Genomic DNA, 72,089 nt, shown 5'->3' with positions numbered 1-72,089 from the left:
TTGTCTCTTGTAATAGTCTTTATTTTAAAGTCTATTTTGTCTGATATGAGAATTACTACTCCATCTTTCTTTTGATTTCCTTTTGCATGGAATATCTTTTTCTTTCCCCTCTTTTTCAGTCTGTATGTGCCCCTAGGTCTGACATGGATCTCTTATAGACAGCATATGTACAAGTCTTGTTTTTGTATCCATTCAACCAGTCTATATCTTTTGGTTGGAGCATTTAATCCATTTACATTTAAGGTAATTATTGATATGTATGTTCCTATTACCATTTTCTTAATTGTTTTGGGTTTATTTTTGTAGGTCTTTTCCTTCTCTTGTGTTTCCTGCCTATAGAAGTTCCTTTAGCATTTGTTGTAAGGCTGGTTTAGTGGTGCTGAATTCTCTTAGCTTTTGCTTCTCTGTCAAGGTTTTAATTTCTCTGTCGAGTCTGAATGAGATCCTTGCTGGGTAGAGTAATCTTGGTTGTAGCTTTTTCCCTTTCATCACTTTAAATATATCCTGCCACTCACTTCTGGCTTGCAGAGTTTATGCTGAAAGATCAGCTGTTCACTTTATGGGGATTCCCTTGTATGTTATTTGTTGTTTTTCCCTGCTGCTTTCAATATTTTTTCTTTGTATTTAAATTTTGATACTTTGATTGATGTGTGTCTTGATGTGTTTCTCCTTGGACTTATCCTGTATGGGACTCTCTGATCTTCCTGGACTTGATTAACTATTTATTTTCCCATATTAGGGAAGTTTTCAACTATAATCTCTTCAAATATTTTCTCAGTCCCTTTCTTTTTCTCTTCTTCTGGGACACCTATAATTCGAATGTTTGTGCATTTATTATTGTCCCAGAGGTCTCTGAGACTGTCCTCAATTCTTTTCATTCTTTTTTCTTTATTCTGCTCTGTGGTAGCTATTTCCTCTATTTTATTTTCCAGGTCACTTATCCGTTCTTCTGCCTCAGTTATTCTGCTATTGATTCCTTCCAGAGAATTTTTAATTTCATTTATTGTGTTGTTCATCACTGTTTATGTGCTCTTTAGTTCTTCTAGGTCTGTGTTAAACATTTCTTGTATTTTCTCCATTCTATTTCCAAGATTTTGTATCATCTTTACTATCATTACTCTGAATTCTTTTTTAGGTAGACTGCCTATTTCCTCTTAATTTGTTTGGTTTGGTGGATTTTTACCTTGCTCCTTCATCTGCTGTGTGTTTCTCTGTCTTCTTATTTTGCTTAACTTACTGTGTTTGGTGTCTCCTTTTTGCAGGCTGCAGGTTCATAGTACCCTTTTTTTTTTTTTTTAATTTTATAGGTACTTTTATTTTTATTTATTTATTTATTTTTGGCTGTGCTGGGTCTTCGGTTCGTGTGAGGGCTTTCTCTAGTTGCGGCAAGTGGGGGCCACTCTTCATCGCGGTGCGGGGACCACTCTTCATCGCGATGTGCGGGCCTTTCACTATCGCGGCCCCTCCCATTGCGGGGCACAGGCTCCAGACGCGCAGGCCCAGTAGTTGTGGCTCACGGGCCCAGCTGCTCCGTGGCATGTGGGATCTTCCCAGACCAGGGCTCGAACCCGTGTCCCCTGCATTAGCAGGCAGATTCTCAACCACTGCGCCACCAGGGAAACCCCATTGTTTTTGATGTCTGTCCCCAGTAGCTAAGTTTAGTTCAGTGTGTTGTGTGGGCTTACTGGTGGTAGGAGACTAGTGCCTGTGTTCTGGAGGATGAGGCTGGATCTTTCTTTCTGGTGGGCAGGACAAAGTCCAGTGGTGTGTTTTGTGGTGTCTGTGACCTTATGATTTTAGGTAGCCTCTCAGCTAATGGGTGGGGTTGTGTTCCTGTCTTGCTTTTTGTGTGGCATAGTGTGTCCTGCACTGTAGCTTGCTGGTCGTTGAGTGGAGCTGGGTCTTAGCGTTGAGATGGAGGTCTCTGGGAGATCTTTTGTCATTTAATATTCTGTGGAGCTGGGAGGTCTCTGGTGGACCAATGTCCTGATCTTGGCTCTCCCACCTCAAAGGCACAGACCTGACACCTGGCTGGAGCACCAAGACCCTGTCAGCCACATGGCTCAGAAGAGAAGGGAGAAAAAAAGAAAGAAAGAAAGCAAAATATAAAACTAATTAAATAAAGTTATTAAAATAAAAAATAATTATTAAAAAATTAAAATTAATAAAAAAGAAAAAGAGAGCAAGAAAAAAATAAAATAGTTATTAAAATAAAAAATAAGTATTAAAAAAAATTTAAAGTAATAAAAGGAGAAAAAAAAAAAAAGAAAGAAAGAAGAGAGCAAAGAAACCAAAAAACAAATCCACCAATGATAACAAGCGCTAAAACTATACTAAAAAAACCCAAAAAACAACAAAAAAAACTAGACAGCCAGAACCCTAGGACATATTGTAAAAGCAAAGCTATACAGATGCAATCACACAAAGAAGCATACACATACATCCTCACAAAAAGACAAAAAGGAAAAAAAATTATATATCATTGCTCCCAAAGTCCACCACCTCAAATTTGGGATGATTCGTTTTCTATTCAGGTATTCCACAGATGCAGGATACATGAAGTTGATTGTGGAGATTTAATCCGCTGCTCCTGCAGCTGCCGGGAGAGATTTCCCTTTCTCTTCTTTGTTTGCAAGCTCCTGGGTTTCAGCTTTGGATTTGGCCATGCCTCTGTGTGTAGGTCACCTGAGTGTGTCTGTTCTTTGTTCAGACAGGATAGGGTTAAAGTTGCAGCTGATTAGGGGGCTCTGGCTCTCTCAGGCTGGGGGGAGGGAGAGGTATGGAATGTGAGGCGAGCCTGTGGTGGCAGAGGCCGGCGTGACTTTGCAACCGCCTGAGGTGTGCCCTGTGTTCTCTTGGGGATGTAGTCCCTGGATCATGGACCCTGGTAGTGGCGGGCTGCACAGTCTCCTGGAAGGGGTGGTGTGGATAGTGGCCTGTGCTTGCACACAGGCTTCTTGATGGCTGCAGTAGCAGCCTTAGCATTTCATGCCCGTCTCTGGTGTCCATGCTGATAGCCGTGGCTCATACCTCTCTCTGGAGCTTGTTTAGGCCATGCTCTGAATCCCCTCTCCTTGTGCACCCCAAAACAATGGTCTCTTTCCTCTTCAGCAACTCCAGACATTTTCCTGGACTCCCTCCTGGCTAGTTGTGGCGCACTAGCCCCCTTCTGGCTGTGTTCACGCGGCCAACCTCAGTCCTCTCCCTGGGATCTGACCTCTGAAGCCCTAGCCTCAGCTCCTAGCCCCCACCCATCCTGGCTGGCTGGTTAGCAGACAAGCCTCTCAGGCTGGTGAACACTGGTTGGCACAGATCCTCTGTGCAGGAATCTCTCCACTTTGCCCTCTGCACCCTTATTGCTGTACCCTCCTTTGTGGCTCCGAAGATTCCCTCCAACCACCCCCTGTCTCTGCCAGTGAAGGGGCTTCCTAGTGTGTGGAAACTTTTCCTCCTTCACAGCTCCCTCCCAGTGGTGCAGGTCCTGTCCCAATTCTTTTGTCTCTGTTTTTCCTTTTTTCTTTTGCCCTACCGAGGTACGTGGGGAGTTTCTTGCCTTTTGGGAAGTCTTAGGTCTTCTGCCAACATTCAGTAGGTGTTCTGTCAGAGTTGTTCCACATCTAGATGTATTTCTGATGTATTTGTAGGAAGGAAGGTGATCTCAATGTCTCACTCCTCCGCCTTCTTGAAGGTCTCACTTAGAAATAGATTTTTATTTAGGAGTAACCATCTACTATAGGAGGTCCCATAGGGTTGTGTTTCTAAGGTTATTGCCTGTGCCAAAGGCTGTAAATGGTCTCAAAACCTCAGCTTGGACCACCTACTATCACTTCTCAGGTTAACTGCCAGTTTTTACAGGTTAACAAGGTGATATAAAAGCAAAGTGGGACATGCTAGATTCTTCCAATGTTGTTGAAAAATGTAACAATTTAAGGTGCTTGACAGAAAAATCTTTTTGATGGAATTACTTTACTTATATTAAATAATTTTGCTTCCACAAACACATATTACTCAATTTTTGCTATTTTCAGTGATTTTGAAGCTTATAAATTCTAAAAGTCAGATTTATCACCAGCTTTCAAGTATTTGCCTTTATTTTCTCTTCTGACTACCGTTTTTTGGTTGTCTTCATTCTTGAGATTAGAATTTTTATAACATTTGGAAATTTATCACTTTAAAGAATGAGGCAAATCAAACAATGTTCCAGGAAGAATTATTTCAGTTATGGAATGGTGAGTAGTCCCCTGGCCCTCAGGGTGATTATTCCCCATATTTTCTGCAAATATGTTCTCTCAATTTGTAGCTCTCCTTTTTATTTTCTTCATTGTTTCTTTCAAAGAGCAAAAGTTTTAATATGTCACCATAATTTTCTCCTATGTTTTATTCTAAAAGTTTTAGACTTTCAGCTTTTACATGTAGATCTGTGATTTAAGTTATTGTTTAATTATTTTGTACTGGGTGAAGTAAGGGTTGAAGTTCTTTTATTTCTATACAAATAACCAGTGCCATTGTTGCAAGGACTATTTTTCCCCATTGAATTACCCTGGTAAATTTGTAAAAATCAATTGATCAACAACTATCAGTTTGTTTCTAAATTCTCTTTCATGTTGCATATATCTATATGTTGATTCCTGTACTAATATAACATTGTCTTGCTTATAGTAGCTTATATTAATTCTTAAAATCAGGTAGTGTGAGTTCTTTCATTTCCTCTGTTTTTGTCAAAATTGTTTTGCCTTTTTAAGGTCCCTTGCTTTTCCATATAAATTTTAGAATCAGCTTGAGAACTTTACACAAAATGCTTGCTGTGATTTTTGAATGGGACTACATTGAATTGATGGATCAATTTGGAGAAGTTTCCATTTTAGCAAAATTGAGTGTCCTAATAGGAACACATTATCTTTCTCCATTTATTTAGATCTTAATTACTTTCATTTTGCAATGTTTTGTAATTTTCAGTGTATAAGTTGTTCACAATTTTTGTTAAAGTAATTTCTAAGAATTTGATTTCTTTGATGCTTGTATAAATAAAATTTTATAATTTTGGTTTTGAATTTTTAAATTGCTTTATTGTTAGATTATTAAAATATCAATTTTTGCTTTTTAAAGTTTTTATTTCTAGTTTACTCATATTCTTAAAAATCATAAATTGTAGTTAAGTTTTGTCTAATGCTTTTTCTGCATCTACTGAAATCATCTTAAGTTTTTTCTACTTTATTATATGGTTATTACATTGGTTGATTTTCAGATATTAAACTTGCAATCCTAGGTAAATTCCAATGGGTCATAATATATTATACTTTTTTAACACATTGTAACATTTAATTTGCTCATATTCTCTTAAGAATTTTTCATGTTTATTCATGAGAGGTATGAATCTCCAGCTTTATTTTGTGATCACACCCTTCTTTATTTTCTGAAAGAGTTTGTATAGGATTCATTTTATTTATTTCTTAAATGTTTGATAGAATTCACTGATGAAGCCATCTGTGCATGGAACTTTCTTTAGGGATGATTTTAGATTATAATTTCAGTTTAATTAATAAAAGCTTATTTGAAATTTCTATTTCTTCTTTCAGGTTTGCTAATTTGTGATTTTCAAATAATTTGTCTTTGAAATTTATGTTATCAAATTTATACGTATAACTCTGTAACAGTCACTTATTCTTTTAATGTCTATGGGATTTGAAGTGGTATCCTCTCTTCACTTCTCAATTGTTATTTTGTGTCTTTTTTTTTTTTTTTTCCTTCATCAGTCTACTAGAGGTCTATCAATTTCAGAACCAGAAACTATGCTAGTGTTTGATGTAGAATTATTAGGTATTTTGAGAATATAGTGATGAAAAAGCAGATGTATTGCTCACTTTCATGGAAATTGCAGTGCCACAAAATAGTCTGACAATAAGCAAGTAAAAATGTAAATAGTACCACTTTTGTTAATTGCTATGAATTATGTAAGTCAGATATTTTGATAGATAATAATAATAGGAGTGGAGGATGGGGGTTAGGGGCTACATATGATAGTCAGGAAGGAGGCCTTTTAGAGGCTGTAACAATTAAGCTGAAATATGAAGTGTGACAAAGAGCCTGCTTTGTGAATGGCAAAATTAAAATTGTTCTGGACAGAGGGAACAACCTGTGTGAGGGTCTCCAGGTAAGAATGATTGTAGAGTATTAAAGTAACTGAATAGAGAGGTCAGTAGAGATTGAAGGGGATGCAAGTAAATCAATAAGCTTGAAGAACAAGGCAGGATTCAACTTAAGCAGCAATTTATGGACCACTATAGAAACAGTTCCTGACTTTATGTATGACAAGCACACATAAATAAATATTTATGAAACAGCCTGGTAAGTTCTACAATAGAGGCATAAACCATAAACCAGGGTTGGCACTCTTTTAGTTTAAATGTTCACATGGTAAATATTTTAGTTTTTTTGGACTGTACAATCTCTGTTGCAACTACTCAACTCTGTATCATGGAACAGAAACAGCCATAGTACATAAATAAATGAGGAGGAAGGCTGTGTTATTAAAACAAACAAACAAACAAAAAAACCTGTTTAAAAAAATAGAACAATACAAAATGAAACAAAAAGAAACAGGCAATGAGCTAGATTAGCCCATAGGTCATAGTTTTCTGACCCTTGACATAAACAAAAAGTTTTTGCTTTTAATTCTGATTTAGAAAGAAAATCACACAGTTGGAAATTTAAGTGGAGTGTTCAAGGGTGAGAACTAACTTTTGAAATAAAGAACCTACAGGGATTACTATTTCAGGTCAAGAAAAGCACAGAGATGTGAAAGGGAATATGTTATTGTTGAAGTGGCATAAAATGGGACATATTTAGAAAGCAGTTTGTGTCTGGGTGAGGTGTGTGTGTGTGTGTGTGTGATGTAGAGGCAGTGGAATGACCAGAAGTGAGCTGGTGAGGTGGGTGGTCTGACAAATATGCTAAGGTGTTTGGAATTGACTAAGAAGTAGATTCTTAAAGTATTTTATAACCACACTTATGTTTAGATAACATTCGTGTGAAAGATGAAATGGAGATGGACAAAAGTAGAAACCTTTTTGTCAAAAATCCTTGATGACTTCCTCTTTCTGGTGAAATAAGTCTAAACTCCTGTTGATATTGAGACCCTCCATGATCCCCACACATAACTGCAGTCTAATTTAATTTCCCTTATTCCCTCAAAAAGGAAGCCCCTCTCTCAGGCTGATTCCTACCTGGTAACTTGGCTTCTGTTATCTAAAGGATCAATTGTCTGTGTTTCTTTTTTCATTATTACTCTTTTAAAAATTTTTATTCAGGAAGTATTTCTAGAGGTTTCCGAAGCCTCTTTTCCTCCCACTCCACCTCTCCTTGGTTGACTGCTGCTCATAATATGCAAGGTCTTACATGTGCTTTAGTTGTTTGTTTTTGTCTTATGTCTCACCAGGATTATAAACTTCTTGAGCATAGAAATCATGGCTTCCTACCAAGTGCTTGTCTTAATGCTGAGAATGCTCAAAAGCACAATAAACACATTGATTAATTGATACAAATATCAATAACACTGCCAATTCTACCTGAGCACAAGCTAATGCAAAAACTATAAACCACAAAAATGTTTTCATTAGGGTTCCTAAAACTTTCTTCATATTTTTGTTTTATATATATATATATGAATTATTTGTACTTTAAAACACCATAGTAGTAGATTTAATACTTATAAAGTTTTACATCTTTTGTTTTCAATTTTAAAAGCTAACATTTTTTTCTATCTATGGGCAGAAAGATGTTTTATCTTAAATAATTAGTATGAAATTAGACTGGGAGTGGATAGTAAGCAGAATAGTTGAGTGTCACAAAGTTGACACAATGAAAACATAATGATGTTAGAGCTTAGGCAATTAGGTATCCTCTGCCTTCAAAGACCCAATGTTTTATAATAATACAAAACCACAGCTAAAATTTTCATCCTAAGACCGTAAGTTACTTGCTATTGTTCCTATGAATACACAATGTAATTAAGAGCCATAAACCTCCCCCGCCTTTGATGACTAAAGTGACATATTTAGAGGAGACTGACTCTTTTAAACATAAAATTATGAAAAATCTTTTCAGAAAACACTTTGGGCATACTCTAGAAAAATCCAGATAATGTGAATCAAGCCTCTTGGGCATTGGTGCGGTTTCATCTCATTCTTCAGTCTCCTGGAGGAGGAAGCTCTCTTGTGTCATTGCCTTAGAAATGTGATTAGGTCACACTCAGTTGTCAGTATTCACAGTGCTTTGGTTGGTGACTCCAAACATTTAGTCCTCCTTGAAAAGGATTAAGCCAGTAGTCACCAACAGGGCTTCATTATTCTGTGAAACAATGTTTAGAGAAATATTAGCTCTGAGGCTGTTTTCCTACTTGACATGAAATGAGACCTGTAAAAGTGGGGGACAGTTACTGATAGCTTCTCCTCAGGTCCAGTGTGACAGGGCTTGTGTGCTCTAATATGACCTTTTTTGCAGTAGCTTTGAGGTCTCTAAGGAGTCACAGTGAGACAGGTTTATTCTCCCAGCTTATTTAACCTCGTGAGTCATAAGTTTTCCTTCAGACCCAGGGGAGGCTACTCCTTTAGTGGGAAGATTGTGCTCGCCTTACAAAAAGCCTTCTCCACTACAAGCAGCTCCTACCATTAGATGCAGCTCATGGAACAAAACAGTTAATAGAGCTTAATGTTCCTTGATAAGGACATTTCTTTTTCTCCAATGCTGAGAGTAAGCCCAGAGTGCACTCAAGATTCCTTTCCTACACACCCACATTACAACACAAAGGCAAATCTATACCACAGATACTAAGTAGATACTGTTGATTTTCGTTACCTGCGGTAATTGCCGTCTATCAAGTTGCTGTCAATACTGATCATTGCTTCCAGGGGAAATTCAGGGTTATGTCCCTCGTGAGCCTCTAGGTTCACATATCCTGATATACCCTTGTTTTATGTGTGATTCTGTTTAGAGACATTTTAGTTAACATATGGTTGATTCATTAACATTGAACTCATGGCCAGCAGCACTGTAACTCATGCCTGAATGAAGTTTATCTAACACATGCATTTTATCCATAAGGAACATCCCAGCCCTCTTACACTTTAGGGAAGAACCCTTGTATTCTATTACAAATTGATCGCTAAAGGGATGTTGCCAATAAGCTTAAATTATACATAATGGCCCATCTCTGGGAACCTTGCCTCCCAGGTAATGATCATTAAGCTAAAATACTTTTGTTTAGCTCACAGGAAACATCCTGACCGGCCCATCTGTGAATGACTGCAGGGAGGAAGAAATTAACACATCCCCTCCGGAGGCTGATGGGAACTAGGAAGTGTTTGACCTTACTCCCTCCCCTTTTAGTATAAAAGAAGCCTCAGTTCTAACTCAGGCCAGATGGGTCTTTGGGGGCACAAGCCCACCATCTTCTCGGTTTGCTGGCTTTCTGAATAAAGTCGTTATTCCTTGCCCCAACAACTCGTCTCTCAATTATTGCCCTGTCGTGCAGCGAGCAGTAAAGCTTAGACTCAGTAACACAAGCACACTTCAGTACTATGCTTGGTGGCCATTTTACACAGTGAAATCGCCAACAAAAAACACAAAAATATGAAAAAGGGCATTAAATAGACCGTGAAAAGGACACTTATTTATAGCATGAAAGCTGAAAAAGGCAGAACGTTGCCTTGGTCTACCTCAGCTGGCGTCCTGTGTGTTGGGAGACTCAAGTTTTTCAGTACCACTTTCCACGTGCTCATGACTCACTGTGAGAACATCACAATTACTGATTTGGGGGTAACAGATAAATTTTGATGAGTAGGTGAATTAAAAAATACAGAATCCACGAAAGATGAGAATCAACTGTATACCACTGGCATCATGCTTAATGTTATATTTTCTGTACTCTAAACGCTTTGAATGAATTGGAAAACTGCAATTTTAGAACTGCTCAATAATGAAACATATCAACCAGTGTGGACTGTCTCACCTGGCTCTGAGACCCTTTCACCTAGATTTTATACCTAGGCAGATTTATATCTACAAATGAGTCTTCCCTTATCCTGGATACTCAAAGTTTCCCACAATCCATCTCTGTGTAATTGTTTATGATTGGATTGTGATTTGATGAATCTGCTATAAAATGGAAAACAACTTTCCCATCCCATTCCTGACCATCATACCCACTATCTGTGGAGAATACAGTCAGTTTTAATTATAAGAGCTATCTTCTTGAAACCTATCTTTTTTTCAATAAAGTGTCCCTGCCATTGAAATAATCAACTCTCTGAACTTCATTTCCAAAGTCTCATTTGGAAGAGTGACTGAAGGGTGAGGAGAAGGGGTATTCTAGGCTTCTTTTCACTTTTATGGACTAGCTCTTTTGCTTTTTTCTCTCACAAATCCACAAGCTAACGTTTTATGTTCTACCTGTGTATTCTACAACCTTGCTTTGGATTGTGGCACTTATTATTTTGTGGGCCTTGGGCTGAATTTTATCAGTTTTCTTTTTCTTATTGTTTACTGGGAAAAGCACATGGGTACTATATTCATCAAATAAAGTTCTTAATTTTTCATTTTTCATAAGGGAGATAGTATAGTTAATGTATGGTCTCTGGAGTCAGGCAGCCTGGATTCAAGTGGGACTTTGGGCAAATAATATAATTACATTACACACTAGTTTTCTCATATGTAAAGTTGAATGAATAATAGGACCTTCCTCATAATGTTATTGTGAAGAGAAATTAACAATTCAAAAGCATTTAGAACAGGCTTGTCACACACGGTAGACACCCAATGAATATTAGTTATTATGCTCAAGAATATATTCTGATTGCTTTGATATTTGAATAACATCTTGACTGGTATAATAATTTGGTTCACATTTTCATTCTTTAGAACTTTTAAATTTGTTTCATCATATTACGTCATTTATTGTTACTTTGTAGAAATTTGATGTCACCCTGATTATTTTTCTCCTTTTTGGGTAATTTGCTAGAAAGTTTTTTTCTTTCTCTTTGAGGTTCATTAATATAACTAGGATAGGTTTCAATATTGGACTATTTTTTTTTTTTTTTTTTTTGCTTGGGGACTTCCAGGAGTGGGATCTTAGTTCCCCAATCAGGGATTGAACCTGGGCCCTTGGCAGTGAAAGCACAAAGTCCTAACCACTGGGCCCCCAGGGAATTACCTGGTCATTTAAAAATCAAATTTTCCTATAATCTTCATGTGTTAGAGTTCGCTAGAGAAAGAACAAGCCAATAGGATTTATATCTATATCTCTACCTATATTGATACAGGTAGATACAGAAATATAGGCAAATACTTACTATAAGAAATTGGCTTATGCAGTTATAGAAGCTGAGAAGTCCATAATCTGTGTCTCCAGGCCAGAGACATAGGAAAGCCAGTAATGTAATTCAGTCTGAGTGTGAAGGCTTGAGAAACCAGAGCATTCAGGGCAGAAGATCCATGTCCCAACTTAGACAGGAAGGGGAAAATTCTTTGTTTCTGTGCCTTTTGTTCTATTCAAGCTTTGAACAAATTAGACAATGCCCACCCGTACTGGGGAGAGCAATCTATTGAGCCCATGGATTCAAGTGTTAATCTCATCTGGAAACATTCTCACAGACACACCCAGAAATAATGTTTAATCTAGGTACCCTGTAGTTAGTCAAGGTGACACATACAATGAAACATCACACTGCTGTTCTTTCAATCTTCATATTTCTCCATTGTAGGAAATTTTTTAAATTACATTTTTATTTGTTTCTTGTGTTAGGTTATCATTCTGGTTGAGTTATTCATATTTCTTTAGATTTCACTTTTTCTTTCCCTCTCTTTCTTTTTCTTTCTTTCTTTCTCTTTCTTTCCTCTTCTTTCTTTCTTTCTTTCTTTCTTTCTTTCTTTCTTTCTTTCTTTCTTTCTTTCTTTCTTTCTTTCTTCCTTTCTTTTCTTGAGAATGTGTGGCACTACATTCTCTATATCGGTGCCATGCTGTTTCTTTTCCTCTTAACCATGTGTGAGCAGATCAGATAAGGTAGTATGTTTGTGCTCTGATAGAGCCTATGTGATTTTTTTTTTTTTTTGGTCTTTTTATACTGTATCTGAGGCTAGTTGTTCTTTCCAACGAGCTGACATTGAAGAACTGGTTATTTTATTTACATACAATTTTGCTATAGCCTGAGAGCATGATGTAGGAATAGGGATAAACTCAGCTGAAGGAATGTTCAGTCTGTTTTTGTGAGAATATTTATCTTAGAATATGTTTTCCCTCCTGGGATTTTAAAAATGTGTGTTTAGCTGGAGTTCCGTTTATTTAGTTGGGGAGATATTTCCTGCCCCCATTGTGGAGTATATCAAGGTTCCCCACCCAACCCAGGTTTCACTTTAGTGAGTATCAATTAAACTTTTAATTCTTTAAGAACTGAGCTTCCCTTTTAATTTTCTGTTTTAATTATTATTCCCAGAAGTCACTTAAAAGTGTTCTTTGTAAGAAGAGGGAAAAGAAGAAGACATCCCTTCAGTTTGTTTGTCTCAATATTGGGGGGGGGGGATGATAGAATTCTCCAGATTTTTTCATTTGCTGGTATGGCTTTTGGAGGGTAGTGTCAGAGATAGGAGCCTCCAATATGTGCCATTGCACTCCATTCTGCTAGAGAAACTTTATTTAATTTGATGGAAATTCACATATAAATTGTTTAGTACTCTTTTTTATCTTTCATAACTTATATCTAATTAAAAAGTGAATACTTCTGAGATAACTTTAAAAATAGAGTATGTCCAGAATTCAATCCTATTTTGTTCTTTGTCTCCACTGACACAAATCTGGTCAGAGTCACTGTCATCTCTCTCCTGGTTCATTTTCATAGCCTCCTAACTTGTCTTGACTTCTATTCTTCATCTGCTATAGTCTGTTCTTCTTTTTTTTTTTTTTTTGTAAACATCTTTATTGGAGTATAATTGCTTTACAATGGTGTGTTAGTTTCTGCTTTATAACAAAGTGAATGAGTTATACATATACATATGTTCCCATATCTCTTCCCTCTTCCATCTCCCTCCCTCCCACCTTCTTTATCCCACCCCTCTAGGTGGTCAAAAAGCACCGAGCTGATCTCCCTGTGCTATGCGGCTGCTTCCCACTAGCTATCTATTTTACATTTGGTAGTGTATATATGTCCATGACACTCTCTTACCCTGTCACATCTCACCCCACCCCCTCCCCATATCCTCAAGTCCATTCACTAGTAGGTCTGTGTCTTTATTCCCGTCTTGCCACTAGGTTCTTCATGACCTTTTGTTTTCCCCCTTAGATTCCATATATATGTGTTAGCATACTGTATTTGTTTTTCTCTTTCTGACTTACTTCACTCTGTATGACAGACTCTAACTCCATCCACCTCACTACAAATACCTCCACTTCATTTCTTTCTATGGCTGAGTAATACTCCATTGTATATATGTGCCACATCTTCTTTATCTATTCATCCGATGATGGACACTTAGGTTGCTTCCATGTCCTGGCTATTGTAAATAGAGCTGCAATGAACATTTTGGTACATAACTCTTTTTGAACTATGGTTTTCTCAGGGTATATGCCCAATAGTGGGCTTGCTGAGTCGTATGGTAGTTCTAATTTTAGTTTTTTAAGGAACCTCCATAATGTTCTCCATAGTGGCTGTATCAATTTACATTTCCACCAACAGTGCAAGAGGGTTCCCTTTTCTCCACAACCTCTCGAACATTTATTGTTTCTAGCTTTTTTGATGATGACCATTCTGACCAGTGTGAGATGATATCTCATTGTAGTTTTGATTTGCATTTCCCTAATGATTAATGATGTTGGGCATTCTTTCATGTGTCTGTTGGCAATCTGTATATCTTCTTTGGAGAAATGTCTATTTAGGTCTTCTGCCCATTTTTAGATTGCATTGTTTGTTTTACTGTTATTGAGCTGTATGAGCTGCTAGTAAATCTTGGAGATTAATCCTTTGTCAGTTGCTTCATTTGCAAATATTTTCTCCCATTCTGAGAGTTGTCTTTTGGTCTTGTTTATAGTTTCCTTTGCTGTGCAAAACCTTTTAACTTTCATTAGGTCCCATTTGTTTATTTGTGTTTTTATTTCCATTTCTCTAGGAGCTGGGTCAAAAAGGATCTTGCTGTGATTTATGTCATAGAGTGTTCTGCCTATGTTTTCCTCTAAGAGTTTGATAGCGTCTGGCCTTACACTTAGGTCTTTAATCCATTTTGAGTTTACTTTTGTGCATGGTGTCAGGGAGTATTCTAATTTCATACTTTTACATGTACCTGTCCAGTTTTCCCAGTACCACTTATTGAAGAGGCTGTCTTTTCTCCACTGTATATGCTTGCCTCCTTTATCAAAGATAAGGTGACCATATGTGAGTGGGTTTATCTCTGGGTTTTCTATCCTGTTCCACTGATCTATATTTCTGTTTTTGTGCCAGTACCAAACTGTCTTGATTACTGTAGCTTTGTAATATAGTCTGAAGTCAGGGAGCCTGATTCCTACAGCTCCATTTTTCGTTATCAAGATTGCTTTGGCTATTTGGGGTCTTTTCTGTTTCCATACAAATTGTGAAATTTTTTGTTCTAGTTCTGTGAAAAATGCCAGTGGTAGTTTGATAGGCATTGCATTGAATCTGTAGATTGCTTTGGGTAGTAGAGTCATTTTCACAATGTTGATTCTTCCAATCCAAGAACATGGTATATCTCTCCATCTATTTGTATCATCTTTAATTTCTTTCATCAGTGTCCTATAATTTTCTTCATACAGGTCTTTTGTCTCCTTAGGTAGGTTTATTCCTAGATATTTTATTCTTTTTGTTGCAGTGGTAAACGGGAGTGTTTTCTTAATTTCACTTTCAGATTTTCATCTATAGTATATAGGAATGCAAGAGAATTCTGTGCATTAATTTTGTATCCTGCTACTTTACCAAATTCATTGATTAGCTCTAGGAGTTTTCTGGTAGAATCTTTAGGATTCTCAATGTATAGTATCATGTCATCTGCAAACAGTGACAGCTTTACTTCTTTTCTAATTTGGATTCCTTTTATTTCTTTTTCTTCTCTGATTGCTGTGGCTAACACTTCCAAAACTATGTTGAATAATAGTGGTGAGAGTGGGCAACCTTGTCTTGTTCCTGATCTTAGTGGAAATGGTTTCAGTTTTTCACCATTGAGGACAATGTTGGCTGTGGGTTTGTCATATGTGGCCTTTATTATGTTGAGGAAAGTTCCCTCTATGCTTACTTTCTGCAGAGCTTTTATCATAAATGAGTGTTGAATTTTGTCCAAAGCTTTCTCTACCTCTATTGAGATGATCATATTGTTTTTCTCCATCAATTTGTTAATATGATGTATCACGTTGATTGATTTGCGTATATTGAAGAATCCTTGCATTCCTGGAATAAACCACACTTGATCATAGTGTATGATCCTTTTAATGTGCTGTTGGATTCTGTTTGCTAGTATTTTGTTGAGAATTTTTACATTTATGTTCATCAGTGATATTGGCCTGTAGTTTTCTTTGTTTGTGACATCTTTGTCTGGTTTTGGTATCAGGGTGATGTTGGCCTCGTAGAATGAGTTGGGGAGTGTTCCTCCCTCTGCAATATTTTGGAAGAGTTTGAGAAGGATAGCTGTTAGCTCTTCTCTAAATGTTTCATAGAATTCGCCTGTGAAGCTATCTGGTCCTGGGCTTTTGTTTGTTGGAAGATTTTTAATCACAGTTTCAATTTCAGTACTTGTGATTAGTCTGTTCATATTTTCTATTTCTTCCTGATTCAGTCTCAGCAGGTTGTGCATTTCTAAGAATCTGTCCATTTCTACCAGGTTGTCCATTTTATTGGCATAGAGTTGCTTGTAGTAATCTCTCATGATCGTTTGTATTTCTGGAGTGTCAGTGGTTACTTCTCCTTTTTCATTTCTAATTCTATTGACTTGAGTCTTCTCCCTTTTTATCTTGATAAGTCTGGCTAATGGTTTATCAATTTTGTTTATCTTCTCAAAGAACCAGCTTTTAGTTTTATTGATCTTTGCTATTGTCTCCTTCATTTCTTTTTCATTTATTTCTGATCTGATCTTTATGATTTCTTTCCTTCTGCTAGCTTTGGGGTATTTTTGTTCTTCTTTCTCTAATTGATTTAGGTGCAAGGTTAGGTTGTTTATTTGAGATGTTTCCTGTTTCTTGATGTAGGCTTGTATTGCTATAAACTTCCCTCTTAGAACTGCTTTTGCTCCAACCCATAGGTTTTGGGTCGTCGTGTCTCCATTGTCATTTGTTTCTAGGTATTTTTTATTTCCCCTTTGATATCTTCATTGATCACTTCGTTATTAAGTAGTGTATTGTGTAGCCTCCATGTGTTTGTATTTTTTACAGATCTTTTCCTGTAATTGATATCTAGTCTCATAGCGTTATGGTCCGAAAAGATACTTGATACGATTTCAATTTTCTTAAATTTACCAAGGCTTGATTTGTGACCCAAGATATGATCTATCCTGGAGAATGTTCCATGAGCACTTGAGAAAAATGTGTATTCTGTTGTTTTTGGGTGGAATGTCCTATAAATATCAATTAAGTCCATCTTATTTAATGTATCATTTAAACCTTGTGTTTCCTTATTTATTTTCATTTTGGATGATCTGTCCTTTGGTGAAAGTGAGGTGTTAAAGTCCCCTACTATGATTGTGTTGCTGTCGATTTCCCCTTTTATGGCTGTTAGTATTTGCCTTATTTATTGAGGTGCTCCTATGATGGGTGCATAAATATTTACAATTGTTACACCTTCCTCTTGGATCAATCCCTTGATCATTATATAGTGTCCTTCTTTGTCTCTTGTAATAGTCTTTATTTTAAAGTCTATTTTGTCTGATTTGAGAATTGCTACTCTAGCTTTCTTTTGATTTCCATTTGCATGGAATATCTTTTTCCATCCACTCACTTTCAGTCTGTATGTGTCTCTAGGTCTGAAGTGGGACTCTTGTAGACAGCATATATATGGGTCTCGTTTCTGTATCCATTCAGCCAGTCTGTGTCTTTTGGTGGGAACATTTAATCCATTTACATTTAAGGTAATTCTCGATATGTATGTTCCTATTCCCATTTTCTTAAATGTTTTGGGTTTGTTATTGTAGGTGTTTTCCTTCTCTTGTGTTTCTTGCCTAGAGAAGTTCCTTTAGCATTTGTTGTAAAGCTGGTTTGGTGGTGCTGAACTCTCTCAGCTTTTGCTTGTCTGTAAAGGTTTTAATTTCTCCATCAAATCTGAATGAGATTCTTGCTGGGTAGAGTAACCTTGGTTGTCGGTTTTTCTCCTTCATCACTTTAAGTATATCCTGCCACTCCCTTCTGGCTTGCAGAGTTTCTGCTGAATGATCAGATGTTAACCTTATGGGGATTCCCTTGTGTGTTATTTGTTGTTTTTCCCTTGCTGCTTTTAATATGTTTTCTTTATATTTAATTTTTGATAGTTTGATTAATATGTGTGTTGGTGTGTTTCTCCTTGGATTTATCCTGTATGGGACTCTCTGTGTTTCCAGGACTTGATTAACTATTTCCTTTCCCATATTAGGGAAGTTTTCAAGTATAATCTCTTCAAATGTTTTCTCAGTCCCTTTCTTTTTCTCTTCTTCTTCTGGGACCCCTATAAGTCGAATGTTGGTGCGTTTAATGTTGTCCCAGAGGTCTCTGAGACTGTCCTCAGTTCTTTTCATTCTTTTTTCTTTTTTTCTGCTCTGCAGTAGTTATTTCCACTATTTTATTTTCTAGGTCACTTATCCGTTCTTCTGCCACAGTTATTCTGCTATTGATCCCCTCTAGAGTATTTTTAATTTCATTTATTGTGTTTTTCATCATTGCTTGGTTCCTCTTTAGTTCTTCTACATCCTTGTTAAATGTTTCTTGCATTTTGCCTACTCTATTTCCAAGATTTTGGATCATCTTTACTATCATTATTCTGAATTCTTTTTTAGGTAGACTGCCTATTTCCTCTTCATTTGTTAGGTCTGCTGTGTTTTGACCCTGCTCCTTCATCTGCTATGTGTTTTCTGTTTTCTCATTTTGTTTATCTTACTGTGTTTGGGGTCTCCTTTTCACAGGCTGCAGGTTCGTAGTTCCTGTTGTTTTTGGTATCTGTCCCCAGTGGCTAAGGTTGGTTCAGTGGGTTGTGTAGGCTTCCTGGTGGAGGGTACTAGTGCCTGTGCTCTGGTGGATGAGGCTGGATCTTGTGTTTCTGGTGTTCACGTCCCCATCTGGTGGTGTGTTTTGGGGTGTCTGTGGCCTTATTATGACTTTAGACATCCTCTCTGCTAATGGATGGGGCTGTGTTCCTATCTTGCTAGTTGTTTGGCATAGGGTGTCCAGCACTGTAGCTTGCTGGTTGTAGAGTGTAGCTGGGTCTTGATGTTGAGATGGAGATCTCTGAGAGATTTTCACCATTTGGTATTATGTGGAGCCTGGATGTCTCTTGTGGACCAGTGTCCTGAAGTTGGCTCTCCCACCTCAGAGGCACAGTCCTGATGCCTGGCTGGAGCACCAAGAGCCTTTCATCCACACAACTCAGAATAAAAGGGAGAAAAAATAGAAAGAAAGAAAGAAAGAAAGAGGTAAAATAAAATAAAATAAAATAAAGCTATTATAATAAAAAATAAGAAAAAAATTATTAAGAATAAATTTAGTAATTTTTTTTTAATTTTAAATAATAGATTTATTAATTTTTTATAATAAAAAATAGGACAAAAATTATTAAGAAAAAATTTATTAAGAAAAAAAATTTTTTAATTTTTTAAAATAAAAAATATGAAAATACTTATTAAGAAAAAAAATTTTTTTAATTTTTAAAAATAGAAAATAAGGGGGGCTTCCCTGGTGGCGCAGTGGTTGAGAATCAGCCTGCCAATGCAGGGGACACGGGTTCAAGCTCTGGTCTGGGTAGATCCCACGTGCCACGGAGCAAATGGGCCCGTGAGCCACAACTACTGAGCCTGCACATATGGAGCCTGTGCTCTGCAACAAGAGGCCGTGACAGTGAGAGGCCCGTGCACTGTGATGAAGAGTGGCCCCCACTTGCCGCAACTAGAGAAAGCTCTTGCACAGAAACGAAGACCCAACACACCCAAAAATAAATAAATAAATAAATAAATAAATAGAAAATAAGGAAAAAATTATTAAGAAAACATTTATTAAGAAAAAAATTTTTAAGTAAAAAAAAAAAAAAGAAAAAAAAAAACAGACGGACCAAACCCTTGGACTAATGGTGAAAGCAAAGCTATTCAGACAAAATCTCACCCGGAAGCATACACATATACACTCATAAAAAAAGGAAAATGGGAAAAATTAATATATCCTGCTCCCAAAGTCCACCTCCTGAATTTGGGATGATTCGTTGTCTATTCAGGTATTCAACAGATGCAGGCACATCAAGTTGTTTGTGGAGCTTTAATCCGCTGCTTCTGAGGCTGCTGGGAGAGATTTCCCTTTCTCTTCTTTGTTCGTACAGGTCCCGGGGTTCAGCGTTGGATTTGGACCCGCCTCTGCGTGTAGGTCACCTGAGGGCGTCTGTTCCCCGCCCAGACAGAATGGGGTTAAAGGAGCAGCTGCTTCGGGGGCTCTGGCTCACTAAGGCCGGGGATAGGGAGGGGTACGGATCTGTGGTGAGCATGCGGCAGCAGAGGCCGACATGACGTTGCAGCAGCCTGAGGCGCGCCGTGCATTCTCCCGGGAAAGTTTTCCCTGGATCACGGGACCCTGGCAGTGGCGGGCTGCACAGGCTCCCGGGAGGGGCAGTGTGGAGAGTGACCTGTGCTCGTGCACAGGCTTCTTGGTGGTGGCAGCAGCAGCCTTAACATCTCATGCCCATCTCTGGGGTCCGCGCTGATAGCCGCGGCTCGCTCCTATCTCTGGAGTTTGTTTAGGCGGTGCTCTGAATCCCCTCTCCTTGTGCGCCACGAAACAAAGAGGAAAGAAAAAGTTTCTTGCCTCTTCAGTAGCTAAAGACTTTTTCCCGGACTCCCTCCTGGCTAGCTGTGGTGCGCTAACCCCTTCAGGCTGTGTTCCCGCTGCCAACCCCAGTCCTCTCCCTGTGATCCGACCGAAGCCCGAGCCTCAGCTCCCTGCCCCCACCTGCCCCGGCGTTGAGCAGACAAGCCTCTCGGGCTGGTGAGTGCTGCTTGGCGCCAAGCCTCTGTGCGGGAATCTCTCCGCTTTGCCCTCCACACCCCTGTGGCTGCGCTCTCCTCCGTGGCTCCGAAGCTTCCCCCCTCTGCCACCTGCAGTCTCTGCCTGCGAAGGGGCTTCCTAGTGTGTGGAAAGCTTTCCTCCTTCACAGCTCCCTCCCACTGGTGCAGGTCCCATCCCTATTCTTTTGTCTCTGTTATTTCTTTTTTCTTTTGCCCTACCCAAGTACATGGGGAGTTTCTTGCCTTTTGGGAGGTCTGTCGTCTTCTGCCAGCATTCAGTGGGTGTTCTGTAGGAGCAGTTCCACATGTAGATGTATTTCTAATGTATCTGTGGGAAGGAAGGTGATCCTATAGGATCACGGGGCAAGATGGCGGAAGAGTAAGACTCCGTGTCTTACTCTTCCGCCATCTTGCCCCGTGATCCTATAATCTGTTCTTATCATAGTAGCCAGAGTGGTCCTTTCAAAATAGAAAGTAAATCATGTCTGTCTTCTGCTCCAAATCCTGGATGGTAAAAATCAGAGTTCGTTAAATATTCCACGAAGCAGTATGTTTTTACCTCCTTCTGTTACTTCAAACTTCATCTCTTAGTAATAACTCCAATGTTCATTCTATTCCAGCCAAATGGTCTTGCTGTTTCTCAAAAATGTCAAATATATTCTCTCCTTTGCATTTATGGTTGCCTATCCTGAAACCCCATCTCTCACAATATTCTCATGCTAACTCCTCATTCAAGCCTTTGCTCAAATGTCACCTTTTCGGGAAGTCTGTCCTGGTAACCCACTTTATTTAGTTATTTATTTATTGAATTTAATTTTATTTATTTTTTTATACAGCAGGTTCTTATTAGTCATCCATTTTATACACATCAGTTTGTACATGTCAATCCAAACATCCCAGTTCATCTCACCACATCACCCCCCCATGCACTTTCCCTGCTTGTTGTCCATAAGTCTGTTCTCTACATCTGTGTCTCCATTTCTGCCTTGCAAACTGGTTCATCTGTAACATTTTCCTACATTCCACATATATGCATTAATATACAATATTTGTTTTTCTCTTTCTGACTTACTTCACTCTGTATGACAGTCTCTAGTTCCATCCACGTCTCTACAAATGACCCAATTTCGTTCCTGTTTATGGCTGAGTAATCTTCCATTGTATATATGTACCACATATTCTTTATCTATTCGTCTGTCGATGGGCATTTAGGTTGATTCCATGACTTGGCTATTGTAAATAGTGCTGCAATGAACATTGGGGTGTATGTGTCTTTTTGAGTTATGGTTTTCTCTGGGTATATGGCCAGTAGTGAGATTGCTGGGTCATATGGTAATTCTATTTTTAGTTTTTTAAGGAACCTCCAGATTGTTCTGCATAGTGACTGTATCAATTTACATTCCCACCAACAGTGTAGGAATGTTCCCTTTTCTCTACACCCTCTCCAGCATTTGTTGTTTGTAGATTTTCCGATGATGCCCATTCTAACTGGTGTGAGGTGAAACCTCATTGTAGTTTTGATTTGCATTTCTCTAATAATTAATGATGTTGAGCAGCTTTTCATGTGCTTCTTGGCCATCTGTATGTCTTCTTTGGAGAAATGTCTATTTAGGTCTTCCGCCCATTTTTTGATTGGGTTGTTTGTTTTTTTAAAATATTGAGCTGCATGAGCTGTTTATAGATTTTGGAGACTAATCTTTTGTCCGTTGACTCATTTGCAAATATTTTCTCCCATTCTGAGGGTTGTCTTTTTGTCTTGCTTATAGTTTCCTTTGCTGTGCAAAAGCTTTTAAGTTTCATTAGGTCCCATGTGTTTATTTTTGTTTTTATTTCCATTACTCTAGGGGGTGGGTCAAAAAAGATCTTGCTGTGATTTATGTCAAAGGGTGTTCTTCCTATGTTTTCCTCTAAAAGTTTTATAGTGTCCAGTCTTACATTTAGGTCTCTAATTCATTTTGAGTTTATTTTTGTGTATGGTGTTAGGGAGTATTCTAATTCCATTCTTTTACATGTAGCTGTCCAGTTTTCCCAACAACACTTATTGAAGAGACTGTCTTCTCCATTGTATATTCTTGCCTCCTTTGTCAAAGATAAGGTGACCATATGTGCATGGGTTTATCTCTGGGCTTTCTATCCTGTTCCATTGATCTATATTTCTGTTTTTGTGCCAATATCATATTGTCTTGATGACTGTAACTTTGTAGTGTATTCTGAAGTCAGGAAGTCTGATTCCTCCAGTTCCGTTTTTTTCCCCTCAAGATTGCTTTGGCTATTTGGGGTCTTTTGTGTCTCCATACAGATTTTAAGATTTTTTGTTCTAGTTCTGTAAAAAATGCCATTGGTAATTTGATAGGGATTGCATTGAATCTGTAGATTGCTTTGGGTAGTACAGTCATTTTCACAATATTGATTCCTCCAATCCAAGTACATGTTATATCTCTCCCTCTGTTTGTGACATCTTTGATTTCTTTCAAAGAAAGAAATTTTATAGTTTTCTGAGTACCTCCTTAGGTAAGTTTATTCCTAGTTACTTCATTCTTTTTTTGCAATGGTGAATGGGACTGTTTCCTTAATTTCTGATCTTTCTGATCTTCCCCTTTCTGATCTTTCATTGTTAGTGTATAAGAATACAAGATATTTCTGTGCATTAACTTTGTAGCTGCAAGTTTACCAAATTCATTGATTTTCTCTAGTAGTTTTCCGATAGCATCTTTAAGATTCTCTATGTATAGTATCATGTCATCTGCAAACAGTGACAGTTTTACTTCTTTTCCAATTTGTATTCCTTTTATTTCTTTTTCTTCTCTGATTGCTGTGGCTAGGACTTCCAAAACTATGTTGAATAATAGTGGCAAGAGTGGATATCCTTGTCTTGTTCCTGATCTTAGAGGACATGCTTTCAGTTTTTCACCATTGAGAATGCTGTTTGCTGTGGGTGTGTCATATATGACCTTTATTATGTTGAGGGAGGTTCACTCTATGCCCCCTTTCTGGAGAGTTTTTATCATAAATGGGTGTTGAATCTTATCAAAAGCTTTTTCTGCATCTACTGAGGTAAAAATATGGTTTTTATTCTTCAGTGTGTTGATATGGTGTATCACATTGATTGATTTGTATATATTGAAGAATCCTTGCATCCCTTGGATAAATCCCACTTGATCATGGTGTATGATCCTTTTAATGTGTTGTTGGATTCTGTTTGCTAGTATTTTGTTGAGGATTTTTGCATCTATATTCATCAGTGATATTGATCTGTAAGTTTCCTTTTTTGTAGTATCTTTGTCTGGTTTTGGAGTTTGGGAATTTTCCTTCTTCTGAAATATTTTGGAAGAGTTTGTGAAGGATAGGTGTTAGATCTCTAAATATTTGACAGAATTCACCTGTGAAGCTATCTGGTCCTGAATTTTGCTTTGTTGGAAGATTTTTGATCACAGTTTCAATTTCATTAGTTGTGATTTTTCTGTTCATATTTTCTATTTCTTCCTGATTCAGTCTTGGAAGGTTATACTTTTCTAAGAATTTGTGCATTTCTTCCAGGTTGTCCATTATATTGGCATAGAGTTGCTTTTATTAGTCTCTAATTATGCTTTGTATTTTTGCAGTGTCCATTGTAACTTCTCCTTTTTCATTTCTAATTTTATTGATTTGAGTCCTCTCCCTCATCTTCTTGATGAGTCTGGTTAAAGGTTTATCAATTTTGTTTATCTTCTCAAAGAACCAGTTTTTAGATTTACTGATCTTTGCTCTTGTTTTCTTTGTTTCTATTTCATTTATTTCTGCTCTGGTCTTTATGATTTCTTTCCTTCTACTAACTTTGCGTTTTGTTTGTTCTTCTTTCTCTAGTTCCTTTAGGTGTAAGGTTAGATTATTTATTTGAGATTTTTCTTCTTTCTTGAGGTAGGATTGTATTGCTATAAACTTCCATCTTAGAACTGCTTTTGCTGCATCCCATAGGTTTTGGATCATTTTGTTTTCATTGTCATTTGCCTCTAGTTATGTTTTGATTTCTCCTTTGATTTCTTCAGTTATCTCTTGGTTATTTACTAATGTATTGTTTGGCCTCCATGTGTTTGTGTTTTTTACATTTTTTCCCTGTCATTTATTTCTAATCTCATAACATCATGGTCGGAAAAGATGCTTGATATGATTTCAATTTTCTTAAATTTTCCGAGGCTTGAGTTTTGTCCCAAGATGTGATCTATTCTGGAGAATGTTCCATGTGCACTTGAGAAGAAAGTGTATTTTGCTGTTTTCGGATGGAATGTCCTATAAATATCAGTTAAATCTATTTGGTCTATTGTGTCATTTAAAGCTTGTGTTTCCTTTTTAATTTTCTGCTTGGATGATCTTTCCATTGGTGTATGTGAGGTGTTAAAGTCCCCCACTATTATTGTGTTACTGTCGATTTCCTCTTTTATAGCTGTTAGCAGTTGCCTTATGTATTGAGGTGCTCCTATGTTGGGTGCATATATGTTTATAATTGTTATACCTTCTTCTTGGACTGAGCCCTTAATCATTAAGGGCCTTGTCTCTTGTGACATTCTTTATTTTAAAGTCTATTTTATCTGATATGAGTATTACTACTCCAGCTTTCTTTTGAGTTCCATTTGCATGGAATATCTTTTTCCACCCCCTCACTTTCAGTCTGTATGTGTTCCTAGGTCTGAACTGGGTATCTTGTAGACAGCATATATAAAGGTCTTGTTTTTATATCAATTCAGCAAGCATGTGTCTTTTGTTTGGAGCACTTAATCCATTCACATTTAAGGTAATTATCGATAAGTATGTTACTATTACCATTTTCTTAATTGTTTTGTGTTTGTTTTTGCAGGTCCTTTACTTCTCTGTGCTTCCCACTTAGAGAAGTTCCTTTAGCATTTGCTGTAGAGCTGGTTTGGTAGTGCTGAATTCTCTTAGCTTTTGCTTCTCTGTGAAGTTTTTGATTTCTCCATTGAATCTGAATGAGATCCTTGCTGGATAGAGTAATCTTGGTTGTAGTTTCTTCCCTTTCATCACTTTAAATATATTGTGCCACTCCCTTCTTCCTTGTAGAGTTTCTGCTAAGAAAACAGCTGTTAACCTTATGGGAGTTCCCCTGTTTATTATTGTTCGTTTTTCCCTTGTTGCTTTTAATGATTTTTCTTTGTCTTTAATTTTTGTCAATTTGAGTACTATGTGTGTCAGTGTGTTTCTCCTTGGGTTTGTCCTTCCTGTGACATCTGTGCTTCCTGGACTTGGGTGGCTATTTCCTTTCCCATGTTAAGGAACTTTTCGACTATAATCTCTTCAAATATTTTCTCAGGGCCTTTCTCTCTCTCTTCTCCTTCTGGGACCCCTATCATGTGAATGTCATTGCATTTAATGTTGTTCCAGATGTCTCTTAGGCTGTCTTCATTTCTTTTCATTCTTTTCTCTTTATTCTGTTCCATGGCTGTGAATTCCACCATTCTGTCTTCCAGGTCACTTATCCGTTCTGCCTCACTTATTCTGCTATTGATTCCTTCTAGTGTATTTTTCATTTCAGTTATTGTATTGTATTGTGTTACTGTCAATTTCCTCTTTTATCTCTGTTTGTTTGTTTTTTAATTCTTCTAGGTCTTTGTTAAACATTTCTTACGTATTCTCAATCTTTGCCTCCATTCTTTTTCCAAGGTCCTGGATCGTCTTTGCTATCGTTATTTTGAATTCTTTTTCTGGAAGGTTTTCTATCTCCACTACATTTAATTGTTTTCCTGGGGTTTTATCTTGTTCCTTCATCTGGTACATAGTCCTCTGCCTTTTCATTTTGTCTGTCTTTCTGTGAAGGTGGTTTTCGTTCCACAGGCTGCAGGATTGTAGTTCTTCTTGCTTCTGCTGTGTGCCCTCTCGTGGATGAGGCTATCTAAGAGGCTTGTGCAAGCTTCCTGATAGGAAAAGTTCTCTTTTTGATTAAATATATTTAATGTTAAGATTTTTGTTGAAATATTTTAAAAGATGGATGAATATAAGACCTAAAACTGTAAGTTTTGACTTTGGCAAAAATTTCTTAGATATAAAATCAAAAGCACAGGTAACAAAAGCAACATAAACAAGTGAGACTACACCAAAGTAAAAAGCTTCTGTACAGCAAAGGAAACCATCAACAAAATAAAGAGACAACCTGTAGAATGGGAACAAAAATATTTGTAAGCCATATATCTGACAAGAGGTTAATATCCTAAATATTTAAAAAAAGTCATACAATTCACCAGCAGAAAACCAAATAATCTAAGTAAAATATGGGCAAAGGAACTGAACATTTTTCCAAAGAAGACTAAAAATGGTCAACCTGTACATGAAAAAATGCTCAACATCAGTAATCATCAAGATAATGCAAATGAAAACCACAGTGAGATATTATCTCACACTTGTTTGGATGGCTATTATAAAAATAAACAAAAGCTTAGTGTTGATGAGGATACAGAGAAAAGGGAAACTTTGTACATTGTTTATGGTTGTGTAAATTGGTGCAATTGCCATGGAAAAATAGTACGGAATTTCCCCAACAAATTAAAGATAGAGTTAACATATGATCCAAAAATTCAACACTTCTGGGTATATATCTGCAGGAAACAAATCAGTATTTCAAAGAGATAGCTGAACTTCCATGTTCATTGCAGTATTATTGATGAGAGCCAAGATATGGAAATACCTAAATGTCCTCCTAAACACCTAAACGTCCATCCACCAAATGAATAAAAAAGTAGTATATACATACAACAGGATATTATTCATCTTATAAAGAAGGAAATCCTGTCATTTGTTACAATTTGTAACAGAGAAACTTGGAAGGCATTATGATACATGAAATAAGCCAGACACAGAAGAAAAAATACCACATGATCCCTGTTAGTTATATTAAGAATCTTAAATAGTAAAACTCATAGAAACAGAGTAGGTTGGTAGTTACCAGGGGCTTGGGGGGGCAGGCAGAATCAGGGAGATGTTGGTCAAGGGTATAAGTATCAATTATGCAAGATGAAAAAGCGCTAGACATCTACTGCACAGCGTAGTGCATATAGTTAATAATACTGTATTTGTTGAAGGTAGTCCTTATGAGAAAAATGTTCTTACCAAAAAAAAAAAAAAAAAAAAAGAGGGAGGGAACTTTTAGAGCTGATAGTAAATTTATTGCATTGTATATGGTGATGGCTTTGTGGGTGTATACTTATCTTCAAGCTCATCAAGAGGCAGATGGAGGACAATGGGTGTGTGGGGGGTCTATCCCAGGAAGGCCCCATAGGGTCCTGCTCAGTTACAAAATGTATACATTAAATATGTACAACTTTTTTATGTCGATCATATCTCAATAAAAATAAAATTATGACTTTTAAATGGGGAAAGGAAATCTTTGGGTCACCAAGGCTATAACTTTTGATAATAACAAGGAAATTATCAATTTAATTTAATGTTCCTTCTAGTTAAAACATAGTAGGACCCCTGGATGATAGTGTATTGACTCTTGTTACTCATGCCAGAAATGAAATGTTAGTTCCATAATTTCTATCCACATTTTTGGCACTTCAACTTGCTTATTTATTGAGCAATAGATACTCAGTTCTCTTATACCTGTAATTGAATAGGACCACAGTGTCAAAGAAAAATTGCACCAGACATGTTAAATAGGTAAATAAGATTTTATTCAAGACTACTATTGCAATAGAGGAGAGAAAATAGAATGCAAGCCTGTTGAAAAAAAGGTGGGAGAGTTTTTGAGCACTGGGGTGAGCTAGTGGAAAAGTACCAGACAACTAACAGGGAAGAGGTTGGTCAATGTCATTAGGCCATCTGTGTTTGCTAATTGGTGCTTATCTAAGTCTTACCCTCCCACAGAGGCTGAGAGGTAGGGGCCTTATATTTTTGGATGGTTACATTTCAAAGGGATGGCTCCCAGGTACTTGGGAAAGACCTTTCTGGGTTGTAGAATATTTACATATTTACATCTCAAAGGGGTAGAAAAAGAATTTATAGTTGCAAGTGTTCTAAAGTAAATTCTCTAAGAAAAGGGAGATTAGGGACTTATAGGCAGGAAAAATCCTGTCTAAAGTTTAGTCAAACTGAGGGGAAAATTAAGGCCCTCTTGGTCAAGGGATCCTACAAGCACATTTTGGATCTGAGACCTCAGTTAAAGGTGAGACTGTGAAACCTGCTCAGGCAACTCTTTTACCAAAATTCTATCTAGGTTCTGATTGACCATTTTCATTCCAATACTCTGAATCTGGGAACAAGAGTGACCTTCTTCAGTGAGTCTCCCTGTTGTCCATCTCCTCAGCCCTTCCTTAGTTCTAAGTGAGGTTTCTGGAAGGAAATAGTATTTCCCAGATAGAAGGCACCACCAGTCTCATTTTCTTTATAATTATAGCAAGTGTGAAATGAACAAGCCAAGAAGAAAACAATGAACCTCCTTATTTTCTTGCTTTAAATGTTTTACTTCCTAATATAAGCAAATGTAAGGTAAAGATATGTAACTATTATGATTTTCTTATGTTGGCATTGAAATGAACATTGTGAAATAAAAATTCATATTATTACTGATTTTCCTAAATATATTCCCTATTTATTTTCATCTTTTTATGCTATAGAGAATGCAGAAATATTAAACTTGTTGGAGACTTCATTCTCAGCAAACTGGAAAATATTTTCTTAAAAAATCTTTAAGCTCTTATTTTTATATTTTCAACTAACATATGCTTTTGTATTATGTAACAATTTTCCCTTGGTTTATATTTCATATCTTTTGGATACAAAAGTATTTTTGAGCTTCCAGTGCTGTTTCAACAACTGACATAATAACTTTGCTCTATATGAAATTGTAACTTTCCATTTTTGTCCATTGAGCTAAGTTACCTTTGTCTCTTTCCCCATGTTACTTATGATATTTCATTACATGAAGAAATGGTTTCCATCTTGATATTAATTTTCTCCTAACCTGTGAAATTTAGTTCCCCTTGCTGTACTTCAGTAGAATGAAAAAACTTATTACTGAAAAATATGTTTTAGATGGATGACATTCTTAATATTTTCCTTACAAATTTGCAAAAGAATGTTTAAATATTCCTACTTATATGTTTATGGTAAATTAGCATTTTTCTACTTATTTTATCTTACTTTTCTTTGAGGTTGACTCAAAGAGTTTGACTCAGGGCTTGAGTTGCTTTTATTTATTTTTTTAATTAAAATTTTTATACAATTTTTAAAAATTTTAATTAATTAATTAATTTTTATTTATGGCTGTGTTGGGTCTTTGTTTCTGTGCAAATTCTTTTCTCTAGTTGCAACAAGTGGGGGCCATTCTTCATCGCCGAGTGCAGGCCTCTCACTATCGTGGCCTCTCTTGTTGTGGAGCACAGGCTCCAGATGCGCAGGCTCAGTAATTGTGGCTCACAGGCCTAGTTGCTCCGTGACATGTGGGATCTTCCCAGACCAGGGCTCAAACCCGTGTCCCCTGCATTGGCAGGCAGATTCTCAACCACTGTGCCACCAGGGAAGCCCTTTATACAATTTTTAAAGTTTACATTCCATTTACAATTATTACAAAATATTGACCATATTTCCTATCATGTACAATACATCCGTGAACCTATCTTACACCCAATAATTTGTGCATCTCATCCCCCCACTGCTATATTGTCCCTCCCCGCCTCCCCACTGGTAACCACTAGTTTATCCTCTACATCTGTGAGTCTGATTCTTTTTTGGTTATATTCACTAGTTTGCTGTATCTTTTAGATTCCACATATAAGTGATATACAGTATTTGTCTTTCTCTGACCCATTTCACTTAGCATAATGCCCTCCAAGTCCATCCATGTTACTGCAAATGGCAAGATTTTGTTCTTTTTTATGGCTGAGTAATATTTCATTGCATGTATATGTGTGTGTGTGTGTGTGTATATCTATATATCTATATATCTATCTCATGTCTTCTTCTTTATCCATTCATCTGTTGATGGACACTTAGGTTGCTTCCATATCTTGGCAATTGTAAATAATGTTGCTATAAACACTGGGGTGCATGTACCTTTTGAATTAGTTTTTTGTTTGTTTTTTTTTTGGAGGTGGATCCAAAAAAATTTTACTAATTTTAAAATTTATTTATTAAATTTTCAAATGTCTAGATAAGATAGTAAGCAAATCAATTTACTAAACTTTTTCTTAATAAAACAGCACTCATAATCACTAAAAGACTCTAAAAGCACCATTTGTACATGAATATTCTTAAATGATATTTGAGGTGAAGGATAAGAGTAGAACTTATCCTAGTAAACTAATATTTTGGTTTACATATTTACTTTCATATAGATTTAAAAAGCATCCAAGTTTGACATATTACATTAAGCTTTTGGAATTTTATCTACATAGACAACTTCTATGAGATGGAGACTTCTCTTATTGCCTACTATTTTGAAATGCACGTCATTAATTTCTTTGTGTTTTAAAATGTCAATTCAGGGCTAATGTAATGGGTTGGTAAAAAGACCTATATGAGCTCTCAGGTTATCCTAGTTTTTTTGTTTTAAATGTCAATCTTTATTTGAATTTATTTACATTTGTTTCTAAGCATATTGCTTGATGTTCTCTTAGTTTAATGTGTTTTTTTATTATATGCTTAATTTTAGGAACACTGACTACAGAAATCTGGTGGTGAGTATCACTGTACTGGTGTTTCTCAGATGTTTTACATAGTATTGCTTTCCTTGCCATAACCTTTGTATTTTTTTAGTCTTAAAAGTGCCTCCTGAAGAATTTATCCAGTAAGAGTTAGTTTTAGTTATACTGGGGTTTATTTTTAATGTACATCTGAATGCTCAGTGTTGACAAGTCAAATGTATCTCTGCATGTAAGGCCCTGCTGAGTGAAATGTTTTGCCACAGCTAGAAGTCTGGAAAGAAAAGCAGAAATCATCAGGGAGTTAGCTTGATGTACGAAAAACCCACAGGAAACAAAATTGAACTGATGTTAGCCAATAGTAGCAATTACGGAAGAATGGGCTTGTGCCAAAATGTCCCTCTAAGCTTATTTGGGGAACCTGTATTTCTTTGTTTTACCAAACAACATTTATTCATCCTTTTATAAACAAAATGTCCCATTCATAATTGCAAACACATTTTCCTTCAATGCAAATAAAGTTTTTTGTTCACGTTTTCAATAAATTTATATAGATAATTTTTTACTGACTGAGAGTCTTTGTCTTAATTATGACATTTATTCTATTTATTATTTAAAGTAATTATAATATATTTGAGTTGAAATCTGCCATTGGTTTTCTATTTTAACTATCCATTTTTTTTTCTTATTTCATACTTTCTTTCCTGTACATTATCTTGTTAGCCATGTATTCTTTCATTTACTTCCTTAGTAATTATTATTTAAAACTTTGATTTACTAGAGTCTATGATAAATTAATGCTTTTCCACTTTCAGAAAATTGAAAGGATCTTAGAACGGTTTAATGCCATTTAACTCTCTTTGCCTTTTGTTCGTTTTTCATCATTTTATTTAATTCTACATATATTTTTCCATTGGTCAAATGTTATTATTATTATTTATTATTTAGGTCAATATTCATTTCAATTCACCCATCTATTTATCCTTCCTTGTACTCTTCATTTCTTCCTCATTCCCATGCCTTAATCAGATCACGTTTCTTCTTCAGGAAGAATTCCTTTCAATATTTCTTTCTAGCTTAGGTCTGCTGGTGAAAAATTCTCTTGGCTTTTATTTATTTGAAACATTTTATTTTATCTTTATTTTTAGAGGATAGTTTTACTAGTTAGAAAATGATAAGTTGCAGTTATTTTAAATACATTAAAGGTGCCACAACAGTGTTTCAGGCCTCTGCTACTTCCTCTTTGTCCCCTCCCTCTCCTCTTCCTCACCTCCCTCCTCCTCATCTTCCTCCCTATCCTCCTTCTTCTCTTTGTTCTTTTTCTTTGAAATAAAGTCAACTGAGAGTCTTATTTCTCTGTTTTAAGGGGATATCCTCTCATGACTCTTGCTACTTTTTTTTTTTTCTTCCTTATCTTTGATTTTTGGAATTTTTTTCCTGTAATATATTAATTTGTTGTTTGTTGGTACAGATCTTTCATGTTTATAAAATGTAAAGCATCTGTGGTCTTTTATTACTTTTGGGAAATACTGCACACAGAATTTCCTCAAATATTGCTTCTATCCCCCCCCACCTCCATTTTTTCATTCTTTGCCACTTTAAATGCATGTATTAGACCTATAATCAATGGCTTACATGTTTCTGAAACTATTTTGGTTTTTATCTTTTCATTTCTAAAAGCTTTAGGCTGGATATTTTCTATTGATCTAACTTCCAATTTACTAATGCTCTATTTTGTGTCTAATCTGTTGTTTAATCTACTTACTAGGTTATTTTTTCTGTTATAGTATTTTCATTTCTAGAATTACATTTTTTTCCTTTTTTATAAATTCCAGCTCTGTGGTAAGAGTTTCCATATTGTCATCTATCTTCTTGAATATATTGAAAACATTTATTTGAAATCCACGTCTGAAAACTATAATATCTGAATTGCTTGTAGGTATGTTTCTGTCTTTACCCCCCCGCCCCCTTTTTCTCTGTCTTGATTTTTAGTCATTTGGTTTATTCTCCTTGCATATCTAGTAATGTTTGTTTGTAAGCCAGTCATTGAGTGTGAAACACTGTAGAGACTGGATAATGACATCTTTGCAGGGAGAAGATTAAATTCTTTTCTGGCAGAGAGAATAGGAACAGATCACCATGTTGCAGTCATAGTTGGAAAATTTACGACTGGATTTAGTCTTTCCTAGGACTGGTTTTGTTTGTTTTTCATTTTTTCCTAAAGTATAGCTCTTTAGGGTTTTCAATTGAAAACATGGGATGTTTACTAAGGTTTATTTCCTTCTTGGCAGTCTCTGAATTCCAATATTTAATCTCCCCAGCACCGTGAAACTGTAGAAAACTCTGCTTAGATTTCCTGTTAAATTTTATATTCCATTTGGCTTCGTAGCCTCTTGCCTTATGTAACTTATGAATCATCAAATGCCTTGAGGGAAATACACCAAAAACTGTTGGGCTCATTTCTGTGAGTTTCCCTCTCTGCAGCACTTTGGCTCCTTTCTTTGTTACATTAAAAAATATGTTTTTGTTTGTTTGCTTTTGTTAAATTTACCCAACTTTTATGATTTTTCTTGTTGGGGGGTAGTTAACTGAGAAGAGCTACTGTATCATAGCCAGAGCAGAGTACTTGTTTAAATCTTCACCTAATATCTTCCAGTTAAATTTTAAAAACACTTTATTGAGTGAGTTAAATCTTTATTTTCTTTCAGTTGAATAATAACAAAGTAATCATTTGATTTAAGAAAAATATTTTGTTAAAAGATCGTGTTTTCTTATTTTCTGTTTTTAGAGTTAATACCAGCTATTGTCAGTTTGATCTAGGAAAATAATTTAAAGAATAAACATGAGGATCGTACTGTTTTCAGGGAAGACTAGTTGAAACTCCAGAGAAGATAAACATATTAGAAGAATAGCTCAGACAATTGACACTAAGAAAAATTGTACATGGAAAAATTTGTGCTTGAAGGAGGTGGACAAATTAATTGGAGTATAAAAGCTAAGGAACATCTGGGAACCTTGTTTTTGTACTTTTTTTCTGTGAAGCAAAAGAAATTTTAGTATAAATAAAACCATGTAGGTGAAATTCTCTAGAGGACATCTAGATCTTTTGTGAGACATGTTCATTGTGATTTTTAAATTTACAAGCTGTAAAGAATTAGAGAGTCACTAAGTGAGCACTGAAAAAAATGCCATCTCTAACAGCAGATGAATGAGCAGGAAATTTGTGTCCAGCTTTATAGCAGACATCTCTGGTTGCAGAAATGTTAGTGATTTTGTTCGTTGTTCTTGTTGCTGATTTTTGTGAGGGCAGGACTGTACACAATAGGTATAGCTTATCGGACATCTTTCATTCTTTCAAAGTACTTTTATAAATGTTAGTTTTGAGAAGTTTTCCTACAGTTGGGAAATGCTTTTGTAGTGCATTATTCATATTGCATAGACACAAGAAGTGTGTATAGATAATTAGATGTGATTTGGGAGCTGTATTTCTTACATATTTGAGTTACTTTGAATTACAGACTTTCTAGTTTTTAGCATTCTGATGACTACATTTTCTTATCAAAAGTTAAAATTTAGATTCATGGATTTAAACCAGTGTGTCTCAACTGGGGATGATTTTGCCTCCTAGGTGACATTTGGCAAATCTGGAGATATTTTTGGTTGTCACAACATTGGGTGAAGTTCCCATTGTCATCCACAGGGTAGAGGCCAGGTAAGTGCCTTAATACACTTACAACAAAGTATTTCCAGTCCAAAATGTTAGTTGTGTCAAGGTTGAGAAACTTCGATCTAAAGATAAAATTAATATAAGTAAAATTTTAAAGAAAATACAGATAAACATTTTCAAAGGTGAATAGATGCAGATCATAAGTGAGAGAAAACTTAATACACAAATAAATGTACATTTTAATAAATGAAAATCAATATTTTTCATGAAAAAGAATTTTTTTTGTATTAGAAACAGCAATAACAGCAAGAATATGTGCATGTCAAGGCACGTCCATGTTTTGACTTATAATTGGAGTAGCACTGTTTACAATTGCCAAGACATGGAAACAACTCAAGTGTCCATCAATAGACAATTGGTTTAAGAAAATGTGGTACATATATACAATGGAATATTACTCAGCTATAAACAAGAATGAAATATTGCCATTTGTAGCAACATGAATGGACTAGATAATATCATACTTATTGAAGTAAGTAAGACAGAGAAAGACATATATTATATCACTTATGTGTGGAATCTAAAAAATAATACAAATGAATCTGTGTACAACACAGAAACAGACTCACAGACATAGAAAGCAAACTTACGGTTACCAAAGGGGAAAGGGAAGGTGGGAAGGATAAATTAGGAGTGTGGGATTAACAGATATAAACCACTAACATAAAATAGAAAAGCAACAAGGATTTATTGTATAGCACAGGGAACTATATTCAATATCTTGTAATAACCTATAAAGACAACTAATCTAATATATATATACATACATACATATATGTATATATATATATAAAACTGAACCACTTTGCTGTACACCTGAAACTAACACAATATTGTAAATCAACTATGCTTCAATAAAAAAATTATTGTGGAGAGGTGTATCTTTCTCTTGGTGAGAAGAGAAATAAGAGATTGCATCAAATGAGTCCAGTGAGGCAAATAAAGTGAAAAATAGAAGTTTATTCCAGATGATTTCAAGTGGGGTATCCTACCATAAGGGAAAAAAAAATATTGGATGCTCTGTGCTTTAAAGTTTCTGCTTCAAGTTTCAGATGACTTTGGTTACACTTTGTTTACTCTGGCCCTTAAATTTATTAAATCCACAATTTGAATACACATTTATACTGCAGCTTTTTGTAACCACTATTACTGAGATAATAGTTTTGAAAGTATATTGCCTGTTTTTATTCTGAACATTGTCAAATCTACTGCCCAACCCCCAGAAAAGTGAATAAAATAGCAAACTGATTCTCAATAAATATCTAATAATTGCTGGAAACATTTTAATAGTGTATTTGATAGAGATGATTTGAAATTTAAAGACAACTTGAATTTCCTTGCTTGAAGACACAAAATTTGAATTCCAAATTTGAAAGTAAGGAGGGAAGAAAGAGGCAGTTTAAGAAATGACACTGTGAGCCCAGCCACCTTCAAATATTATAGTACTTAAATCTTATAGTAACCCTTCTAAGTGGATGTTATTATCACTTTTATGTGAAAGGAAACTGAAAGTACTGTTATTAGTGTCACTCAGCTCCTAATTAGAGAGATGAAACCTGAATTCAGATCCTCTGAAACAAAGGTAAGTGGTTGTTATGGAATGAAAGCTTAGGGCCCCCCTCCTTCATAGTTAAAGCTAAATCCCCAAAGTGGTGTTATTTGGAGATGGGACCTTTGGGAGATGACTGGGTCATGAGGGTGGAGCCCTCATGAATGGGATTAGTGCTCTTATAAAAGAGACCCCAGAGAACTCTCTAGTCTCTTCCACCAAGTGAGGACATGACAGGACAGCTGTCTATGAACAAGGAAGTGGGCTCTCTCCAGACCCTGTACCTGCCAGTGCCTTGATCTTGGATTCTTCAGCCTCCAGAACTGTGAGAAATAAATTTATATCGTTTGTAAGCTATCCAGTTTATGGTATTTTGTTATAGCAGCCTAAGTAAACTAAGACAGTGGTCTTTCCTCAAATCATGCTTCCTCTATTTGACAGAATACTGTATTTATGTTCATGACTTCATTGAATCTCTTTTGTATGGGAGATTTTGCTGAGGATAACAAATGAACAATATACAAAGAATACTGATAAGGGGCTTACAATGCAGACTTTATGGATCTTGTAGATTGAACACAGCAACATGTTAAAAATACAGAATATTGCAGTAAAATATATCTTTAAACATGTCTGAAACCTGTAAAATAATCATCTCAAATATAATTATAGAATTTGCAACCTACTTTATTTTATATTGTACTTTTATTCTCTTAGTGTGATCTTTGAATCTGAAAATGAGTGTCACAGGTCCAAAAACAATTTTTACACTTTGACCTTTTGTACTATTTCCTCATCCTTAGAAACCCTTAGTACTACTTATTTATGCAAAACAGTAATCAGATCATATATTTCCTTAGTAAAATTTTAATTCAAGTATTCAATTGCCATCATAACCATCTCTTCCTTGTAGTCCTGAATACCTAACAGGCTATAATCATGCTGAATTAGAATTCCTAACCACTTGCTTAATGGGTGAACATGCTTTGTTAGTGTGGTTGAATGTCTTCAATCCAGAAAACCTAAACTTTATCATTTTAAATATTTATTATGACATCTAAAACTTTTTTTGAAGTTACCTATTTTGATCATTAATTAAAACAGATATAATCAGGTATTTTAACTTCAAATTATACATTTTCTTTATGTTAAAAGATAGGTTATCCCTGAAAAATATTTCACAAAGAAATAGAAGTGTCCATGAATTATTACAATACATAAAATATAGAAACATTTTTTTAGAATCAAATATTTCATTATGTTTCTTAGTGTTGATGAAGCATAGCATTTTAATAGCTACAACCTCGTTTTGTCTGTTTTGTTTTAAAGACTTCCTCAACTAGATAACAGTGAGATAATTTTGTAACTTAGATGATTCTGCAACAATTTCTATGATCTCAAATGGCAGCTGACCATATAAAATTGTATAAATAAGAATAACCTTGAGAAATTGTTTTATGAGGATGAAAGAAACGTTTATAAAATCAAGTTAAATCATTTGAAATATGACAAGTTTACTTGAATGCATAAGAAGTGACTAAGAAATAAACAAAAAAAAAGAGTTGACATCCTTTTGTGTTTATTGGGGTAAGTTGTTGGGTGGGATGAATTAAGTGCGAGGTAGGGAGAATGGATTGATGAAAAAGGAGGGAAAAGAGAGAGTTAAAACCTATGATCCCAAATCATATGATTGATATTTTCTCTTTTACGGAGGGCATTTTCTAAGTTTTCCAAGAGGAACACTCTTATGTTTTTAAATAGGTTTATGAGGTATTAATTTTTTGCCATAAATCATCTTTTATTTAATACCAAATGTTTTGCTTTTGTTTTAAAGTAGAATAAATTGATGTTACAAAACCATTTCTTTTGAAACACCTTTTCAATCCCCACAAATCAATGAGACCTATTTGGTCCTCCACTGGGAGGAACAAATTCTGTCTTTACAACTATGATTTTCTTGCATTTAATAGAACCAGAGAGCCATGATTAAGAGAGTTTTCTTTTCTCTTTTGTTTTGTTTTCTTTTTCTCTTCTCTTCCCTTCTCCTTCTTCTCCTCCCCTTTCCTTTCCTTTCCTCTCCTTTTTCCTTCCTTCCTTCCTTCTTTCTTTCTTTCTTTCTTTCCTTCTCCCTCTCTCTCTCCCTTCCTTCCTCTCTTTCTTTCTTTCTTGCTTGCTAAGAGTATAGAGTACTTCTATGTGTGGGGAAAATGTGGTATTTCTAATCTTTAAAATCTATGTGCATAAAACCTCTGTTCTACAATCTGCCTAATCTTCAGATTATGGATTTATATTTCAAAATGAAATATGGGGTCGGTGGAACTATTTTATGATTTGGAAGTTTTGGGGGCCTAATAGTTACTCATGATTTAGAAACAATATTATGAAGCAGAAGAGTAATACTAGAATATTAAAATAAGTCTAATTGAAATGACTATTCTATGTATGCATGAAAAGGCACATATAAAAAGTTCTTTTGTAATATCTATTTATTCTAATTTAAAACATAAGTAAAATATTTGATTTTAAATAGAAGGTGAATAAAAAGCATTTGTTTTTCTTGCAAAATTTTTCATGAAGAAGAGAAGTGTTCTTATCTCTCCTTCCCAATCTCTATCTTTTTTTTCTTCATTTGAAACCTCAGTATGTTTCATTTAAAAATATCATTTCAGATTTACTTACATGAAGAATGAAACACAGTGCAAAATCATGCAGGAGAGAGCAAACAGACAACTAAACAACAAAGGAATCATAGCCATGGTACTCTTCAAAGGCATATTAATTTAAACACTAAATACAGACTCAACTATAATTATTACAATTTTTGTATAGTTATATAATTATTAGAAAGTGTAGGAGGTAAATCAGTGTAAATAAGGAAGGTAAAAATAGTCAAAAGTGGTTGAGTTATGTGAGAGGGACCAAGGGAGGGGTGAGAAAGTATCTCAAGTATTTTGTTATAAGTTTTAAAAAATACTATTTGAAAAAGAAAATTCTGTCATTAGGAAAAAGATTTATAGAAAATAATTTATATATTATTATTTTGCATCTTAATTTATTTGTTAATTTGTTTATTGGTATAACTATTATATTTATTTGTTATAAATTTATTTATTTTTGGCTGCATTGGGTCTTCATTCCTGCATGCGGGCTTTCTCTAGTTGTGGTGAGCAGGGGCTACTCTTCATTGCAATGCGCAGGCTTCTCATTGCGGTGGCTTCTCTTGTTGCGGAGCACAGGCTCTAGGTACGCAGGTTTCAGTAGTTGTGGCACGTGGGCTTAGTTGCTCCACAGCATGTGGGATCTTCCCAGACCAGGGCTCGAACCCGTGTCCCCTGCACTGGCTGGAGGATGCTTAACCACTGCTCCACCAGGGAAGTCCTAACTATTATATTTAAACTGTAAGGTTATGAGGTGTTGTTTTTAAGATGTATTTTCACTTTGAGGGATTAATTTCCTGAAATACCAAGTCTGAACCTATTTAAAAATAAAATAATTATAATCTGCCATTAAAATGAAGACCTTGAATAATTTATGTCAATCTGATTTTTAATATACTGTGGCAGGGACATATATGTGTGTTCAGCATTCCACATACAAATTGCAGTCACAAATATAATCAATTGGAATAAAAGTGAAATAAATTTAGATACACATTTTCTTAGTGAATTCTGTACATTGTTCACTGAATTTAACACATCTGCTGAGTTTTCAGAATTATTATCATCATACAACAGAGATGATTAGTAGTCAAGATAAACACTTCTAAAAGTTTTTTTTAAATGCTGATGACACTAATTTTTTTTAAGCATCCTGATAAATGTTTTATGGCTGCTGGAGTTAATAGAAGTAACCATGGAAACTGTCTTACAATGCTTTGTGGTTGAATGGGATTTAAAATATCCATTTTAAAACATAAACACTTTGACAGCTGTGAGAATATTTACATTTCCTAAAATTTTTATTTGATGGCACTTCTTGGAAAATGGGAGAAACAAAGACTAAAACAGAAGCAGTTATAGATATTCCTAGAATTCTTATGAAGTACTCCAGTACTTTGGTTTATCTTTATAAATTGGCCTACTTTTGGGGAGGTAGTGAAGGACTAGGTAAATTATGAAATTCCAGACATCCTATCCAGGTACATGGAAATCATCTTTTCCTTTTCGTTCTCTCATCTCCATACACTATATTCTTTTGGCTCTTTCTTCCTATGTCCTCTCTTCCTAATCTACCTGACTAAACAAATTTTGAATACTTGAAAAATTTTTGAAGTAAAATTGTCAGTGTACTTTTATGCTCTAGAATTTATTCAGGGATGCAGTATACCATTAGTATTCTTAGTAAAAATGCACACGTTTGCCATGCTATTTGAAGTGGGATGTACAGTGTTTTGGCTAGAACTCAGGATATGATGGAGGGAAACAGCTCCAGGCATAACATCCATTTTGAAGGCAAGAAGAGGGAAAGATGATGATGACCATGTGTTCCTCTTTTTGTCTGAAAGAAAATGTAACTTTCCCAGAAGCTCTTCACCAAGCATATTTTTGGTTATGTTTCATAGTTGGGTCTTATGGATGCTCTTAGCCTTTAAAAAAGTTTGAAAAACATAAACATGCCTTTCTATCTTCAATCTGTAATGAGATATGGCAAGGGATGGGAGGTTGGAAATGGCATTTTTATAATCAATCAACAGTGTCTCTCCCAGGGAATTAGAGATGGGAAAACAGAGAAAGAAAATGTCATAAGCACACATTTAAATTTTAGTAGAAAATTACCAAATTATTAGCTTGGAATATACTGTGTCATGGAAATATGTCCAAAGATCTCTGGCTAATTAGACATTTGTGGGTTAAGTAGTCCAGTATCACGTAACAAAGAATGAAGCTCTAAAATCCATGGTTGCTTCAACTTGAAGTGTAAGGAAATTTCTTTTATAACCAAGAGGCACAGAGCTAGTCTGTATTTTTAAGGAAGACACTGGAAAGCTATCACTTGACATATCTACTGGCCAGAACTCAGTTCTGTGACTGTACCTGGGAGCAAGAGAAGTGGGGAAATACAGTCTTTATTTTGGGCACCTATGTGCCTGCATAGCCTTCTATTATTGCTATGGAGAAATGTGTGTGTGTTGGTAGGGACTGGTAGTCTCTGGAACACTTTTATTTTTTGATTTTTCAATTTTAGACATTCTCTATTGACTCCTTATTATGGAAATTTAGGGTATCCCTTAAACCCCATGTCCTGCTCCCTGTCCCTACCATTCATGCTTTTTTTCTCATAATTTTTGATTAAATATCTGTTTGATGTTTTCATTATTTTCACAGAGTAAATATTAGTCACAGCTGTTCCATATACTATCACATTTCCTTTCTCATACAACTGTTTGCTTTTTCTGGAGATAATAAGTCTTTGAGTTTTTATTTACTCACTTGTTTTTATATCTATCATTAATTTACTTCCAAACTGTTCAAAAAAGAGTAAAGCTCTCTTACTAAGGTCAAATATATCAAGTCTATCTATCTATGTGTCTATCTATCTATCTATTTATGTATCTATCTATCTATGTATCTATCTATCTAAAATTTTTTTGGGGCAAGTGTTTGAGGCAAGCTTCCTGGAGACCTCTGTCCTCCTGCTTCATTTATAATAAATGCTGCCCGAGCCTGATGCTCATCTGGTATCCTGGGACTTTCTTCCCCTTCATCCTGTCAAGTCCCTTTAACTTTTACTTGTTCACATCAATCTGTCAAAAGCTGTGTCTTCCCTCTTTATTTACTTCCTCCTTTGAAGGGCGGCCATTCCTCTGTGAACTTCTAAGAATGTGTACATTTTTGGGGACCTTGAATATAAAAATATGCTTTTTATCCTACTCTCACTTTAATTACTAGCTTGACTGGATGTAGAATTGTACAGGTCAAAATGATTTTACTTCAAAATTTTGTTGCCTTGTCTTTCAGCTTCCAGGTTGCTTTTGTGAGGAGTTTGATGATATTGTGATCAACAATTCTTTGAAAATGCCTTTTTTTAAAAAAAAAAATTCTTCCTGGAAGCTTTTAGGATCTTTCTTTCTGGAGTTCTGAAAATTCACAATGGTGTAACTCTTGTGGGCATTTTTTCGTTCATTTTGCTGGCCACTTGATTGATATTTTCAGTCTCTAAGTCATAACCTTGTACAATACAAAAATTTCTTATATTATTTCTATAATAGCTGCCTCACTTTTTCCACTTTATCATTTTTTTGGAAGATAAAAATCTTTCAACTTTATCTCCCAACCCTTCTATTGAATTTATATATCTGCTTTTTTTTTTTTCCAAATTTATTGTTTGTTCTTCAAACATTTCTTTTTCATGGCATCCTTTTATTTTAAGGATTTAGTATTCTCTTGTCTTTCTTGGATTACTAGTTTTTAAAAAATGTATTTCCAAATCCTTCATAGAATACTTTTTGATTATTCTAAAAGTTTGTTTTGTGTTTATGTTTTTTGTCACTGCATTTCACGTTGGAAACTTTTCTTAATTGTCTGGTTATTACCTGTTGCCCATATTTAAGAGTGAGACATTAAAATGCTGATTTAAAATTGTATTTGTAGGCCTCACATAGGATGAAATAGCTTGTTTCTGGGGGATTTCAGTCTCCCTGTGTCATTTTCTAGGGCTGTGTTGCTTTGAAAACTGGTCCTTGTACAGGAAGACAAGGGGAGACTGAAGAAAGAGTCAGACCACTGCAGATTAATAGGTGGCAGGTTTAACAAGCCAGAATTTACATACAAGGCTTGTCTTGGGCAGCCTCAAGATGAATAGATTTCTGCACAGGCCCAGTAGTCTTAAATGTTTTTATAGGGGCCTTAACTGGGTTCAGTCACGTATACTGTCCAGATGGTCTCAGCAACACATCGCTTTCTCAAAGCTGTGTTCTTTGAAAACAGCTCCCACTGTGGGACATTCCAAGGACAGGGGAGGGAGTAAGGAGCTTCCAATTGCCTTAGTCCAGCTTGAGGGTCACTGACGGTCATGTCCTCTCGATGACTTCCTCCAATAAGCTGGTTAGTTTCTCCCAAGTGTAATCTTTTAATCTCTGGTCTGTTGGTACTGTGGGTCAGAGCCTCGCAGCCAGTGTTCCTGATGATGGAGAGGTGAACCGAGGGGGTCTCACAGTTGAGTATATGGACTTACATTTATATCTCCCTGTTTTCAGTAACATGACTTACTCTGTCTTCTGTTGCCCAGAGCCTGAACAAATGGTAAACATTCTGGTGTCACTTGTATGGCAGGAGGGAGGGAATCTAGTGATATAATATCTAGCACAGGCTCATGTTCAGTCAGTATCCCTTTCTGTAGCAGTCCCACCTCCAATTCCCATGAATGCCCTTAGTGAAACAAGTTGCCTCTGATTCCTGAGATTTTCCTGGTGTTTGTGTAGTAAATCTTTTACTTTTGTGGGCTTCCTCACAAGTATTAGCCTTTAGCAGAGCAGAGAAAGTTGAAACTTAACTCAATTACTATTGTCTTTTCATTTTCTAAAATTTTATTTTCCTCTCTCATCTGCTGTTAACTTTTTTCCATTATTTGTGTAAGTTTGGATTTATATATCTTTTTAGATTCTTTCACTTGTATTTTAGTGATAGTTCAGGAGGAGTGATGATATCTTCAACCTGTTATGTTCAATTGGAAGTTGATTATCTATTACATATGCATACTTTAATAATCACTAATGATTTTTATGGGTGTATGTCCTTGAAATTCAAAACGGATTTTTCTATTCAAGTTTTCTACCTCTTCCCAAATTTGCCTTAATATTTCAGTTAGTGGATCACAAATTCCTTAAATATGTTTGTACTTACAGGTTTCAATGTTTTCCTTAGCCCTTTTCTCATTATTATTTCTGAATATTCATGAGTCCTCCAATTTGGGGGGTCAGATTTATCAGAGATTTATCTATTTTACTTTCCTTTTCTAAGACACTACTCTTGGTTTCATTTCTCACTTTTACTGTTTCTTTTTTTAAAAAAGGATTATAATAGATTAACTTTGTCTTATTTAGTTCTTAACAAGTAATTTTCTTAATACTATTTTGTGGTTCTTATCCTTGATTATTGAGTTGAATGTTTAACTATTTTTTCTTTTTAACATCTTTATTGGAGTATAATTGCTTTACAATGTTGTGTTAGTTTCTGCTGTATAACAAAGTGAATCAAATATATGTATACATATATCCACATATCTCCTCCCTCTTGAGTTTCCCTCCTACATTCTCTTTCCGACACCTCTAGGTGGTCACAGAGCACCGAGCTGATCTCCCCGTGGGATGCAGCTGCTTCCCACTAGCTATCTATTTTACAATTAGTAGTGTATATATGTCAATACTACTCTCTCACTTCGTCCCAGCTTACCCTTCCCCCACCCTGTGTCCTCAAGTCCATTCTTTATGTCTACGTTTTTATTCCTGTCCTGCCTGTAGCTTCATCAGAACCATTTTTCTTTTTTTTTTTTTTTTTTTAGGTTCCATATATATGTGTTAGCATATGGTATTGGTTTTTCTCTTTCTGACTTTTTTCACTCTTTATGGCAGACTCTAGGTCCATCCACCTCACTACAAATAACTCAATTTCGTTTCTTTTTATGACTGAGTAATATTCCACTGAATATATGTGCCACATCTTCTTTATCCATTCATCTGTCGATGGACACTTAGGTCACTTCCATGGCTTGGCTATTGTAAATAGTGCTACAATGAACATTGTAGTACATGACTCTTTTTGAACTATGCTTTTCTCAGGATACGTGCCCAGTAGTGGGATTCCTGGGTCATATGGTAGTTCTATTTTTAGCTTTTTAAAGAACCTTCATACTGTTCTCCATAGTGGCCCTATCAATTTACATTCCCACCAACAGTGCAAGAGGGTTCCCTTTTCTTCACACCCTCTCCAGCATTTATTGTTTGCCGATTTTTTGCTGACAGCCATTCTGACCAGTGTGAAGGGATACCTCACTGTAGTTTTGATTTTCATTTCTCTAATAATTAGTGATGTTGCGCATATGTTCATGTGTTTGTTGACAATCTGTATATCTTCTTTGGAGAAATGTCTATTTAGATCTTCTGCCCATTTTTGGATTGGGGTTGCTTGCATTTTTTGATATTGAGCTGCATGAGTTGCTTGTATATTTTGGAGATTACTCCTTTGTCAGTTGCTTCATTTACAAATATTTTCTCCCCTTCTGCGGGTTGTCTTTTTGTCTTGTTTATGGTTTCCTTTGCTATGCAAAAACTTTTAAGTTTCATTAAGTCCCATTTGTTTATTTTTGTTTTTCTTTCCACTTCCCTAGGAGGTGGGTCAAAGAGGATCTTGCTGTGATTGATGTCATATAGTGTTCTGCCTATGTTTTTCTCTAAGAGTTTTATAGTGTCTGGCCTTACATTTAGGTCTTTAATCCATTTTGTGTTTATTTTTGTATATGGTGTTAAGAAGTGTTCTAATTTCATTCTTTTACATGTAGCTGTCCAGTTTGCCCAACACCACTTATTGAAGAAGCTGTCTTTTCTCCATTGTATATTCTTGCCTCTTTTATCAAAGATAAGGTGACCATATGTGCATGGGTTTATCTCTGGGCTTTCTATACTGTTCCATTGATCTATATTTCTGCTTTTTGTGCCAGTACCATACTGTATTGATTACTGTAGTTTGTAGTATAGTCTGAAGTCAGGGAGCCTGATTCCTCCAGCTCCATATTTCTTTCTCAGAATTGCTTTGGCTATTTGGGGTGTTTTGTGTTTCCATAAAAATTGTGAAATGTTTTGTTCTAGTTCTGTGAAAAATGCCAGTGGTAGTTTGATACGGATTACATTGAATCTGTAGATTGCTTTGGGTAGTAGAGTCATTTTCACAATGTTGATTCTTCCAATCCAAGAACATGGTATATCTCTCCATCTGTTTGTATGATCTTTAATTTCTTTCATCAGTGTCTTATAGTTTTCTGCATACAGATCTTTTGTCTCCTTAGGTAGGTTTATTCCTAGATATTTTATTCTTTTTGTTGCAGTGGTAAATGGGAGTGTTTCCTTAATTTCTCTTTCAGATTTTACAACATTGGTGTATAGGAATGCAAGAGATTTCTATGCATTAATTTTGTATCCTGCTACTTTACCAAATTCTTTGATTAGCTTTAGTAGTTTTCTGGTAGCATCTTTAGGAATCTCTATGTATAGTATCATGTCATCTGCACACAGTGACAGCTTTACTTCTTCTTTTCCAATTTGGATTCCTTTTATTTCTTTTTTGTCTCAGATTGCTGTGGCTAAAACTTCCAAAACTATGTTGAATAATAGTGGTGACAGTGGGCATCCTAGTCTTGTTCATGATTTAGATGAAATCGTTTCAGTTTTTCACCATTGAGAATGATGTTGACTGTGGGTTTGTTATATATGGCCTTTATTATATTGAGGTAAGTCCCCTCTATGCCTACTTTCTGGAGGGTTTTTATCATAAATGGGTGTTAAATTTTGTCAAAACTTTTTCTGCATATATTGAGATTGTCATATGGTTTTTATCCTTCAGTTTGTTAATATGGTTTATCACATTTATTGATTTGTGTATATTGAAGAATCCTTGCAATCCTGGGATATACCCCACTTGATTATGGTGTATGATCCTTTTAATGTGCTGTTGGATTCTGTTTGTTAGTATTTTCTTGAGAATTTTTGCCTCTATGCTCATCAGTGATATTGATCTCTAGTTTTCTTTTTATGTGCCATCTTTGTCTGGTTTTGGTATCAGGGTGATGGTGGCTCATAGAATGAGTATGGGAGCGTTTATTCCCTTGCTATATTTTGGAAGAGTTTGAGAAGGATAGGTGTTAGCTCTTCTGTAAATATTTCATAGAATTCACCTATGAAACCACTTGGTCCTGGGCTTTTGTTTGTTGGAAGATTTTTAATCACAGTTTCAATTTCAATGCTTGTGATTGGTCTGTTTATATTTTCTATTTTTTCCTGGTTCAGTCTCAGAAGGTTGTGCTTTTCTAAGAATTTATCCATTTCTTCTAGGTTCTCCATTTTATTGGCACATAGTTGCTTGTAGTAATCTCTCATGAGCTGTTGTATTTCTGCAGTGTCAGTTGTTACTTTTCCTTTTTATTTCTAATTCTGTTGATTTGAGTATTCTCCCTTTTTTTCCTGATGAGTCTGGCTAGTGCTTTATCAATTTTGTTTATCTTCTCAAAGAACCAGCTTTTAGTTTTATTGATGTTTGCTCTTGTTTCTTTCCTTTCTTTTTCATTATATCTGATCTTATCTTTATGATTTCTTTCCTTCTGCTAACTTCAGGGTTCTTTTCTTCTTCTTTCTCTAACTGCTTTCGGTGTAAGTTTAGGTTGTTTATTTGAGATGTTTCTTGTTTCTTGAGGTAGTATTGGATTGCTATAAACTTCCCTTTTAGAACTGCTTTTGCTGCATCCCATAGGTTTTGGATCTTCGTGTTTTCATTGTCATTTGTTTCTAGGTATTCTGTGAGTCCCCCTTTGATTTCTTCAGTGATCTCTTGTTTATTTAATAGTGTATTGTTTAGCCTCCATGTGTTTTTATTTTTTGCAGATATTTTCGTGTAATTGATATCTAGTCTCATAACGTTGTGGTTGGAAAAGATACTTGATACGATTTCAATTTTCTTAAATATTCCAAGGCTTGATTTGTGACCCAAGATATGATCTATCCTGGAGAATGTTCCATGATCACTTGAGAAGAAAGTGTATTCTGTTGTTTTTGCATGGAATGTCCTATAAATATCTATTAAGTCCCTCTTGTTTAATGTATCATTTAAAGCTTGTGTTTCCTTATTTATTTTCATTTTGGATGATCTTTCCATTGGTAAAAGTGGGGTGTTAAATCCCCTACTATTATTGTGTTAGTGTCGATTTTCCCTTTTATGGCTGTTAGCATTTGCCTTATGTATTGAGGTGCTCCTATGTTGGGTGCATACATATTTACAATTGTTATATCTTCTTCTTCGATCGACCCCTTGATCATTATATAGTGTCCTTCTTTGTCTCTTGTAATAGTCTTTATTTTAAAGTCTATTTTTTCTTATATCAGAATTGCTACTCCAGCTTGCTATTGATTTCTATTTGCATGGGATATCTTTTTCCATCCCCTCACTTTCAGTCTACATGTGTCCCTAGGTCTGAAGTGGGTCTCTTGTAGACAATATATATACGGGTCTTGTTTTTGTATCCATCCAGCCAGTCTATATGTTTTGGTTGGAGCATTTAATCCTTTTACATTTAAGGTAATTATTGATATGTATGTTCCTGTTACCATTTTCTTAATTGTTTTGGGTTTGTTTTTGTAGGTCTTTTCCTTCTCTTTTTTCCTGCCTAGAGAAGTTCTTTTAGCATTTGTTGTAAAACTGGTTTGGTGTGCTGAATTCTCTTAAATTTGCTTGTCTGTAAAGGTTTTAATTTCTCCATTGAAGCTGAATGAGATCCTTGCTGGGTAGAGTAATCTTTGTTGTAGATTTTCCCCTTTCATCACTTTCAGTATGTCCTGCCCTTCCCTTCTGGCTTGCAGAGTTTCTGCTGAAAGATCAGCTGTGAACCTTTTGGGGATTCCTTTTTATGTTATTTGTTGCTTTTCCCTTGCTGCTTTTAATATATTTTCTTTGTATTTAATTTTTGATAGTTTAGTTATTGTGTGTCTTGGTGTGTTTCTCCTTGGATTTATCCTGTTTGGGACTCTCTGTTGTTCCTCGACTTGACTGACTATTTCCTTTCCCATGTTAGGGAAGTTTTCAACTATAATCTCTTCAAATATTTTTTCAGACCCTTTCTTTTTCTCTTCTTCTTCTGGGATCCTTGCAATTTGAAAGTTGGTGTGTTTAATGTTATCCCAGAGGTCTCTGAGACTGTCCTCAATTCTTTTCATTCTTTTTTCTTTATTCTGCTCTTCAGTAATTATTTCCACTATTTTATCTTCCAGGTCACTTATCCATTCTTCTGCCTCAGTTATTCTGCTATTGATTCCTTCTAGAGAATTTTTAATTTCATTTATTGTGTTGTTCATCATTGTTTGTTTACTCTATAGTTCTTCTAGGTCCTTGTTAAACATTTCTTGTATTTTCTCCATTCTACTTCCAAGATTTTGTATCATCTTTACTATCATTACTCTGAATTCTTTTTCAAGTAGATTGCCTATTTCCTCTTCATTTGTTTGGTCTGGTGAGTTTTTCCCTTGCTCCTTCATCTGCTGCATGTTTCTCTGCCTTCCCACTTTGCTTAACTTACTGTGTTTGTGGTCTCTTTTTCGCAGGCTGCATGTTCATATTTCCCTTTGTTTTTGGTGTCTGCCCCCAGTGAGTAAGGTTGGTTTAGTGACTTGTGTAGGCTTTCTGGTGGAGGGGACTGGTGTCAGTGTTCTTGTGGGTGGGGCTGGACCTTGTCTTTCTGGTGGATAGGGCTGCTTCTGGTGGTGTGATTTGGGGTGTCTTTTAACTTAGTGTGATTTTAGGCTCCCTCTCTTCTAATGGGTGGAGTTGTATTCCTGTCTTGCTAGTTGTTTGGCTTAAGGTGTCCATCACCGTAGCTTGCTGGTCGTTGAGTGGAGCTGGGTCTTGGCATTGAGATGGAGATCTCTGGGAAAACTCTCGCCAATTGATATTATGTGGAGCTGGGAGGTGTCTGGTGGTCCAATGTCCTCAAGTCAGCTCTCCCACCTCAGAGGCTCAGGCCTCACACCAGACCGGAGCACCAAGACCCTGTCAGCCACACAGCTCAGAAGAAAAGGGAGACAAAAAGAAAGAAAAAATATTTTAAAAAATAATAAAATGAAATAAAATAATTACAATTTAAAAAATATTAAAATAAAAAAATGTTTCAAAGCAATAAAACAAAGAAGACAGCAATGAAACCAATAAAGAAATCCACCAATGATAACAAGCACAAAAAACTATACTAAGATAAACATAAAAATCAGAAAAAAGTCAGTCGCATACAGCAAACCCCAAGTCTACAGTTGTTCCCAAAGTTCACCACCTCAATTTTAGGTTGATTTGTTGTTTATTCAGGTGTTTCACAGATGCAAGGTACCTCAAGTTGCTTGTGGGGATTTAATCCACTGCTCCTGATGCTGCACGGAGAAAATTCCCTTTCTCTTCTTTGTTTGCACAGCTCCTGGGGTTCAGCTTTGGTTTTGGCCACACTTCTGCATGTAGATTGCCCTCAGGCATCTGCTTCCACCCAAACAGGAAGGGGTTAAAACAGTAGCTGATTAGGGGGATCTGGCTCACTCTGGCCAGGGTGAGGGAGGGGTATTGTAGTTATAATTGGAATGTGGGGTGATCCTGTGGCGGCAGAGGCCGGCATGACTTTGCAACAACCTGAGACATGCCATGTGTTCTCCTGGGGACGTTGACCCAGAATCACGGGACCCTGGCAGTGGCGGGCTACACAGGCTCCAGGGGGCGGGGGTGTGGATAGTGACCTGTGCTTGCACACAGGATTCTTGGTGGCTGCAGCAGCAGTGTTAGCTTTTCATGCCCGCCTCTGGTGTCTGAGCTGATAGCCAAGGCTCGCGCCCATCTCTGGAGCTCATTTAGGCAGTGCTCTGAATCCCCTCTCCTCGAGCACCCCGAAAAAATGGTCTTTTGACTCTTAGACAGTTCCAGACATTTTCATGGACTCCCTCTCAGCTAGCTGTTGCACATTAGCCCCCTTCAGGCTGTGTTCATGAAGCCAAACCCAGTCCTCTCCCTGGGATCTGACCTCCGAAGCCTTAGCTTCAGCTCCAAGATCCCACCCACCCCAGCAGGTGAGCAGACAAGCCTCTCAGGCTGTTGAGTGCTGGTCAGCAACAATCCTCTGTGCAGGAATCACTCCACTTTGCCCTCTGTACCCCTGTTGCTGTGCTCTCCTCGGTGGCCCTGAAGCTTCTCCCACCCCCTCCACCAGTGAAGAGGCTTCCTAGTGTGTGGAAACTTTTCATCCTCCACAGCTCCCTTCCAGAGATGCAGGTCCCATCCCTATTTTTTGTCTCTGTTTTTTCTTTTTCTTTTCTCCTATCCAAGTACGTAGAGAGTTTCTTGCCATTCGGGAAATCTGAGGTCTTTTGCCAGCGCTCAGTAGGTGTTCTGTAAGAATTGTTCCACGTGTAGATGTATTTTTGATGTATTTGTGGGGAGGAAGTTGATCTCCATGTCTTACTCCTCTGCCATCTTGAAGGTCTCCTCTAATAATTTATTTTTAATATTTTTCATTTAATAATGAAATAAAAAAGCTTTTAAATCTTCTAGTGAGATATGATAAAATATTATATGTTCTATTTGAAAGTATTCTTCCTATTATTAATTTCTATGTGATACATCATTATGGTTTCTAATTAAAATAACTTATTGTTTCAGATTATAAAAGTAAAGCAATATTTTAGAATACTCAAACATAGGAAAGAGATTATATTGTTTTGGGAGGTTGCAGGCAGTAAAAGGTACAAATAAAAAAATAGTGTAGTCTGAAGTTGTGATAAGTGCTTTGAAGAAACATAAAGAAGGAAGAGGGACTAGCAGGAGGAGTGGGAAAGGCTAGTTTAGACATGATGTTAAGGAATGGCCTCTTTAGGAAGGTGACATTTGAAAAGATAACTAAATGATATATAGGAGTGAGAAATGTGAGTGTCTTTTGGGGGGTAGGGGGTTGTGGGAGCATATGTGAGAGAAGAAACAGCAAATGTAAAAGCCTGAGTCAGGAATTAGGTTATTTGCAGAAGAGCAAGAATATCAGTGCAAGTGAAATGGCATGAGGGAGGAGGAAATTGCCATTAAATGAGAGAGAAAGAGCATATTAGTCAGAGTTCTTGAGATAAGCTCTTTCTATATCTATCTATCTATCTATCTATCTATCTATCTATCTATCTATCTATCTAATCTATCAAGGAGATTTATTGTGAGGAATTGGCTCACAAAATTAAGAGACTGAGAAGTCCTGTGATCTGCCACATGCAAGCTGGAGATCCAGGAACACCTGTGATGTAACTCAGTCAGAGTTGGAAGGCTCCATCAGGAGAGACAATGTTGTACATCCCAGTCTGAGGGAAGAAGAAACTAAGATGAGATGTCCCACTTTAAGCAGTGAGACAGGAGGAAAAAACGGGACAAATCACTTCATCCTCAGCCTTTGATTTATTCAGGTCCTCAACGTATGTTGTGATGGCCACCCACATTGAGAAAGCCATCTACTTTACTGAGTCCATGGATTCAAATGCTGATCTCATCTGGAAACACCCTCACAGACACCCCTAGAAATAATGTTTAGTATAGTCACTCTGTGGCCAGTCAAGTTGACACATAAGATTAGCCGTCACAAAGGATGAGAAAGCTCCATTATATGATAGTTCATGGAAAATTGAATTTGAAAGATGTTGAAGGGTGTTGAACACGCAAGGGAAAGTTCTGACATAAGTATTACAAGTGTTATGACCGTTTCTCCAGAGACCACACTGGAGGAGTAAAGAAAGAAGTGATGACAGGTATGAGGGTATTCCTGGAACTTAGGAGTGCAATGATAGCAGTGACTTTATCAAGGTTGAATTATTGCAAGAGGTGGTGAGAAGTGGTCAGATTTACCATATAATTGTAAGTTGATTTTTTTCTAGCCAAGCATTTTATTTATTTATTTATTTAGTATAGTAGATTTGCAATATGATATTAGTATTAGTTGTGCAGCATAGTGATTCAGTATTTTTATAGGTTATACTACATTAAAAGGTACTACAAAATAATGGCTGTAATTGCCTGTGCTGTACAATATATCCTTGCTGCTTGTCTATTTTTAATACATAGTAGTTTGTATCTCTTAATCTCCTACTCCTTTCCTGCCCTTCTCCCACTTTCCTTTCTCCAGTGGTAATGTGTTTGTTTTATTTTTCAGATTCCACATATAACTGTTATCATATAGTATTTGTCTTTATCTGTCTGACTTATGGGGCCTGAGGGAAAGCAGTGAATTAAAGTTATTTCTTAGCCTTTGGCCTGAGCTGTGGTGGTTTCTTTTACTGAGAAGGAGAAGGCTTGGGGAAGAGCAGAGTTTTGACAGATGAATCAAAGAATCAGTCTTCAGTATGTTAATCTTCATAAACCTACTAAATATATCTCAGTTGAGAAATTGATTTGACAATGGAATCTAAGCACCTGGAGCTCAGGTGAGGGCCTAGAGCAAGAGACAAAAATGAGCCATTAACTCATGGATAGTATTTAAAATCATGTACCTGAATAGAATCAACTGGAGTGATTCTTTTAGAGTATAAGCAGAGAAAAGAAAGGAGCTTAGCAATAAACTATATCCAGTGATGCTGTGGGGAATATGACTTAGTTGGCGATTTCAAAAAAATTAAATGGTGGAGAAGAAATCTTGATTGAAGTGGATTAAAGAGAGATTGGGCAACAAGGAGCCAGCAAAACTCCTTTTGAGGAGTTTTATGTGAAATAATGCTTATAAATATTTTATGGCCAACAGAAGTTATGTTAATCTGTTTTCAGAGAAAAATTTGGAAATACATAGGCAGATGTATACTATCACTAACAATTAAGTGTTATAAATAATAATTATACAATGAACATATAAATTTAATAATATATACTGCACGAAATATAAATGACAGAATTATAAATATAATCATTATATTTTTATATCTTCATAACCTCAGAAATTACATATAATCTGAGATTTATTAAAATAATTCATTATAAATTTGGTTTTGCCAATTTCTTCTTATGTTTTTCTATACATAGAACTCTTGATTCAACATATTTTACCTATAACCTTTATAAATGTTATTCTAATGTTTCCTAATTCTTGACATTTTAGTTTTATTGTCTAAGTCAGCTTGCATCTTATACACAGTGGCCTTTGAGCTCTGATATTAGGACCCAGGTCGGTCCCCTGGACCTCCAAGCCCCTTGGTTTTCTTGGCAGGGTGGGAAAGAATCTCTGGATCACATGTTCATCATGTATGGGCTATAGGTAACCAGAAGTGTTGCCTCAGAAAACTCACCACCACCTCTGTAAAACTCTGCAGCCTCCCCTACTTCCCTGGCTACTGCGAAGTGAGTCGCTATCTCTAATGTGCTCAGTTTCACTTCTATCTCTCCTGATGTTTCTAAAAACCCCTTCTCTCTTCTTGGGGGATAACAGTGAGAAACGTAGTATTTGACTTCATTGATATGTCCCTTGCCATTCTTCTGTCAGAAAGGATTTCTCCTTCTTGAACAGCAAACTCAATTTTTTGATGTCTTCTAGAAAGAGTCACACAGTATAGAAGATCTCATGATCTGTGTCATTCTTGTTCTTTATGTTAAGGCAAGGTAAACAATTTTAAAAGGATTGTAGTTTTACTTTTGAGATTGCTATTTTTCTTCAAAATCCAATTTTGGTTGTCTATGGAAACATATTTCCCTTGAATCTAATGAAAATTGAGTTTCAGGGTTTCAGGGTTTCAGTCCTTCCAAGGCCCTGGGAGGAACCCTAGCAATGTGTTCACATGGTTATATATTTTTGTAATTTTGCAAATTAAATTATTTTTGTATTATTTTTATTAAAAGGGGACCCAATATGGTATAAGTTTTATGCTCCCATAAAATCTGGATATGCCCTCGGACATTTTTTTCTTCCAGTTTTATTGATGTATAATTGACATACAGCACTGTATAAGGTGTACAGCATAATGATTTAACTGACATACATCATGAAATGACCACAGTAAGTTTAGTGAACATCCATTTTCTCATATAGATACAAAATAAAAGAAAAAAAAAATCCTTTTGATGAGATATCTTAGGATTTATGAGATCTCTTAACAACTTTCATATACAAGTTACAGCAGTGGTATTATTTATCATATTGTATATTACATTCTTAGTACTTATTTATCTTATAACTAGAAGTTTGTACCTTTTGTCTGCCTTCATCTAATTTCCCCCTTCTTGCCCCTTCCCTGTCCTTGGATATTTTAAGTCAAATATTTTTTCTTTCTTCTTTCTTTCCCTCCCTCACTCCCTCCTTCCCTTCCTCTTTTCTCATTGCTTTGTTCCTTCTTCTTCTTCTCCTTTTCCTCTTCTTTATTAAACTCCTGTTCTGACAATCCTAAATGTTCCTGAGAAAAAATGGAAAACTCAAGGAGAACAAAACAATAACAAATGAGAACAACTATAATGAAAATTTATTAAACATTTACTAAGAGCCAGGAACTGTTAGTTTACACAAACTGATAATTTATGTAGTGGGTACTATTATTACCTCCACTTAACAGATGAAGAAATCTAGGCACAGAGAGGTTAAACAACTTGCCCAATGTTATGTAGAATAGGAGAGATAACAGAAATGTTATTAACCTATACAGAGACATTAGACAGTTTGTAAAAAAGCACCTCTACCTCTGAGCACAGAGATTACAAAACACCTCCCTGAAGGGAGGGAACACTTTATTTTAAAAAGAGGTCTCTTTTTCCACAGCTATGCCTCTCTATATCAGGCATACCCCTAAACAAGTAGGGCAGGAATGGACGTCAGAGTCCTCCTGTATCTTTGCCTTGATTCCTTTGGGCAAAGAAATATACAGCCATACACAGTGGCCTTAGCTTTAAGTACAAGGAAATGTAAAGGAAAATGAACATTAACACTCATATTAAAAATATTATCCTAGAAATCCACAAAGAATTTATTAAAAATTATATTAGAAAGAACAAAATATTTCAGAAATGTGTTTATATCCAATAAAAATAGTTATAAATCAATGTATTTCAAAACCTGAGCAATAAATAATCATAAAATTTAATAAATAAAAATCTTATTCTAGAGTGCAATTGCTGGGTAATAAAGTAGTTCTGTTTTTAGTTTTTTGAGAAAACTTCATACTGTTTTCCACAGTGGCTACACCAATTTACATTGCCACCAACAGTGTATGAGGGTTCCCTTTTCTCCACTAATTCAAAAAGATACAAACACCCCAATGTTCATAGCAGCATTATTTACAATTGACAAGATATGGCAAAGTAAGTGTCCATCAACAGAAGGATGGATAAAGAAAATGTGGTGTATATACATATATGATATCACTTATATGTGGAATCTAAAAAATACAACAAACTAGTGAATATAACAAAAAAGAAGCAGACTCACAGATACAGAGAGCAAACTAGTTGTTGCCAGTGGGGAGAGGGGAGGGGGAAAGGCATCATAGGGTTGGGGGATTAAGAGGTACAAAATATTATGTATAAAATAAGCTACAAGGATATCTTGTACAACATGGAAAATATAGCAAAAGTTTTGTAATAACTATAAATGGAGTATAGCCTTTAAAAATTTTGAATCACTATATTGCATACCTGTAACTTATAAAAATATTTTACGTCAACTGTACTTCAATAAAAAATAACAGTAAAAAAATCTCACTCTCACTGGCCATTAACATCCAAAAATATTCTTGATCAAAAAAATCCTTCAACCAGAATATATATAAACTATGTGAAGATAGCTATAATACTTTAAAGAGATAACGTGAGCATTTGAGTATACCTATGAGTATTTAATGTTTCTAATGGGGAGCATTATATATTTTAGAGGTAACATTTTCTTCCAAATTAAAAAATACGGTACATTCAAACAGATATTCATCACAACTAGAAGACTAAGTTCATATAAATATCAAACACATATTTGAAAAAATATTAAAACTTTTTATTTTATTTTATTTATTTATTTATGTATTTATTTTTGGCTGTGTTGGGTCTTCGTTTCTGTGTGAGGGCTTTCTCTAGATGCGTCAAGCCGGGGCCTCTCTTCATCGCAGTGCACGGACCTCTCACTATCGTGGCCTCTCTTGTTGTGGAGCACAGGCTCCAGACGCGTAGGCTCGGTAGTTGTGGCTCACGGGTCTAGTTGCTCTGTGGCATGTGGGATCTTCCCAGACCAGGGCTCGAACCCGTGTCCCCTGCATTAGCAGACAGATTCTCAACTACTGCACCACCAGGGAAGCCCTAAAACTTATTTTAAAGCAAATTTGTGGTAGGTAGACTTCGATGACGGTCTTCATGATCTCTGTCCCTGTTGTTATGTGTGTATCTATCTCCATTTGTGTGTGAATGGAAGCTGTGACTTACTTCTCATCAATAGAATATGGCAAAAGTGATGGGATATCACTTTCACGATTCCATTACATTTTATTTTATTGGAATAAAATTGCTTTACAATGTTATGTTAGTTTCTGCTGTACAATGAAGTGAATCAGCTATATGTATACCTATATCCCCTCCCTCTTTGACCTCCCTCTCTCTCCCCCCATCTCGGTCATCACAGAGCACCATGCTGCACTTCCTGTGCTATACAGCAGGTTCCCACTAGCTATTTTACACATGGTAGTGTATTTATGTCAAACCTAATCTCCCAATTCGTTCCACCCTCCCCTTCCCCCATGTACACATGTCCGTTCTCTATGACCATGTCTCTATTCCTGCCCTACAATAGTTTCATCTGTACCATTTTTCTAGATTCCACATGTATGCGTTAATATATGATATTTGTTTTTCTCTTTCTGGCTACTTCACTCTGTATGACAGATTTTATAAGGCAAATTAGCAGATTGGAGGGGAAGACTCTTCACTTTGAAGAAGTGATCTGTTATGTTGTGACTGCATATGGAGAGGACCACATGTCAGGGAACTGCAGGTGGCCAGTAAGACTGAAGGGCAGCCTCCACCTGGTGGCCAGTAGGAATTGGGGCCTCCAATCCCACAAATGCAAGAAAATTAATTCTGCCAACCTTGAATGAGTCTGGAAGTGTGTTCTTCCTTTCTCAAGCCTCCAGATGGAAATGCAGCCCAGCAGACACCTTGACTGCAGCCTTGCGAGACCTTGAGCAGGGGATTCGGTGAAGCCATGCCCAGATTCTTGACCCATAGAAATGGTGACATAATAAATGTATGTTTTTTTTAAGCTGCTGAGTTTGTGGTGATTCATATATAGTGATAGAAATTAATACAGAATACATAGGAAAATATTAAAACTGATATTATAACAACCCTTACTGAAAGTAGAGTATTGGTGCATAAACCAACCAGATCAATGGAAAAGAAGAGATACTTTTGGCTTTATCTTATTATATATAAGAACCTAATATATTATAAAGGAACATCTCAGATTACATTTAAGTATGTACTCACACCTGAATGTACTGATCCCTATCTCTTGTCTCAATTTGAGAATCACTGTCACATCTTTGAAATAAATAACAGATAGGTTAGGTGTATTGTATTGAGAAAAATCAAATCAAGATAAAACTAAATATTTTTCAAATCTTAGTCTATTGCGAACTTAGGACTGATAAAAATATGTCACAGGAAAAAAGATAATCTACATAGCCATTTAAAAACTTCTGATCATAACAATATTAAAACTAAAATAAAAATTTTAAAAATTAAAAAAGTCTCCATTATATATTAAAAAGGATACTACGTTTATTATATGATGAGCTAACAGAATCTGAAAGAGAAAATGGGTAAAAAATATAATTCACATAAGATAAACACAGTTTGTAAACTTTATATAAAAAAAATTTTACCCATGAAGGAAGAAGCTGATCAGTACTAGATATTTCTTCTTTTGGTTAAAGACTGAAGGGTGTGAGCAGTGGGTATAATGCAAGGCTGAGTCTGCGAAAGTTTTGCTCTCTGCAACTTTTGCCCCTGCATCACCACAAGAATTATTTGCAGAGACCAGGTTTCAGTAGTAGTGAAACTCAAATTCCTCTTTCAATGAAAAATTCCTTTTCAAAATGCCAAGTTCAGGATTGTCAAACTGGCTATAAGACCCTGTGGCTGTTTGCAATGTGTAAATAGTGTACTCGCTTCTCTTGTACTAGTGGAAAAAATGTTCTGTTCAACACCTACCACTCAGTGCTGGCTTGCCTGAACTTTGTACCATGCAAGAGACAAGCAGGACACTGGGAATTAAGAAGTCACTAAATAGGATTAGTGTCCTTAATCAGGGTAAATCAATCACTTCAGGTAGAAAATTCATTTGGATCTGGCTGACTAGGGCTGTATTGACAGCAGATTACACAATAATAACTGCAAACAGATTTATTTTCAAGATACTCTATAAGCCCCACAAATGACTGATTTACTTTTTTCCTTCTGAACTTTTCTAATCACAAAGATTTAATTCTCTTATTCTCCATCCTCACTGACCTCCCAGAATAGCCTTCCTAATTGTTTACACTCATGTTGAATTTACTAATTTAAAAAAAATAGAGCTTCTTTTGCAATTTGAAATAACTATTTAGTGTGAATTCACCAAGCCTGAATAAGTTATGTGTGTCCTATTCTGAGATTTGTTTAGGAATGTGGGAGTTAGCTGATGATGTTTCTACTAGCTTAATTTGTCTTTGTTTTGTGTGTTCCAAGCAAGTGTATTTCAGAGAATATGAAAATTGCGTAAGAAAATATGTTTTTAAAGTGAAATGTGCAAGCACATTTCTCCCAATAGTTATATAGCAGAAGAAACAGTAGCTCTGACAGAGGCCACATAACTCTCCTAATGGCTTCTCTGCAGTCATCTTCATAGTTATTCTACTCTGTGGGATGTCCTGTCAGCACAGCTAGGTTTGACAGAGAAAATGAAATGATCAATGTTATTCAGGATCTATTTTCAGCTGAGCAATGATTGCTGAGCACAGGTAGTCAATTATCTATTTGTGAGAGTAGGCCATTAATGACATTAAGGTATGACGCCAGCGGAATGAAAAGTGAACTGAGATTTTTGCTAGTCAGCAACTCAACTCCCACACAAGCAATAATATTCATTCAAAAATATTAGCCTACAAGCAACCATATGCCAATAAAATGGGCAACCTGGAAGAAATGGAAAAATTCTTAGAAATGCACAACCTTCTGAGACTGGACCAGGAAGAAATAGAAAATATGAACAGACCAATCACAAGCACTGAAATTGAAACTGCGATTAAAAATCTTCCAACAAACAAAAGCCCAGGACCAGATGGCTTCACAGGCGAATTCTATAAAACATTTAGCGAAGAGCTAACACCTATCATTCTCAAACTCTTCCAAAATATAACAGAGGGAGGAACACTCTCAAACTCATTCTATGAGGTCACAATCACCCTGATACCAAAACCAGACAAAGACGTCACAAAGAAAGAAAACTACAGGCCAATAACACTGATGAACATAGATGCAAAAATCCTCAACAAAATATTAGCAAACAGAATCCAACAGCACATTAAAAGGATCATACACCATGATCAAGTGGGGTTTATCCCAGGAATGCAAGGATTCTTCAATATATGCAAATCAATCAATGTAATACACCATATTAACAAATTGAAGGAGAAAAACCATACAATCATCTCAATAGAAACAGAGAAGGCTTTCAACAAAATTCAACACCCATTTATGATAAAAACCCTCCAGAAAATAGGCAGAGGGAACTTACCTCAACATAATAAAGGCATTATATGACAAACCAACAGTCAACATCATCCTCAATGGTGAAAAACGGAAACCATTTCCACTAAGATCAGGAAAAAGACAAGGTTGCCACTGTCACCACTATTATTCAACATAGTTTTGGAAGTTTTAGCCACTGCAATCAGAGAAGAAAAAGAAATAAAAGGAATCCAAATTGGAAAAGAAGAAGTAAAGCTGTCAATGTTTGCAGATGACATGATACTATACATAGAGAATCCTAAAGATGCTATCAGAAAACTACTAGAGCTAATCAAAGAATTCGGTAAAGTAGCAGGATGCAAAATTAATACACAGAAATCTCTTGCATTCCTATACACTAATGATGAAAAATCTGAAGGAGAAATTAAGGAAACACTCCCATTTACCACTGCAACAAAAAGAGTAAAATATCTAGGAATAAACCTACCTAAGGAGACAAAAGACCTGTATGCAGAAAATTATAAGACACTGGTGAAAGAAATTAAAGATGATACAAACAGATGGAGAGATATACTATGTTCTTGGATTGGAAGAATCAACATTGTGAAAATGACTCTACTACCCAAAGCAATCTACAGATTAATTGCAATCCTTATCAATCTACCAATGGCATTTTTCACAGAAGTAGAACAAAAAATTTTACAATTTGTATGGAAACATATAAGACCCTGAATAGCCAAAGCAATCTTGAGAAAGAAAAATGGAGCTGGAGGAATCAGGCTCCCTGAATTCAGACTATACTACAAACCTACAGCAATAAAGACATTATGGTACTGGCACAAAAACAGAAATATAGATCAATGGAACAGGATAGAAAGCCCAGAGATAAACCCACTCATATGTGGTCACCTTATCTTTGATAAAGGAGGCAAGAATATACAGTGGAGAAAAGACAGCCTCTTCAATAAGTGGTGCTGGGAAAACTGGACTGCTACATGTAAAAGAATGAAATTAGAACACTCCCTAACAACATACAGAAAAATAAACTCAAAATGGATTAAAGATCTAAATGTAAGGCCAGACACTATCAAATTCTTAGAGGAAAACATAGGCAGAACACTCTATGACATAAATCATAGCAAGATCCTTTTTGACCCAGCTCCTAGAGAAATGGAAATAAAAACACAAATAAACAAATGGGACCTAATGAAACTTAAAAGCTTTTGCATAGCAAAGGAAACCATAAGCAAGACAAAAAGACAATCCTCAGAATAGGAGAAATTATTTGCAAATGAAGCAACTGACAAAGGAGTAATCTCCAAATTTTACAAGCAGCTCATGCAACTCAATATCAAAAAAACAAACAACCCATTCCAAAAATGGGCAGAAAACCTAAATAGACATTTCTCCAAAAAAGATATACAGATTGCCAACAAACACATGAAAGGATGCTCAACATCATTAATCGTTAGAGACATGCAAATCAAAACTACAATGAGATATCATCTTACACCGATCGGATGGCCATCATCAAAAAATCTACAAACAATAAATGCTGGAGAGGGTGTGGAGAAAAGAGAACCCTCTTGTGTTGTTGGTGGGAATGGAAATTGATACAGTCACTATGGGGAACAGTATGGAGGTTCCTTAAAACTAAAAATAGAACTACCATATGACCCAGCAATCCCACTACTGGGCATATACCCTGAGAAGACCGTAATTAAAAAAGAGTTTGTGCCACAATGTTCATTGCAACTCTATTTACAATAGCCAGGGCATGGAAGCAACCTAAGTGTCCATCAACAGATGAATGGATAAAGATGTGGCACATATATACAATGGAATATTACTCAGCCATAAAAAGAAATTAAATTGAGTTATTTGTAGTGAGGTGGATGGACCTAGAGTCTGTCATACAGAGTGAAGTAAGTCAGAAAGAGAAAAACAAATACCATATGGTAACACATATATATGGAATCTAAAAAACAAACAAAGAAATGGTCATGAAGCACCTAGGGGCAAGACGGGAATAAAGACACAGACCTACTAGAGAATGGACTTGAGGATATGGGGAGGGGGAAGGGTAAACTGGGAGAAAGTTAGAGAGTGGCATGGACATATATACACTACCAGACGTAAAATAGATAGCTAGTGGGAAGCAGCCGCATAGCACAGGGATATCAGCTCAGTGCTTTGTGACCACCTAGATGGGTGGGATAGGGAGGGTGGGAGGGAGGGAGACCCAAGAGGGAAGAGATATGGGGATATATGTATATGTATAAGTGATTCACTTTGTTATAAAGCAGAAACTAACACACCATTTTAAAGCAATTATACTCCAATAAAGATGTTAAAAAAAAAAATTAGCCAACCACAGGAGTCTGCAATTACAACTTGGCTTATTTCCAGTTGCCGTGTAGGTTTATACTTTTTTGTTGTTCAAGGCAAAGTTAATTTCAGTGAGTAATTCTTGATAATGGCAGCTTCTTTCAGCACTGTAATTTTAGGCACGAGAAAAATGGACACATCTATGTCTGTGTGTGTATTTGTGTTGTGTGTTTGCATGTAAGTGAGCTTTGTTTGTCATCTTCCTAGAAGGTGCCTAAATTATTAAGGAAAATATGACATTTTTTAACAGTATTTTGATTGCTCACTATAAACCAGGTACCACATTAAAGTGCTTTATACATTTTACCTCATTTTCCTCTTAAGTTTAATGGATTTATTGTTAGGTTAAAAGTATTGTGCAACTCCCCAATGCATAAAGGAGAAGATAGGTCTTAATATCCATATAATACATGTGAAAGAAAAGGATTTTGGTTGATTGTAATTTTAGTACAAGGCATCTACTGATGTGTTTGCTGAGAAAATTAATATATATCTATATTAATAGTATAACAACTGAAACACAAGAAATTATACTGCAGATCAGATCCACTAAAAGCATGTATTCACTTTTGGTTGAGTGTTTTGAAAGAGAGACTGGAAAATTGTGGCCTATCAAGATGAAGGTAATAGTAACAGTGAGTGGCCTAGAAGCCGTATCACATGATGAACAGTTCAAGCGACTTTGGAATTTATCTAGAGACAAGAATACGTAAGAGTGGTACAATAGTGATAGTTGCCTTTAAATTCACTCAAACCAGGACTTCACTGGTGGTGCAGTGGTTAAGAATCTGCCTTCCAATGCAGGGGACACGGGTTCAATCCCTGGTTAGGGAAGATCCCACATGCCACAGAACAACTAAGCCCGTGTGCCACAACTACTGAGCCTGAGCTCTAGAGCCTGTGAGCCACAACTACTGAAGTCTGCACGCCTAGAGCTTGTGCTGTGCAACAAGAGAGGTCACCACAATGAGAAGCCCACTCACCGCAACAAAGAGTACCCCCTGTTCGCCGCAAATAAAGAAAGCCCATGCACATCAATGAAGACCCAACGCGGCCAAAAATAAAAATAAATAAATTCACTCAAACCTCCTTAAGACAGGGACTGTGTTCCTGGAAAAAGAAGTGTTGATTGGATCACTGTTACAAGAATTGTAATGGCAGGGTCCATATGGCCCCATATAGATACCTAGTTGCTGAAGGACCATTTATTGAAAAGACCATGGGTTTTCCAATCCTCTGTAGTACTATCTTTGCTCTAGTGAAGTGTCATATATTCGAGTGGTTGGTTCTGGCCTCTATTCTCTTACAGTCTATTGGCATAGCTTTATGCTGAGATTGTATCACCTTAATTACTTAATTTTATAATTAGACTTAATATCCAAAAAGTTCTCAAATCTTGTTCTTTAACTTTAATAGAAACATAGCTATTTTTGTTCCTTGAATCTCCACATAAAGTTTAGAATCAAGATTTGGAATATTAATTGAGATTCCATCATCAATATATTGATTTGAGGAAAACTGACATCTTTTCAGTATGTCTTCCAACTCATGAATAGTTTGTCCTTTCATTTATTTAAATTTTTCAAAATTTATCTCAATAGCATTTATAGTTTTAAAAGAATAGGACGTTATATCTTTTGTTATAATTACTTGTAGGAGTTTCATATTTTGATGCTATTATAAATGGTATCTTTAAAAAAATTTTATATTCAGTTTACTTAATGCTACTATATGGATATGCCTGATTTTGGTATATTGACCAAATAGCAATATATGTAGAACCTTGTTAAACTCACTTGTAATTCAAATAACTCATCTGTAACTCTCTCTGTTTTCACTATACACAATCTTATCATCTGTGAATGTTGAGAATTTTTTTCCTTCTTTCCAATCTTTAAACCCTTTTCCCCATAACACTATTACTACACTGGCTTTTATCTTCAGTAAAATCTTACCCTTGGAAACAAGGTTGAAGATTCCCGCTCTACCCCATGCAACCTTTACTCCATGTAACCTTTACTATAGGGGTTAGTCCTTTGATATATACCAAAGTATTAACATACCTTGTTTTAAATCAGTTATCTCACTTGTTTTCTGCTTAAAATTTTCTATATTATGTTTTTCTACTATCTTGTCCTCATTTGGATATTTCTTATTATGTAATTTTCCAGTATATTAGCTTGAAATTTATTATTTTATATTTATTTGTTTCTCTAGAAATCACCACATGTATCCTTGACTTGTCAAAGTGTAATGTTAATTGACATTTTATTCTCTTCCTATGTAAGGAAAGGGCCTTAGAACACTGGAAATCCACTGTACTCCACCCTAAAAAACATGCTATTTTTTCATGTCTTTTAAAGTCTCCATATTTTTACTACAAAATATGTTATTATTTTAAAAAGTCAGTATTATATTTTTGTTGCCTTTTATTTCTATTCATATATCCAATTTTACTTGTCTGAAAAACACCAGTTTAGTTTTTTTGTTTGTTTTGTTTTTTGTTTTTTTTAGCTCAGGTCTTCTAGTGACAAATTTACTCAGTTTGTTTGTTTGTCGAAAAATGTTATTACTTCACTTTTAAAGGACATTTTCTCCAGGATTAGATTTCTAGATTTTGCTGTGTTGTAGGTAGGTTTCTTATTACTAATTCTGTTTTATCTTCCATGGGCTTTTAAAATCTGTGGCTTGCCTTTTCTTGCTCAGTAAAACAGGCACTATCTATTAAAATTTTGTTTCTGTTCCTTTCACTCACTTCTCTTCTTCTGCAGTAACAATTACATGTATGTTAGACCTTCTCAATGTATCATCTGTAACTCTTACTCCCAATATTTTTCATTCTTTTTCTGCATGCTTCAGTCTGCCTATTTTCTTTTGATTATTTTTGGTTCATAAATTCTATATCTATGTTTATTCTTCTGTTACTACCATCTATTTAGTTCTTAATTTGGCTGTTGTGTTTTTCATTTTTGTAATTTCAAATCTTCCATATGCTTTTTATAGATTTTCCAGTTCTCTGAAGGAGTCCAAGTCTCTTTGAAGCATAGTAAGCAAAGTTTATTTTACAGCCTATGCCTGATAACTCTAATATCTAGAGTTGTGGGTTTATTTCTATTGTCTGTTTTTCTGCTGTTTTGTTTTGTTTATGGTGTCTTTCTCCAACTGGGCCTGATTTTTTTTTTTTTTTTAATGTGCCAACCACTGTATTTGAAAAATCGTAGAAACTCTGAGAGCATTAGAGATGTTTTTTCTCTCCAGACAGGATTTACATTGCTTCTGGTGGGCTTTGAGGAGCACTAGCAATATGGACTTCTTAATCCAATTTAAGGAATTGAGATGATTCAACAGTGGGCCGTAGTTCCTCTGTGGTCTTAATTCTAACTCACCTTTACTCTGAAAATTAACCTTTTGGGCTACCAACCAATTTGTAGCATACTTACTAGGCACATCTTTAGCAGGCCTGGATTCCAATTTTTGTTCTCCATTTTCCATCTCAAAACTATAGGAATTGAGAGATTTATAAGGGAAAGGCAACTCCAAATACTGAGTGCACTTTTCTTCATGGCATTATTAACCCTCTGATGCCTTCATGTAAATATTTTTATATTTTTTCCAGGCATTAAAGTTGTCCTCCAAAATTTCCACCAAATTTAGGAGTAAATTGGTCCTTGCCAAAAGACATATGCCTATAAATGTGTATGCTGGACTCGAATCCATCTCTCTCAAGTTCTAAAGCACATATTCCTAACTAATATGTGGCTTTTTCCTACTAACTCTATATCTAAGTTTCAAAGAAAAAAACACAGTGATTCCTAGAGGTCATGAATGAAGTAGAGATTACTGGAGGTTATGAACTTCAGTACAGTCCTGCAACAACCTTTGGGAATTAACTACAACCAGGGCTAGACTTCATCCTTTCAGTTTTAGTGACGCAGTGTTGTCAGCATGATGGTGACAAATCCTCGGACATAGAGTCACAATAGCAATCTCATAGAACGTGATGTATAAATCCAAATGCCAACCTACTCAAAACGGTCATGAAAACTAGGTTTATGTCAGTCAATTAATGATCTTTATTACTGTTGTTAAGTGACTGGAAAAAAAAGATGAACTATAATCAGAAGGTTGTATGTAATTAGAACAAGAGTTATTTGGACGTTACATAAGCTATCCTACTCCCAGGACAAAGAGAGCTGAAATCCATGGTTCAGAACATTCTCTTCCCTGGAGGAGTGAGTGCTGCTGCCTTATAAATTTGGTGGGTTTCCGTTTTTTATCCACTAGGGCGCCTCATCTCTCTTTTTATTCCAGTCCTTCCTCCCTAAAGAAATATCCCAGATAATTTGATCAGAGCTTTAGGTATTCCCAAACTTTTCAACGGAATAATTACAGACATTCTTGTTTTATTACTAGAGTAGTTGTTACTTTGATAGATTAGGCGGGTGTCATTGTTTTTTTTTTTTAATTTAATGTACAGCCTTATGTATCTTAATTCCAGATGGAAGTTATACACATTTTTATTGCCTGATTTATTGATAAACTCATGTATTTAGAATTTTACAAATTCTGGAAACTGCCTCTATTAGATTGTAATTTAATATTTTGAAAACCAATAATTCTTTCAAAAAGCGTGATTAAATCATATATCTGTATGTTTGTATATGATCATACAATTGTTAAAATGTATTTTATTTTTACTTCCTATGATCTACTAACTGTGTTACCATTTAAAATATAATTAAGTCTTCATGTCTTCAAGTTAGGGAATTTGCATTTCCAGGTTTTGTTTGTAAAGTAAAAGTTTTGGATTAGATAATATTGATGGTTCCTTCCAGATCTAAAATTTCATGACTCTGTGATTCATGTAGGTTTGGAAAAAATGACTCTACTGGCTGCACTTTTAACTTAGGTACAATCCACTTGTTTGCTGCCATCATTGGTCGGGGCATCATCTCTTCTACATGATCATGTACTTGAGAGTTGAGCTCATTTCTCTAGAGATGGAATATTAAGCATGTCTACAAGTTGGCCTCATATGTGAACAAAGCCTTTAAAAATTGATAATTTGACTGTATTAATTCCAGTACATAAGCTTGAGGAAAAATGGGTAAAGAGTACAAGGAGAAAACACAAGCATTTCTCAATGTGTATATATGGTATGCCTTAAAAATAAAGGTCCACTCTAATAATTGTGCAGTTTTCTGGCATTACTAATTCTATTGTCGGTCTTTTGACTTTGCTCTTGAGATCTTAACCTCCCTGATGTTACCAGAAAACATTTGCTGTGCATAAGTATAACATTTCTACTTTGATTTTTAAAGATGTTACTGATGGCAGTTTTAAATGACACACAGTGTTCCTTTACAGTTTTTTAATGTTTGAAAAATTTAAAATAAGACCAATAAGGGAGATTTAAAGTGAAAGCAAATTGTATTTAGTCACAATATTTAAATCTTTTCCCCACCTTTCTCCAGGGTAAATATAGGCTTTCTTTTAGAGATTTCAGAGCATTCCTTTCTTTTTTCATTCATCACAAATTAAAATTATTGAACAAAGGCCATCTGTTTTTACTCAGTACTTAACTCATAACCTTGTATTTTTAAAATTTGCCTCTTTAAAATGTGATTGATCTCTACCAGTGTGTTATTTCTCTGTGGAATTTTTTTCATATCTCCTAATATACTTAGGGTTTTCATCTGAGGAGAACTAAGACTATCCTTTCATTTTCATGTTTCTCTCCAATAAATAATTTAAATAATCACTCACAAATAGGAGAGACTAATTTGACCTAAGAATAGTTATCAACTGAGCTTGTCTTGGAAATAATTATCCAAAAAAATACTGAGTAACTATTATACAGTACTCTAAAAAGATGTAACAAATAATCTCCTCTATAGCTTTAGCAAATTAGACTTTGATAATACATTAAGCATGCTGAGGTGTGAACAATTAATCATCTGTTCTTGCAGTGTTTAATTGCTTTTTAAATTGCATCTGTGATTTTGACCTCCAACAAAAAGCAAGTGTGACTTACTGGGTTACTCATAGAGCAGCAGAATCACTTGTAGATGGATGCTATCTAATTCATCACATTCTGATAGTTTTTAGTTAATTTACAAATCATTTGCATGTGGGGGGCACTTAAAATGTGTTTTCAATAAATGAATGTAATAATGTTTTAAGTAATATGTTCTTAAAATGATAAGAAAAAAATCCTAGTTTTTTTTTTTTTTTTCATTTTGAATGGGTTAAGGGGTCTGAGAAAGAAGTATTAGTTGATTTTCCACTTTCACTTAATTTTAGTCTTCACAACAAACCTTTGTGTTCATATTAAAAAACATAAGAAAACCAAGGTTCCAGGTGATTAAATAACTTACCAATGTGCCAATGTTTATATGTGCTCAGTTTATGTGTGTTTAGGCCAGGATGTGAGACTAAGCTTGTATAGTTACCTTAGTTTGTGTTTTGATGAGCTAATTTCAAATCTTTTCTAGAGCAAAGGGTCGTATTGATCAATAAGTTCATCTATGAACTTAATAAATAAGAGGAAAAAGATAATTTGTCAGAACCTGTTTAGGGTTTGATGTTCAACATATGTAAAACATCATTAAAAATGTACTTAAATAATCTGAAAATAAAGCTATTTTCTCTTCCCTTCTCAGCCAAGCCACTTCCTCTCACTTAATTTTTCCCCTCTCCTAAAGTATTCTTGGCCAGGAAGGCAGTGCACTAGAAGGATATAAATATTGTACCCTTGAAGTAGGTAAAGCTCCAGATCTCTTAGCCTAATGTAAGACCGTCTCACACAGAAAGAAATATAGTAAGCACTTTTGGGATTGCCCAGGAATATTGCAAGTGCAGAAATTATCTTCAACAAAACTGTGTGTTACTCGAGACATGTGAACCAAGAAAAGACCTGGTTGAAGTGAGAAAAATGGACTGGTCTTGTTCTCAAATTAGCTACACCTGCTAATTTGGTGCAAAGATGAAGGATTTTTAGAATGAATAAACAAATCTCTTCTTTGTAAACTTATCTGTTTATATCTTTTGTTTATCTAAATGATTTTGGTGTTATTTCATCATTTATTTGTTGTTACCACGGCTGCTTTTGCTGTTGTTACTGTTTTGAAAAACTAGTTTTGAATAATTACAACCATAGGGAAGAAATTTTGTGGATGCTTATGTCAGGCAGTAACAAATATAGTGAACAGTGGAAACTTGGAATGAAAAGTTCTAGGGATCCACTGGAGTTGCCATTTTCATTTCACTTCAACTTTGTCTTAATCTTTAGTGCTTTTGAAATTTAGCATTTTAGGTTTAGGTAAATCTCATATCGGCATTTATGTGAGATTTACTCTGTACTCAAATGTTCCAACTTCCTCTGCTCATTAACTCACTCACTCATTCCTAAGAGAGGTGTTGTGTACACAGCTGCTAAACTCCTAGGAGAGCTCCCATTTGGTTCTATCAGTTTCAGTTTTGTTGGAGGGTGAGGATTTTATTTGATGTCTCAATCTCCAAATAAATGTGTAATCCTTTACTCTCTGTTCAGGAGGTGTCAGAGAACTGGATGCTCACAGACAATAAATAAGGGGGTGTCCAAACTTCTGGACATTTGGGCATGGTGTTCCCTTCACCACCTAGTCCTTGTGAGAGAAGAGACTTCTCCTGCTGCCTCTCTGATTATTCTCTGTTTACACCCTACTCTCTGGCTCAGTCTTTGTTCCATTATTTTCTTTCTCTTTTTGCAGCTCTAGTCCTATCCAGCATATATCAGATTATTCTCTTTTGAATAGCATTAAAGCTTTTTCGAGTCTTGTTTCTGTCTGGCATGTGGAGGGAAAAACTACCTTTGGTATTGTTGGAGGAAAAGGTGAGAGGGAGAGAAATAAACATAAAATACAGTGATTAATAATTGCAGAGAATTCTGCAATTATATATATATATATATATATATATATATATATATATATATATATATATATATAAAAAGAGAGAGAGAGAGATCAGTTTTTAATTTTAACCATATCGTTGGGTGTGGATATATCTCATTGTTTAGTTACTATGACTTTCTCTGATGATTAGTGAGTTTGAGTGCCTTTTCACTTGTTTATTGACAAATGAAATATGAATTTTAATGAAAACTGTTCAAATATTTTGTTCATTTTAAAAATTAGATTGTCTTTTTCTTATTGAGGGTATAAGCCCCTTGCTGGTTATATGTGTTGCAAATATCTTCTCCCACTGTGAGGCTTTACTTTTCAGTCTCTTAATGTTATCACTTAATAAGCACTATCTTAAATTTTAATATACTCTAATGTATTGATCTTTTCCTTTCTGGTTAAAAATTTCTGTGTCTTGTTTAGGAAATCTTTCTCTACCAGAGTTTTAGAAAACATACTTTGTTACCTTCCAGAGCTTATGGTTTGTCTTTCACATTTAGATTTACAATCCACCTGAAAATATTTGGGATTTCATTCAATCTGGAGATTAATCAGGGGTGAACTTGCAGTTTTATAGTAGTCTTCCCATGTATGAAAATAATTTGTTTCTCCACTTATTAGGCCTTTTCTATTTTCTCTCAATAATGTTTTATTTTTCTATTTGAATTTGTTAATTTTATTTAGATCTATTTGTTATTTTTGATACTGCTGCACATAGTATCTTTAAAAATTTTTTTTGTTTGCGATAAAGAAGTACAATTAATTCAGATATTGACCTTGTATCTAGTAATGTTAACAGTTATTTTATTAAATTTTATTTAGATAATTTTGTATTTTTAAAAATTAATTAATTAATTTATTTTTGGCTGTGTTGGGTCTTCATTGCTGCGTGTGGGCTTTCTCTAGGTGTGACGAGCAGGGGCTACTCTTGGTTGTGGTGTGCGGGCTTCTCATTCCAGTGGCTTCTCCTGTTGTGGAGCATGGGCTTTAGGCGCGGGCTTCAGTAGTTGTGGCTCACGGGGTCTAGAGCACAGGCTCAGTAGTTGTGGCACACGGGCTTAGTTGCTCTGCGGCATGTGGGATCTTCCTGGACCAGTGCTCGAACCCATGTCCCCTGCATTGGCAGGCTGATTCTTAACACTGTGCCAGCAGGGAAGCCCCTATTTTGTATTTTTTACAAATACAAAATCGTACCATTTGCCAATTAAAGCATTT

The sequence above is a fragment of the Balaenoptera borealis genome (assembly GCF_965194805.1).
Source record: "Balaenoptera borealis genome assembly, chromosome: 17".
NCBI lineage: Eukaryota > Metazoa > Chordata > Mammalia > Artiodactyla > Balaenopteridae > Balaenoptera > Balaenoptera borealis.
Note: the sequence above shows the minus strand (reverse complement) of the source record.